General features: G+C 38.4%; 3 protein-coding genes across 4 annotated transcripts; all 3 read right to left on the bottom strand.

The window, feature by feature from the left end:
* Positions 1-41,039: 41,039 nt before the first annotated feature.
* Positions 41,040-46,574, bottom strand: LOC122020835 (calcium/calmodulin-dependent serine/threonine-protein kinase 1-like). 2 transcript variants are annotated; one of them, XR_006122342.1, is made up of 11 exons: positions 45,628-46,574; positions 44,023-44,153; positions 43,462-43,503; positions 43,234-43,342; positions 43,003-43,081; positions 42,607-42,903; positions 42,414-42,526; positions 42,111-42,218; positions 41,969-42,031; positions 41,710-41,825; positions 41,040-41,613 (listed from the first exon to the last, which is right to left on the bottom strand). XR_006122342.1 is itself a non-coding variant. In XM_042578863.1 (11 exons), exons 1-11 carry the CDS (start codon positions 46,108-46,110, stop codon positions 41,476-41,478), a joined length of 1,731 nt encoding a protein of 576 aa, XP_042434797.1. In that variant the 5' UTR covers positions 46,111-46,574; the 3' UTR covers positions 41,040-41,475. The 2 variants fall into 2 exon arrangements, 1 of the variants encoding a protein (XP_042434797.1); XM_042578863.1 differs by having other exon boundaries at positions 41,710-41,877.
* A 2,447-nt stretch (positions 46,575-49,021) lies between these two features.
* LOC122020836 (tubulin beta-6 chain-like) lies at positions 49,022-52,372 on the bottom strand. Its single transcript, XM_042578864.1, has 4 exons — positions 52,340-52,372; positions 51,597-51,996; positions 50,843-51,112; positions 49,022-49,860 (listed from the first exon to the last, which is right to left on the bottom strand). The coding sequence occupies exons 2-4, from the start codon at positions 51,988-51,990 to the stop codon at positions 49,184-49,186; spliced, it is 1,341 nt and encodes a 446-aa protein (XP_042434798.1). The 5' UTR covers positions 51,991-51,996; positions 52,340-52,372; the 3' UTR covers positions 49,022-49,183.
* Positions 52,373-53,636: 1,264 nt separating this feature from the next.
* Positions 53,637-58,909, bottom strand: LOC122020837 (uncharacterized GPI-anchored protein At5g19250-like). The gene is made up of 2 exons (XM_042578865.1): positions 58,638-58,909; positions 53,637-54,335 (listed from the first exon to the last, which is right to left on the bottom strand). Exons 1-2 carry the CDS (start codon positions 58,708-58,710, stop codon positions 53,821-53,823), a joined length of 588 nt encoding a protein of 195 aa, XP_042434799.1. The 5' UTR covers positions 58,711-58,909; the 3' UTR covers positions 53,637-53,820.
* Positions 58,910-72,089: the final 13,180 nt, after the last annotated feature.

Below are 72,089 nucleotides of genomic sequence, written 5' to 3'. Positions count from 1 at the left end.
TATGATAAATATTTTCATATTTGTCTTATGTATGGTCCAACCAAACATTTATATCTTGATCTAAGAATCCTATTCTTTAACTTGTTTTATGTCTTTTAGAGACTCATAGTGCATGTGACCCAATAGGTTCCCAGTTTATCTTGGCCATCCATAATGAACTACTTAATTATAAAACAGTCATGAGTGACACCTAGTAGTATATCATGATCCCCAATTAGTCGAAAAATCATAGTTGATCTTTGAATTAATTCTAAACCCTTCAGTAGCTACAGTGAGTTATGCATTGTTCCTTTCACTCGTCTTATACCCATTTGGTTCGGGATATGATCTATGTGGTTGTCCCCACTAGACTGACTACATCACACCTAGCCCAAGTAATATTTCTTCATTCTACGGATTCAAATTACTCGTACATGTGTATAAGAGTCTCGCACTCTTAACAAGTGATGCTTTGGCCAAAGACTTTGGCTAATAATCCTAACGAGTGTCCATAGGGTATACGTCTCTTCGCAAGAAGCGGTGAATCCTCTGTGGGCTATCCAAATATCTTCAGATATTTTGACTTATACCCAATCATCCCGGATCCACACCTTAATGAGGTGCTTGCTTAAGATGTCAAAATATAAGTCTCTATGACCAAGATGACTTATATACCTCAAGTAGAAAGAAACTTGCACTCGAGTTACAGTAAGAAATTCACAAACATATCCATATATATAGATAATTATATGAAGTCTTACAGTGAGTCACTCCAATGAACTAGTTACCATAACTAGCATCCATGTTTAACTCTTGACATCCCAATGTCTAGCTAGTGATAAAACAGTTGCTTGGCAAACCAAGGAGTATAACACGCGCTAGTCTTACAGAATTGATGATGTCTGAATGTATCAATTCGACGACTAGGGAAATTCCAATACATTCATAATTGCACATATAAAAATAATTAATAGTTGTGATCCAATCACAATTTCTCTCATGCTATGAATTGTATTATGACATTCAGTAAATGAGTTTAAGACAATCAAACATATAATATGTACTCAAATAGTGAATCTATATTTAGTAAAAATTGTAAGGTGATTTCCTTAGGACATCCCTTAAAATCTAACATGCCTGTGGCGCTGGCCATGATCGCCCGTGGCGCTGGCCAGGCCGCCCGTGGTGCTGGCCAGGCTGCTCGTGGCTCTGCCCACGATCGCCCGTGGCGCTGGCCAGGCCGCCCGTGGTGCTGGCCAGGCTGCTCGTGGCTCTGCCCACGGCCGTCCGTGGTGCTGACCATGACCTCCCGTGGCATGACGATAGAGCTTGCAATGGACTGTGGCACAGGCAACGACTGCCCGTGGTAAGGCAGGGCTCCTTTCCTTGGTGTTTTGCTCCCCATTTCACTCCAATTTTCACTCATGTCATCCAAAATAACCAGAGCAGTATCTAGGAATAATAAAATATGAAAATGAAGCATAGAAGCAAGTTATATCAAATTATGCAAGCAAAAGTGGATTGAATGTAGTGCAAAAATATGATGAAAAGCCTATATACTTCGCACTTATCAAATTCTCCCAGACCGAATCTTGCTTGTCCTCAAGCAAACATCAATATCAAGAATGCATGTGAGTTCATATCTCCTAAATTTTAATAAGTTTATCTAATCCTATCAAGTAGTATCATCTTTAAGCAAAGGTATTGAATTAGTTTCACCAAGCCTAACGAGCTATCTTAGGTGCACAGTGTATAATTTGTTCCTAATATTTGAAGTTCCTCCCTAAGTCAAGTCATCATTCCATTGTGTTCCCATAGTTTCTAGCGTTAGTCACTTATCTGCCCTATGCGAGGCTTGTCTCCTCTTCCCAACATAAAGTCTCAAAGGTATGCTTGAAATTAAGAGAAATGGATAGATGCTTTCCCAGTAATCTAATTCGATCTCAAAGGGTCATCTTATCATTTCCACCTATGACGACTATTTTTTATCCATTTATTTCCACTATTCATTTTCTTTCATTTTTATTTTTTTTTTCTTTTGTCACTCAAGTGTTTTATTGTATCTCAAACATTCCCTTGTTTTTTTCCCTTGGGATTTCAATTTTTCCTAATGGGTTTTCACAAATCGAGCATGCTCCAATAACTAAAATATTAGAAAAGCATCACCTATGGTCACTATGGTACTGGTCCAACAAAATGATGACTATATTGTACTAAATTAACCTTTCCAAAATAAATCAAAAGTGAGGTGTAATGGTCAAACTATCAAGTAAGCATATGGTAAAATCAAAATCAACTCAACATCGCTTCTATAAAATGTTACTACTAGATAGGAAAATATGAATTGCCAAAAATGAGAGAATGCATCCACATGATAGCACTAATACTAAACACTTCAAAATATTGCCTAATGGACAAAGCATGCATAGGTGTTTCTATTTGAATCTGAAACATCCACAAGAGATAAACATGATATGATACAAGCTAAAAGGAGATTTTATCATGCAATGAGAGACATAACAAAACTAACTAAAAACCTAAAGTATGTACAAATCCCCCATACCTAAACTTTTCAATATCTTCAATAATTACAAAATATATTATGGAGGAAAGTTTAGAAAGGTTACCAAGTGATGCGTGTCAAACGCCTAAGTAATTAACCCCTCCTTCTAGTGGTTGCATCTCCCCACCCAATTTTGAATCCTTTGTAATAGACAAGAAAAACTAAGTAGAGGGTTTGAGTTATGCAAAAGAGAAATGAGAACAAGAACTTGGGGTGCCTCCCAAGAATTACTTGTTTTAGGTCATTAGCTTGACCACTTATTTGGCTCATCTAAATCTCACCCTTGGAGGGGTGAGATATTTTAGAACCCTCTTGCTAAGGGTTCAGCAAGAGGGTTCTTGGCCTTGCATTTGACTTAAACCTTGCTCGTGGAGGAGCAATGTACTTGCTTGCGCCAGGTCTTAGGCCATCATTGAATATACCCATCTTCAATGGTTCCCATGAATTCATCCATGCGGTTGCTATAAAAAATATGTCCTACCACAAACATTCTCGAGAAAATATTGATTAGTAGCTTCAGATATATCAAATGAAAATTTACCTACATCAAGCATCAAAGTTAGTAAATTATCAAACATGGTTTCATGTGTGGTTAGGCTATGTTCTAGCTCTGGCGGGTGAGTGACTAAAAGAGGTGATTTTTGGGACTTGTCTCCATTATGCAAGTTCCTACACTTTGATCATCAAAAATTTCTAATCCTACAACATCCATAGTGTTTAGTGGTCGTGCAACCAAAAGAAGTGATTCTTGGGGTATTGCTTCCACAGTACAAGTTTCTATACTTCCATTCACAACATCATCATAGGCAGGATAAAATATATCAAGATTAACATCAACAATAGGAGTAATAATAATTTCGATAGATGCAACTCTTTTTCTTCAAGTGTTATCTTCATGGCTTCATTTGCTTTGTTTTGATTTGCAATACAATTTTCAAATTTGATTTGCAAGTTGTGAGACCTACTGCAATTATCAGTTGTATGTCTTGTTATTTCACACACCTTACAATATAATTATTGTTGCAACCAATCATTATAGTCGGGGATAACATCACATTTTTCTCCATCTACTCTATATATAGGGTCAAGTACTAGTAGTGGACAATCATCAATCACATGTCATGTTACACAATAAATCTCATAACAATAAGGAGAAAAATTCACAGTATTAAATTGATTAAAACATTAATTATGAGCATCTATTTTGCTTTATCAGAGAAGGACAAGAAATGCAACAAAATAGAATAAAGAAAAGAAATCTATATTAACCACAATGTTATCCAACTAATATTGATTGTCATAGTCTTTGGTAATAGGGCTAAAAACTTCATGTGGTGGCAAATCAGTAAGTGCACGGAGATGTCATCAAGTAATGAAAAGATCGAATCCATAGGGATTGTGAATCAAGTAATAGGGTAGAGAGAGAGGGAAAGACTGTGAGCGCAAGTAAACGAAGGGAGATTATGAAGTTGGATTTGGGGATAACCTAGGATTTTAGTTTTATTATGATGTTAGTTAATGTTTCTATACATTGTTCATCTACCTAACTCTATACTTACATTCTTATAGGGTATCTAAAAAAAGTCTAGCACAATCCCATAAAGATCACACTAGAGAGTTTACCCAATTTTTAACGTCATTAAGTAAAGAAGTAACTCTAGAAAGTCTGATTAAAAGGTTGTTCTAGGGCTCCTCGGTCATACAATCGCTAGAGTTATTTAACGTACTTCCTAACGATATATTAATAATATTAAGTAGAAAAGGTAACCTAGAAAGCCCGATTAAAGGATTACCCTTTGTAACTAAGAGACTCCGGCCATACAATCACTAGATTATGTAAATCACTTCCTAACATTAATTTGGGAAAACCCCATAAACTCTAATTAGCTTCCCTTATAGGGAATTATCCTTCATTTCAAGGGGATGCCATAGAGAGTAAGGATACCCTCTATTATAGGGTTCCCCCTTCATACAATTCTAAGTACCTCCTCTACACGACAAAAAAACAAACTCTATATCTACATGAGTAATCCTCACACACATTTCGTTAAATACATACAAGACACAACATACATAGAACATGTCAATAAACATATCATAGCACAAGAAAATATTCAAATACATAATTCATACATCATATCATATCATAACTACTTCCTACTCTTAGATCTATAGATCTACTCCATTGAGAAGGATTTACAAACCAAAGACACAAAATAGAGCATTCACACAAATCAAAATAGAGAATAGAGATAAGAAATGCTAAGGGAGAAGATTCCCGCTATCTTTGGTGTGGTTCCCTTGCACCAGAGGTGGACGGATCACCGGAGTAGATGAAGATGATGCCTTTAGGGTTTACCCAAGAGAGGAAGCATTCTCCCAAGGAGGGGGACGAAGTCCTCAAGCACAAGCCCCTTGGTTTGATGGAATGAATCGCCTTTTATAGCCACTGGGGTCGGTTGCTCGTCATTGGCCATGCCGATGGGTACAATTGCCCATGGCGAGGCGTTGCTGTTGGATCGAAAGCACTAGAGGGCATGGGGGGGGGGGGGGGGGGGGAATAGCGCTCGTGGCTTTCACTTTCATTTCGGAAAACTCAAAGTAAAAAGTAGCGGAAATAATAAACAAACAAACACACGAACTCCAAGATTTACTTGGTTTGAAGCATGGGGTGACTCCTACTCCAAGGCCCACACTCGTTGAGCATTTACTTTGGGAAATCACTATAAGCACGGGAATATTACAGTTTGAAATACAATTTAAGCAGTAATAACGTATATATCGACGACAGAAAAAATAAGTTTGAAGCTCCTAGTCGTCGGCGTCTTGCTATAACTTTTCTGGATCGTCTTTTGAGCAGCACGAAGAGGACAGATTATGATTTCGTTGTTGTTTTTTTACTGCTGCTCAAAGATGCCTTATAAAGCCCGTTTAGGATGCCTCCAACACCATGGAGAGTGCCCTCATCCGCACCAAATCCGCAGCGTGGATGAGCTCTGATCACTTCGTAGCTTATCCGCCTGAGGGCGCCTCCAACTACATGGAGGGCACCCTCCACCTGTGTCCAGGGCCCCCTCAAGCTCCATGAGGACGCCCTCTGTTTAGCGTTCAGGGTACCCTCAAGCTCCATGAGGGCGCCCTCTGCCCTGCTGCACGGAGGTCATCGACCAGTGACCTGAGGCGCCTCCAAGTTCCATATAGGGCACCTCAGGACTATTCATCTGAGGCTTTTGCTACTTTTTCACCCCCTGCAAGATGGGTTAGTCCAAAATACAAAACACATCCTGCAAGATAGAGTTTAGCACAATAAAATAAGTTAAACATAATATTTTGACAGTCACCGGACTATCCAATTCTGACTTCGAATTTCCAACCGAAAACTCTAGGTCGAACCGACGCCTACTATTCTCTCACTGGGGAACGCGCCCTCACCTTCTCAACTCAAGAGAATTTACCTATTGCCAGTTGATCCTCCAGACCAACTGTACTTTTGCTCAGCGCCCGAACCTCCAGGACTTTCCGCTTGACATCCGCTCCACGACCCTCTCAGTCTTTCACCTGGTTCGCGACACCAGCACTTTCCACCTAGAGTCCTCGACTCTAGGACTTTTGCCTGAAGCCCTCGACCAACCAAGACTTTCTGCTTAGGGTTACCACCTCCTAGGACCTAGGGTTACCACCCCCTAGGGGTTTCTACCTGCCTAACTGCAGCTAGGACTTTTGCCTAATTACAATTAAGACTTTCCTACAATCTCATTTAACTTATTATATAACAAAACAACTTAACTTTGGACCCTTTGACATAATCAAAACACAGGTTCGACTGTCGGATGCTTCCCGCACCAACAATTACATGCTCAGATCCCGTGGCCATAATTTATGATGCTAGCCACGGGCACTTGTGGGGTGGCAGCAGAGCAACGACCGCCCGTGGCGCCGACCACGACCCCCGGTGGTGCCGACCACGACCGCCCGTGGCCTGGTGGCAAAGCCTGCCACAGGTAGTGGCACTGACCATGATTGCCTATGGTAGGGCAGGGCTTCTTTCCTTAGTCTTTTTTGTTCCCCATTTCACGCTAATCTTCGGTTTTGTCATTCAAAAATAAATGATAGCAATATCTAGGAATAATAAAATATGAAAATGAAGCATGAAACCAAGTTATATCAAATTATGCACGTAAAAGTTGGTCGAATGTATTGCAAAAATATGATGAAAACCCTATATACTTTTCACTTATCATCTGTCACCGAGTACCAACTTTACTATGCCTGTGGCTCGAGCTTGACTTGAGTTTGGTTCGTTAGATGTCTTCGAGCTCTTAATTCAAGTTTGTTTGATTGTTTGAACTTTTACATTTTAAGCTTATATGATTGATTATTGAGCCTGATAATATCAACTTGTTTGTTCATTTCAAAACTTTTATTTATTTATTTAGTATGTTAACATTATTCACAAATATTATTTATGAACGATGTTCCTGAACACTGCTCACGAATATTAACGAGTTGAACACATATGTATTCAAATTTATTTGTTTAGTTTAATAGGTTATTCAAGCTTTTTCATTTAATTGATCTTGTATGTATTAAATGAATATAAGCAAGCTCTTACCAATTCGAATACCAAGCTTATTCATGCACATTCAATTCATTTACAACTGGTTTTGTTACTGCTATAATTGAGTTTCCACATAGTTGTAGCAGTTACGATTTTGTAACTAGTACAACGTGTGTATTGAGTAAATTTTGACTCAGATTGAATCACGGGACATACAATATATCAAATTGAAGCTCTTTCAAAGTAATAACTTGTAGTTATAGCAGCCATAGTTTCATAGCTGCTACAACATGTATACTAGGTAAACTTTAAGGTACCATAACTTTTGATTTAGATTAAACTACATAACATACAATATATCAAATAGAAATTCATTCAAATCTTTAATTTGATATATTATGCATCATGTGGTTCAATCTAAATCAAAATTCATAACATCTTAAAGTTGAATTTGTAGTTGTAACAACTATGGTTTCATAGCTGTTGCAATGCCCATGATGGATAAATTTTAAAAGGTCATGACTTTTAACTTGAGTTGAACTATGAGACGCACAATATATCTGATTGAAGATCATTTGATATATTGTATATTTTATAGTTCAATCCCAATCAAAAGTTATAACTTCATAACGTTGAACTTGTAATTGTAGTAGGTATGGTTTCGTAGCTTCTACAACTGAGATGTTGCATAGTTATAGCAGCTATGAAACCATACCTACTATAACTGTGTACCCGACAATTATTACGACAAGAGTGCACGTGTCAAAAACAGGTAATATGTCAGAGGTATTTGTGTCATTTTATAGGAATGAGACGTCGCTTTGATAAAAAATTTAAGTGGGGTGACCCTTTCATAATTCAATAAAAAAGGAGTGCTCTCTTGAATTTTGCCCATTTTATTTATTTCTTATATATTAACCACTCATTCTATATATAAAAAAACATTAAGTTCACACATTGAAAAGATCATTAGAATTTGCTCATACTTCCCAAATACCTTGAACAGTCATTGATGTGCGTAGATCTTATGATCATTTATGCATGTTTGGACGCACATATACTTGTATTTCATTAGCATATTCTATGTTTATTGCACCCTATTTCTTTGTAATGTCATACTTCCAGTATATTTTGTTCGTAGATCTGCTCTTTTCTTGTTTTGATTGATAGGACACTATTTGGAGTGAAAATGGAGCTAAAACGCACACAGGAGCTTGGGACGTGTAGGCCACACGGTCGTGTGGCCATTATTGTGCTTTGGTCGTGCCAATTGGCATGGCCGTGCCAATGATCCCGAGAGAAGGAAGGGCATGGTCGTGCCGAATGGCACGGCTGTGCTAATCATTCTGTGGCCAAGAAACACACGGCCGTGCCAAATGGCATAGCCGTGCCAAATGGCACGGCTGTGCCAAATGGCACGGCTGTGCCAAATGGCACGGCTGTGCCAACATTCCAGAGGCAGAGAAGGTCACGACCGTGTGACCTCGGCAGAGACGAAGAAGGCCACAGTCGTGTGACCCCACACGGACGTGTGACTCAATATGAGAGGAAGCTGTGTGAGGCCGTGTGGAATTCCACACGGCCGTGCGATGAAGAACACGGGTTGTGCCACGCCAAAACAGAGCTGTGCTGAATTCTGGGCAGATTGCAGACCGATCGTAATTCGGCCATAACTTTGTGCTCCGTTGGAGTTTCGGGCTGTTCTTTATACGGAAACATAGATGACTTCAAGATCTATAACTTTTCTTCAGATCCAACAGAGAGAAAGAATTTTTTACCTATTCTAAATGGCACGGCCGTGCCTCCCAACTGTGGGTTCAATTGGACCTCCGCCCAGACTATAGACCAAATTTCGAACCGCCATAACTTTCGGATCGTTTTGAGCCAGGGCTCAATCCAAGTATCAGATTGAAGATAATTTCAAGACCTACAACTTTGGTTCAGGGTGAATCATGAGAAAACCTAGTTTAATGGGTGAAAAACCTAGTTTACCGGACGCCTGTACTCCTGGTTTTCCTGGGCAGCGTGGAGGAGGTATAAAAGGGTCAAGAACCCTATTCTTTGATTATCTTTGGTTCGGGATTCTGCCCCTCTCCTGGAGAAAGGGTTCTCCCCTTCGGGGGAAACCCTAGAGCTTCATCCACTGCCATCTCTTGATGTTCCATCCATCTCCAGAGCAAGGAGACATCATCAAGACATCGGAAACCTCGGCAAGCATCTCTTCTTCCCCTTCTTCTCACATCAAGGGTTGTAAGTGTGTTTTACTTTATGTTTTGGAGTTGTTCCCATCTCGTAATGGAGTAGATCTTCTCTTCTAGGATTAGGGAGTATTTGTAATGTGATGGAGATGCCGAACTATATAGATTCGCCACATTTCTATTCAATTATATGTTATTGCCTTGTTCGTGCATTATGTGCGTGACGTATTTATATTTCTTTGCATGCTTTGTTGATTGATGTGGAGGATTGTTAATCACGCAAAGGGGATGCCCTATAGTGTATTGACCAGGGTACCCTAGTGACAGGGGTAACCCTTTCCGGACGTCTAGGACGTTCCCTTAAAAGGAGAAACAATCCCTTAGGATTTGCCGCTCTCGTAGAGAGAGTGCTCTAGATCGTACACCCGAGGGGCCCTAGTGATAAGGGTAACCCGTTCACGGACGTCTAGGACATTCTCTTGAAAGGAGAGGTAATTCCTCCATAAGAAAGTAAGAGATCAAACCAAACCCCTATCTCTATCCCTAATGTTACCGATTAGATTTGTATCCCTGTGATCTACCGAGGCGCCCTCGTGATAGGGGTTAACCGTTACATGATTTCACATGAATAATCTCTATTCAATACTTAGGGGTATTGACCAATTCAACTTCCTGCAAGAGCATGGACATAGAGGGTAGAAACTAAGCAATCTATGTAATATCTCCTAGCATTATAATGAAACCGAAATCCTAGAATTCATCTCCCAAAGCTCATTCCCTCCAAGATCTATTCTCTCTCTTCCCTCTTCTCTTTCTTTTACTTTTACGTTCATCTAGATAATTCTCCGTGCGAAGTTAACTAGTGTTTGATCAACAGTCCCTGTGGGTTTGACAATATTTTATATTACTGACGACGAATCCGTGCACTTGCGAAATCGTAACAAGTTTTTGGCGCCGTTGCCGGGGACTATTCACATTAACATTAGTTGATTAGCATATGAGTTACTCTAGACATTTTTCTTTTTCCTTTTGCTTTTTCTCCCTTGTTTTCTTTATGCACTTTTTTCTTGCAATTTAAATTCTGCATTGCCTTTCTTGTTTTTCATATAGCATTTTATTTCTTTTCTTTAATTCTTCAATTTTGTTTTTTTTTCTCATAATTTTTTTTAGATTTCCATGAGCACTAACATGTCAAGCAGGGCTTCAAGAGAATTTTTCACACCCATAAGTGCAAGAGCAAGATCTTCCATTGATAAATATTATGACTCAAAAGATGAGAAATTTGAGTTCCTTTGTCGAGTGTGTGGTAGCACATCTCATCCAGCTGCTATTTGTCACTTCTTCCAAAAATCTACTAATACTCCAAAACTTCAGTATTTGGTTCAACCTCAACATCAAGATGTGTATGAGCAGGTTCCTGATACTTATGGCTATGACTGGGGAGATTATCAAATTCAGAACTTTCAACCTCAGTTAATTCTAGAGCAGAGTGAGCAGCCATTTTCCCAGCAGTAGAACTCTGACCCACCTCAGCAGTACAATCAGGATTGGAGGGATTATCAAAATTTTGATTATAGAAGTGTGCAAGGTGTTGATCATTCTTTTCAAGCATCTCAGAGTTTCTCAGAGTTTCAGGAGGATTTTTCACTGGATAGACCACATCATTCACAACCAGATGAGTTGATTGACTTGGAGGACTCCCAACACACAAATATCCTTGCTCCAAGTCAGATGGAGACCACAACACAAGTTTCTGAAGAGCTAATGGTGCAACGGGAGATCTCAGCTTTACGAATATTATTTCAAATATCTGATAATGTTGTTGATCCCTCCATTGATGCTATTGATGTTAGTGGACTCCTCAATACTTTTGATGGTGATGTGGTGGATAAAAGTGTAGGGATGTGTACTATGGAGGGAACGTCCCAAGAATCACCTACTTTGATCACACAACCAATTGACACTATGGAAGTTGAAAGAATGGAATTGGTTGATGATAAATGTGTAGGGACTTGTGCAATAGAAGCAAAGCTCCAAGAATCACCATTTTCAAAAGCACCACCACTTAAGTCAGAGCTAGAACCAGCACTTAATTATGAAGAAGTCACATCCACATATTTAGAACTTTCAGGTATATCTCAACAATGCAAGGTTAGTATTTCTAGCGATCTTTTGGGAAACTTTATAAAGGTACTCATAATTGATTTTATTGGATGTGATTCAATTTTTGATACATACTCAGTTCATCTTAATAAGGTTCTAGTTCTATCTAATATAGCATGCTTGGGAGAGGTATGTTTTTCTTTTGGGTATGCAGATTTTCATGGAGCCTATAATTGGAAGCTCGATTTGAACCGTCTTCGACCTCCTGAAAGAATTTCCAAGAAGACGAAGATGGAGAGAGTTAGTCTTCACTTTTTGATGAAAGCTCCCTCCATAATAAGAGCCCTTAGTAAGAGAGTTCTAAAATATCTTACCCCTCCAAGATCGTAATTTCGTTAAATCTAATAAGGTGGTCGAGCTAATGACCTTAAACAAGTGCTTCTTGGGAAGCAACCCAAGCTCATTTTCTTTGTCTTCATTCATATCTTAAATTATTTCCATTTTCATTTCTTTATAATAAACATGTATCTTCTACTTAATTTTCGTTGTCTACCTTCTTTTATAGGACTTAAAGATTAGGAGGAGTGCAATTACGTGATGAAGAAGTTGATGACATGGGCATTTGCCACACATTATTTGGTAACTTCTCTTACTTTTAATCTCCTCCACATTGTTATTAGTTTTCATTGGGACAATGAAAAGTTTAAGTCTGGGGGGATGCATTAGATGCATTTAGTTTAGTTCAGTTTTTGCTTATTTCTTTTTGCTTAATAAATTTTTTACTAGTTGCATCTTATATCACATCATGATTATTTGTTCTTTATTGCAAAATATTAGCATATTTATTCTAGATTCCATGTGATTTATTGTCTACTTATGGTGCTAGTATGTTTAGTGATCTATCTTTTTCTATCTTTGATAGCATGAAGTGAGCAATGTTTTACTATAAGAGTTTAAGTATTGACCTTGTTTTAGGATCTCTATACACTATGCTTATTTTTTATGGTTGATAACTCTAAAATAGTCATGATTCATAGAATTGGACTAGTACTCTTACTTCTATGGTGACATCTCAACTACATTTTGGTTACTGGATAAACTCAGATCATGTAAGCTCTTTTGGAAAAATCAATCCCCCCCAAAAAAAAATTGAAGGTTTGTTCAAGTTTGATACTTTGCAAACATTCAAAAAAAAATGAAAAAATAATAAGGGATAAAAACTAGTTGTCATGAGTAGAAACTAGCAATTCACCCCTTTGAGACCGAGTTAGGTTACTGGGGAAATGAATGCTATGTTTCTCTTGATACTGAGTATTCCTTTGAGACCTTGTGTAGACGATGCATAATATTTTTGAGGGGAATGAACCTTGCGTGTGGCAGGTAAGTGCCTATCGCCGGAGGCATAAAAAACACAATTTTATGACGACTTGACTAGACTTAGGGATTGAAACTTGATAAATTTAGGCCACTTTCACACTGAGCACGGAGGACTACTTAGGTCATACTCAGACTACTTTTGTATATTGCTCACCAATGAAATCATTTAATAGAATTAGATTGACTCGCTAGAGATTATGATGTAATATTTAACCACATGAATCTAGATTGCGGGTTTTGCTTGAGGACAACCAAAGGTTTAAGTCTAGGGGTATGATGTGCGTAGATCTTATGATCATTTATGCATATTTGGACGCGCATCTACTTGTATTTCATTAGCATATTCTATGTTTATTGCACCCTATTTCTTTGTAATGTCATACTTCCAGTATATTTTGTTCGGAGATATGCTCTTTGCTTGTTTTGATTGACATGACACTATTTGGAGCGAAAATGGAGCTAAAACGCACACAGGAGCTTGGGTCGTGTAGGCCACACGACCGTGTGGCCATTATTGTGCTTTGGCCGTGCCAATTGGCATGACCGTGTCAATGATCCCGAGAGAAGGAAGGCCATGGTTGTGCCGAATGGCACGACCATGCTAATCATTCCATGGCCAAGCAACACACGGTCGTGTCAAATGGTACGGTCGTGCCAACATTCCAGAGGCAGAGAAGGTCATGGCCGTGTTGTTGGTGCAACCTTAGGTCAAGGTTGACCTGGTTGACTAGACTCGAGTTGACTGGACTCGAGTTGTGTTTTGATGTTTGACGAGTTATGTTTGACAATGGTTATATCTTGATGTTTGACAAGGATACAAGCTTGGGAGATTGTGGGTGCAACCTGTGGTCAAGGTTGACCTGGTTGACCCGAGGTGAGTTGACCTGACTCGGAAAAGTCCAAGCAGGGAGCTTGGCACGGGAAAAGTCCAAGTATGGAAGCTTGGCACATGGGAAGTCGGAGAGGGCTCGGTAGCTCGTTCTCCGGACTGTGGTCAGAGAGGGCTTGGGAGCTCGTTCTCTGGACCGGATGGAAGTCGGAGAGGGCTCGGTAGCTCGTTCTCCGAACTGTGGTCAGAGAGGGCTCGGTAGCTCGTTCTCTGGACCGGATGGAAGTCGGTAGCTCGTTCTCCGAACTGTGGTCAGAGAGGGCTCGGTAGCTCGTTCTCTGGACCGGATGTGGAAAAGTCCTGGTGAGTGAAGCCAGGCAGACGGGAAAGTCCTGGTAAGTGAAGCCAGGCAGTTGGGAAATCCTGATGAGTGAAGCCAGATGAAAATCCTAGTGAGTGAAGCTAGGTGGAAGTCCTGGTGAGTGAAGCCAGGCAGTCGGAGAGTCCTAGTGAGTGAAGCTAGGCAGTTGGGAAGTCCTAGTGAGTGAAGCCAGGCAGTTGGAAAGTCCTGGTGAGTGAAGCCGGGCAGATTGGAAGTCCTGGTGAGTGAAGCCGGGCAGATTGGAAATCCTGGTGAGTGAAGCCAGGTGAAAAACCCTAGTGAGTGAAGCTAGGTGAAAGTCCTGGTGAGTGAAGCCGAGCAAGGGAAAATCCAGATGGATCAAGGGTGATCGGACATCTGGTGTTGAGAAGGTCAAGTAGGTCAAGGGAGTGACCGGATACTTGACACGAAGAGAAAAGTCCAAGTGGGTCAAAGGGATTGACCGGACACTTGGTGGGGAGTCTTAGCAGGTCAAGGGAGTGACCGGAGGCTAAGCATGATGTACCAACAGGTCAAGGTTGACCGGATGTTGGTTTGGAAGGCTTGAGACTTGGTTTGGGCGAAAACCAAGCTCTGGATCGATCAGTGGATCGATCCAGTGATACACTGGGTATCCGGATCGGTCTGGTGACCGATCAGTAACCACACAGTGAGCTTCTGTATGTTATCTGATCGGACTGAAGATCGATCAGTGATCGATCAGTAGCATACAGTGAAGTTCCTGATCGGTCTGCAGACCGATCAGGAGACGATCAGAAGGAGACGATCAGAAGGAGGGAAAGGCCCTGATCGGTCATGGGACCGATCAGGGAAGGACCTGATCGGTCACCATGACCGATCAGGGAAGGTCCTGATCGGTCCTGTGACCGATCAGGACCCTTGTGGACCGATCAGGATGAAGCCTGATCGGTCCACATCCTAGCCGTTGCGTAGCAACGGCTAGTTTCTGTTGTGTCTTCTTCGCAGGTTATAAAAGAGGTTGAGGAGCTACTGTTTACTTCTTCTTCTTTCTTCTTGAGCTGCTGTTTCTCTTCACTGTTGTGATCTGAGCTTTGCTGAGCTCGCTTCTGTTTGAAGTTTCGTGTGAGCTTCATCGGCTGGGTTCCTGCTGTTGTAGGCGTCGTTTGAAGTTGCTGCTTCATCCAGTCGACAAGAAGGCAAGCTAGGGTTATTACATTTTTGTATTGTACTTAGTTTCTTGCTGTATTCTCGTACTCCTGTTTATCTTGCTGTTGCAAGACATTGTGGCGAGGTTTCTCCACCCAGAAGGAGTGATTATTAGCCTGGTTTCCGGGGACTCATCCACCGACGGATTGATAGGCTTCGTCCACCTTACGGACACGCCGAGGAGTAGGAGTTTCATCTCCGAACCTCGTTACATCCATCGAGTTTGAGGTTTGTCTTTTTCCTTTACGTTTCTATTGTTTATTTCCGCTGCGCTAACCTAATTCGTAGGAAGAAACGCGAAGATTTGGGGTCGGCTATTCACACCCCCCTCTCTAGCCGCGATCATCGATCCTAACACGTGTGACCTCGGCAGAGACGAAGAAGGCCACGGCCGTGTGACCCCACACGGCCGTGTGACTCAATCCGAGAGGAAGCCGTGTGAGGCCGTGTGGATTCCACACGGCCGTGCGATGAAGAACACGGGTTGTGCCACGCCAAAACAGAGCTGTGCTGAATTCTGGACAAATTACAGAACGATCGTAATTCGGCCATAACTTTGTGATCCGTTAGAGTTTCGGGCTGTTCTTTATACAAAAACGTAGCTGACTTCAAGATCTACAACTTTGCTTCAGATCCAACAGAGAGAAAGAATTGTTTTCCCATGCTAAATGACATGGCCGTGCCTCCCAACCGCGGGTTCAACTGGACCTCCGCCCAGACTGTAGACTAAACTTCGAACCGCCATAACTTTCGGGTCGATTTGAGTCAGGGCTCGATCCAAGTATCAGATTGAAGATAATTTCAAGAATTACAACTTTGGTTTAGGGTGAATCACGAGAAAACCTGGTTGAATGGGTGAAAAACCTGGTTTACCGGACACCTATAATCCTGGTTTTCCTGGGCAGCATGGAGGAGGTATAAAAGGGTCAAGAACCCTATTCTTTGATTATCTTTGGTTCGGGATTCCACCCCTCTCCTGGAGAAAGGGTTCTCCCCTTTGGGGGAAACCCTAGAGCTTCATCCACCGCCATCTCTTGACGTTTCATCCATCTCCAGAGCAAGGAGACATCACCAAGACATTGGAAACCTCAGCAAGCATCTCTTCTTCCCCTTCTTCTCACATCAAGGGTTGTAAGTGTGCTTTACTTTATGTTTTGGGGTTGTTCCTCTCTCGCAATGGTGTAGATCTTCTCTTCTAGGATTAGGGAGTATTGTAATGTGATGGAGATGCCGAACTATGTAGATTCGACACATTTCTATTCAATGACATGTTATTGCCTTGTTCGTGCATTGTGTGCGTGACATATTTATATTTCTTTGCATGCTTTGTTGATTGATGTGGAGGATTGTTAATCACGCAATGGTGATGCCCTAGAGCATATTGACCAAGGTACCCTACTGACAGGGGTAACCCTTTCCGGACGTCTAGGACGTTCCCTTAAAAGGAGAAACAATCCCTTAGGATTTGCCGCTCTCGTAGAGAGAGTGCTCTAGATCGTACACCCGAGGGGCCCTAGTGACAAGGGTAACCCATTCACGGACGTCTAGGACATTCTCTTGAAAGGAGAGGCAATTCCTCCACAAGAAAGTAAGAGATCAAACCAAACCCCTATCTCTATCCCTAATGTTACCGATTAGATTTGTATCCCTGTGATATACCTAGGCGCCCTCGTGACAGGGGTTAACCGTTACAGGATTTCACAGGAACCATCTCTATTCAATACTTAGGGGTATTGACCAATTCAACTTCCTGCAAAAGCATGGACATAGAGGGTAGAAACTAAGTAATCTATGTAATATCTCCTAGCATTATAATGAAACCGAAATCCTAGAATTCATCTCCCAAAGCTTATTTCCTCCAAGATCTATTCTCTCTCTTCCCTCTTCTCTTTCTTTTACTTTTACGTTCATCTAGATAATTCTCCGTGCGAAGTTAACTAGTGCTTGATCAACAGTCCCTGTGGGTTCGACAATCTTTTATATTACTGACGATGAATTCGTGCACTTGCGGAATCGTAACAGTCATCCAAGTGCATTCATGTTTCCAAAGACTAAACTTCTATATAGACATTGATACGGCGAGTAAGGTAAGACCACACTACAAGAAAATTCTCATTCGACAACACTCAAACGACAACGATTTTATACTAAATCATTGTTTTTTTGCCTTTTAACAGCGATTTTAACAAAAACCGTTGTCTTTTAGAAATTTTTTTGGCTTACGACAACATCTTTTAAAAATCGTTGTCTATTTATGTTTTTTTTGGGCTACGAACGTTTTTTAAAGGCTACGACAATAGTTTTTGAAAACTGTTGTCTATGTGCGCTTTTTTTTGGATTACGACAACGGTTTTTAAAAATCGTTGTCTATTAACTATTGTTGACTACCGTTGTTTTCGTTTCATTCGCCATTTTTCCCCTTCGCCATTTTTTGCTGCCGCATTTTTTCTTTCCCTCTCCGCAAAATTTTTTGTCACCTCATTCTCCCCTTTACCTTCTCAATCCCTAAGCATTTTCGTCCAACCTATGGTCTCTTCACCTACTCCATGTTTTTCTTTCTCCTTTCCTCTCTAAGCCCTAAACCCGCCGCCCCTTCTCCTTTCCTCTCCAAGCCCTAAACCCGTCGCCCCTTCTCTGTTCCTTTCCAAGTCGCGCCACCGTCGTCCTGGACAACCAGAAATAGGTCAAGAGGTTGAAACAAGTTCACGAAGTTGAGTTAGCACTCGGGGAGCAGCACAAGTAGCAGAGATAAACAACACAAGTTCACGAAGTTGGCGCTGGCCACGGCCGCCCGTGGCCTAGCAGCAGAGCCTGCCATGGACAGTGGCACTGACCATGATTGCCCGTGGTAGAGCAGGACTCCTTTCCTTACCCTTTTTTGCTCCCCATTTCATGCTAATCTTCGCTCCTATCATCCAAAATAAATGAGAACAGTATTTAGGAATAATAAAATATAAAAATGAAGACTAGAACCAAGTTATATCAAATTATGCATGTAAAACTTGGTCGAACGTAGTGCAAAAATACGATGAAAACCCTATATACTTTACACTTATCATCTGTCACCGAGTATCAACCTTACTATGCCTGTGGCTCAAGCTTGACTTGAGTTTGGTTCGTTAGATGTCTTCGAGCTCTTAATTCAAGTTTGTTTGATTGTTTGAACTTTTACATTTTAAGTTTGTTTGATTGAGTATTGAGCCTGATAATATCAACTTGTTTGTTCATTTTGAAACTTTTATTTATTTATTTAGTATGTTGGTAAAAGTTAGATTGATGAACATTATTCACAAATATTATTTATAAATGATGTTCATGAATACTGCTCACGAATATTAATGAGCTGAACACATATGTATTCAAGCTTGTTTGTTTAGTTTAATAAGTTGTTCAAGTTTTTTCATTTAATTGATCTTGTATGTATTAAATGAATATAAACAAGATCTTACCAAGTCAAATACCAAAATTATTTATGAACATTCAATTCATTTACAACTGGTTTTGTTAATTACTGCTATAATTGAGTTGACACATAGTTGTAGTAGTTATGATTTCGTAACTAGTACAACGTGTATATTGGGTAAATTTTGAGTAGTCATAAATTTTGACTCATATTGAATCACGGGACATATAATATATCAAATTGAAGCTCTTTCAAAGTTAGAACTTGTAGTTATAGTAGCTACAGTTTTGTAGCTGCTACAACATGTATACTGGGTAAACTTTAAGATACTATAACTTTTGATTTAGATTAAACCACATGACACATAATATATCAAATAGAAACTCATTCAAATCTTTAATTTGATATATTGTGCATCATGTGGTTCAATCCGAATCAAAAGTCATAACATCTTAAAGTTGAATTTGTAATTGTAGCAACTATGATTTCATAGCTGTTGCAACATGCATGATGGATAAATTTTAAAAGATCATAACTTTTGGCTCGGGTTGAACTATGGGGCGCACAATATATCAAATTGAAGATCATTTGATATATTGTATATTTTATGGTTCAATCCCAATCAAAAGTTATAACTTCATAACGTTGAACATGTAATTGTAGTAGATATGGTTTCATATCTTCTACAACTGAGATGTTGCACAGTTATAACAGCTATGAAACCATACCTACTATAACTATGTACCTGGCAATTATTGTGGCGGGAGTGCACGTGTCAAAAACATGTAATATGCTAGAGGAATTTGTGTCATTTTATAGGAATGGGATGTCGTTTTGATAAAAAAATAAAATGGGGTGTCCCTTTGATAATTCAATAAAAAAAGGAGTGCTCTCTTGAATTTTGCCCATTTTATTTATTTCTTATATATTAACCACTGATTCTATATATATAAAAAATATTAAGTTCACACATTGAAAAGATCATTAGAATTTGCTCATACTTCCCAATTACCCTGAATAGTCATCCAAGTGCATTCATATTTTCAAAAACTAAGGTGGCGTTTGGTTTAGATGGTTGAGAATGAGAAAATGGATTCATTCCCAAACCTTATGTTTGGTTGATGGAAATGGAATCAAGATTTTGGAATAAAATCCAAAAATTTGGATATGGATGAAACTCACCCCCTGCCTTGGGTTTTGATGGAATGAGAATAAGAATTAAGTTTTGGACGAAAATACCCTTAGTATATTTGTTCAATTTTTCTTTCATTTCACTCAATCTCCTTGTTCTCTCTCATCATACTTTCTCTCTCCTCATTCTATCATCATATTTTCTCTCTCAACATACTTTCTCTCTTCTCATTCTCTCTCATCACATATTCTCTATCATTTTCTCTCTGTATTATCTCTTATCACACATTCTCTCTCATTATTTTCTCTCTCTTCATTCTCTCATTTTTCCTTCATACTGTCTCTCTCCTCAATCTCTCTTACCATACTCTCTCTCTCCATATTTTATCTCATCATACTTTCTCTCTCTTCATTTTTTTCATCACACTCTCTCTCCTCATTCTCTCTCATCACACATTCTCTATCATTTTCTCTATGTATTCTCTCTCATCACACACACTCTCTCATTATTTTCTCTCTCTTCATTATTTCATCTTTTTCATCATGCTTTCTCTCTCATCATACTTTCTCTCTCCTCAATCTCTCTTAGCATACTCTCTCTCCATATTTCTCTCATCGTACTTTCTCTCTCTTCATTTTTTCCCATCATAATTTCTCTCTCATCACATTTTCTCATCATACTTTATCTCCTCAACTTCTCATTTTCTCTCATCACACTTTCTCTCTCTTCATTTTTTCCCATCACTCTTTCTCTCTCAACACACTTTCTCTCTCATCTTACTTTTTATTTTCTCAATCTCTCCTATCACACTCTATCTCCTCATTTTCTCTCATCATACTTTCTCTCTCTTCATTTTTTCCCAACACACTTTTTCTCTCATCACACTTTCTCTCTCATCATATGTTTCTCTCACATTCAACTTTCTCTTCCATCTATTTTTTTCTCTTATTTTCCTCTAAGAGTAAAAAAGAAAATTTAGGTTTATTCCAATTGAAAATATTCAACTAACCAAATATTATTTTTAAGAATGATACACATGCTCATTCTCATTCTCATTCCAAAATACTATGATACTCATTCCTATTCTGATTCCTAGGAGAGAACCAAATGCCACCTAAATTTCTATATATACATTGATACAGTGAGTAAGGTAAGACCCCCCGAGTTGGGTGATGTGATGGTCAAAATCAATAAGGGGTCAACCCTCTTTGCTCCTTGACACTGATGACCCCATCACTAGCCAATTCCCGCAGCCGCCGTCGGAAGGTAAGATAATCAAAATTGATTAAGGAACAGTAAATTATTTGATTTATTTCATAGGTTAATCAGAATGTTAAATAGAGTTATTTGATTAATTAAACGATATATGATTAATTAATATTATGATTGATTAATGTAATTAATCTGGAATAATGGTTTAGAACCGTTTAATAGATTAATCAATTAATTAATAAGGATTGATTTATGAGATTAATCTAGTTAAGTGAGGATTAATTAATTGTTCTGCTAAGTTTTTAATGAGTTTGAGAAATTAATTAAGCTGTTGGCCTATAAATTGATTTGGATAAATTAATTAATAGATAGGTGATGTAGATTTGGATTATTTAATCGAGTAATTTGATATTTATCACAATCTATGTCAGTTATTTCGTGAGAATAAATTGTTAAAAAGATTAATACTTGAGAATTAACTATGACGATGGATTAATTAATAGATTAATTAATCAATGGAGTTTGTATATGGATTAATAAATCATTAGATTCTTCATTGTAGAATATATGTTCTAAATGTATGATAGACGAATTAATTAAATGCGATAAAAACTTACAGCGATCTCCCGCAGATCCGCAATCGGCAATGACGAAGCTCGCTATCGGAAGAGCGATCACAGGATCGGAAAGCCCTCCGCAATTTCACAAACCAAATCTCGCCGCTTTGGATGTTCTCCTTTTACTCTCTACGCACGATCGCAATTTCGCACACCGAGCCTTGGACGGACCCCCTTTATATAGGGAAATACCCTAGGGGCATAATGGGCATTTCCATTATGTGTAGTGGGGAACATGGGCCACGTTCCCCACTATCCCCATTTCTAACATCTCCCACTCGTCCAAGGTAAGTCACTAAGACTAGTTCATTCAGGTAAGTCACAAAGACTTAATAAGTCACATAGACTATTAGAGAGTTTGGTCACATAGACCATATGAGAATATCCAATCCATACTTAGAGAAAATGGTTCGTGCGACAGCAAGCACACTGAGCGATAGTTGCTAAGAAGATTGTTACACCTTGACTTAGCCGCTCGTTGAGCAATCAATGCTAATAAAGTTGTTACACTTTGCTTAGCTGCTCAAATAATTTAGAGACACACTCTTCATGGCACATAGCCTCTTTCCTGGTGGCACATAGCCTTTATCCAGGATCCATCCAATCTTCAAGTGACACACAGCCATTATCTTGAAGATATCCATGTCTTGCTATTTACCCAGATTAAATAATTTTCATTTACATTGATATGAACATCTCTAATCCCTTATAATGACCACTATGTCATGAGTATGTTCCATATCCAATATTCACATTCATTTCCGTATACAACAGAAATGGGTCGACCAGTGAATAACAACAAAAGATGTAAATATATTTAATCTTCCTTTTTAGCTAGAATAAATTCATTTTAATCAGTCGCTTTCCTAGTTATGCTCCATAGACCGAATCATCCATAGTCATAGGATACACGCTAAAGTAGCAGACACTGATTAAAACTTCAAGTAGACAGCTAAATAGTCACTAAGGCAAAAATTGAGATTAACATATAATCTCAAAGGTCTCACATAGTAGAGAAACAGGGATTCATTCTCCTACTACCTTTATTGTCGCAATAGCACATGTGGTATGAATCACATGCTACGATGTTATTCTCTTTACTAAAAAGAGTGCATGTTGTCTTCAAATTTAACATCGTACAGATTTCGATCTAGACATACCTAACGTCTAATCCTGAATTCAACATATGAATTCTAATCTGGCTTTCAACAGGTTCTGTAAATGGTGGGTTCATTTACTTCGATCATTATTTACACATAAATGATCTCATCTTGACACAATTATCAAGGCGACCTCAACTTATGAATCTGTCTCTAATTTCATAATTTCAGCTACGTAAGCTGTTTCATAAGTAACGGTCTTACCCCTATTTGTACTTAACAAACAGAGATGATTGTCCATGTGAGTGGACCAATCTCCACCTGCCAACATGCTCACCGAGATCTTACATGAATGTAACAAATACAACATATACACTGAATAAATTATGGCAAATGACACAATCATAACACAAAGTCTGATTGTTATTTCAATATTGTTACATTCTACGAAGTCCCAAAGACTTTACATGTTCTTTAAATGAGTCTTTAGTCATTGGCTTAGTAAAAGGATCTGCAAGCATAACACGTGTAGGGACATACTCAAGAATGACTTTTCTTTTAGCCACAATATCCCTTACAAAATTATATTTAATTTCTATATGCTTGCCTTTGCTATGATATTTGGGATCCTTGGAAAAAGCTATTGCAGCTTGACTGTCACAGTAGACAGTTACTGGACTCCTACTATCCTCAGCAATTTTCAGATGCTTCAGAAACCTTCTCAACCAGACTGCTTCTTGCACAGCTGCTGAACATGCCACATATTCAGCTTTCATAGTCGACAAAGCTACACAAGCTTGTTTCTTGCTGTTCCAGGAGATGGCGCCACCATTCAACAAGAATGCATAGCCTGATGTGGATTTTCTATCATCGAGGTCTCCAGCCCAATCTGCATCTGAATAACCTTTCAGACTCATATATGATCCTTGAAAACAGAGACAATAATCTGTTGTCGCCTTCAAATATCTGAATATCCTTTTTACTGCCTTCCAGTGTCTCGGTCCTGGGTTTGACTGGAAGCGACTGACCAAGCCCACAACATAGTTGATATCGGGACGTGTACACAACATAGTGTACATCAAACTACCAATAGCACTGGCATATGGTTTTTTATTCATCTCAGCTATTTCCTCTGGAGTTTTAGGACACATACTCTTGCTCAACACAGTACCTTTCACAATAGGTGTATGTTCTATGTTGCAATTAGACATGCTGAAATGATGTAACATCTTATTTATATAAGACTCTTGTGACAGACCCAAAAGTCTTTTAGGACGATCTCTCATGATCTTCACCCCTAAGATGTATTCAGCTTCTCCCATATCTGTTGTATCAAATTGTGATGACAGCCACTTCTTGACTTCATTCACATATCCTATGTCATTTCCAGCTATCAGCATATCATCAACATATAATGATAAAATGACATATTTTCCTTTTTCCCTTTTCAGGAAAACACAATGATCCTCATTGATCATCTCGAAACCATAAGATAAAACGACTTCGTTAAATCTTATGTTCCATTGTCTTGACGCTTGCTTTAGCCCATATATAGACTTTCCAAGTCTACATACTTTTTACTCTTGGCCTTCAGCAATGAAACCTTCTGGTTGAACCATATAGATTTCTTCATCAAGATCACCGTTAAGGAAAGCAGTTTTTACATCCATTTGATGTAATTCTAAGTCATAATGTGCCACAAAGGCCAAAATAACTCTTATTGATACAAATTTCACTACGGGAGAAAATGTCTCTTCAAAATCAATACCCTCCATTTGGGTATATCCTTTTGCAACTAAACGAGCTTTGTATCTGTTAATCGATCCATCTGCTTTCCTCTTTATTTTGAGAACCCATTTATTCCCAATAGCCCTTCGGCCCGGAGGAAGATCGACTAAGTCCCAAACATGATTTTGAATCATGGACTCCATCTCTTCAACCATTGCAGCTTTCCATTTTTCTCTAACTCTACATCCCAATGCTTCCTCAATGGATTGAGGCTCGTCGTCGTCAATTGGAAGTGTAACCAATGCCTCATTCTCAATATCAAACCTCTTCTTAGGTTTGATCTTACGAACACTTCTCCGTAAGTTGGGCTGTTGAGAAGTCAACTCATGACTCGGCATATCACTCCCACTCGGCTGACTAGACTCAGGTATCCCTTTTGACACCTCTCTTGTTGATAATATCTCATCCTCCTCAAATAGAGGAACATTTTTATCAACATCACCTCTGATTGGGAACTCTGTTTCGAGAAAAGTCGCATCTCTCGAGTCTATTTCGGAGATGGTTCCATCTAGTTGCTCACCTATGAAAACATAACCTTTGGAGGTCTCATGATATCTTATAAAGATACATTTCTTACCTCTAGGCCCCAGTTTTCCATACTTGTGAGAACTATCATGAACATAAGCAGCTGACCCCCAGGGTCTCAGATTACTCAAATCTGGTTTTCTGCCTGTCCAACGTTCATATGGGGTAGATGGAACTGACTTTGAAGGCACTTTGTTAAGTATATAGGCTGCAGTTAATAATGCATCTCCCCAATAGGAGATTGGCAAATTAGCTTGCGCCATCATAGACCTAACCATTTCAAGAAGAGTCCTGTTTCTTCTTTCAGCTACCCCATTTTGCTGTGGAGTTCCAGGGATTGTCAGTTGTCTAATAATCCCTCTATCATTACATATTGTCTTGAACATATCAGACAAATACTCCCCACCACGGTCAGTGCGTAAAGTCTTAACTTTACGTTCCGTTTGATTTTCAACTTCGTTCATATAACGAATGAAGCAATCTAATGCTTCGGATTTGTGAGAAATCAAATACACATGACCGAACCTAGAGAAATCATCAATAAATGTAATGAAATAGGAAGCTCCATGTCTAGCCTTCACATTCATTGGACCACAAATATCCGAATGAATTAACTGCAATGTTGATTCAGATCTAATAGCCTTACCAAATGGTTTCCTAGTTGCTTTTCCAGCAAGACAATGCTCACATATAGACAATTGAATCTTAGCTCGAGTGCCCAATAAACCCTCTTTAGCTAATCGATTCATACGTTCTTGTCCTATGTGTCCTAATCTAGCATGCCAAACCTCATCAGTTATATCTGCATCACTAGTTAAAGCAATGTTTGAAAAACAACCATCAATAGCATAATTGACATCTGGTTCTACATCAAGAACCATAAAACCATTTGTTAAATAACCATATCCGATTGACACTGAGTCAATCTTAAGTTCAACAGACCGACTGTAAAAATTAATACAATACCCTAAATCAAGAAGACACGTAACGGAAACAAGATTCCTTCACAGTCCAGGAGCATACAGGACATCATGTAGAAATAAAACTCTACCACCACGTAGGTTGAGTTTGCAAGTGCCGACTCCTTTGACTTCAACTCTTGCATTATTTCCCACATAGATCCACTTGTTGCCAGCTGGTACCCGACGGTACTCAACAAATGTAACTCGTTCCCGAGCTACATGGTTGGTTGCTCCCGAATCTATAATCCACAAAGGATAAGAATCAGCTAACAACACTGAACTAGCAACAAAATGCTCTTGAAAAGAAGACACACTTGGATTTACCTTTTTCGGCTCAGTGCACTCCCGAGCAAAGTGGCCCTTTTTGCCACAGTCAACTTGTTTTTAGGTTTCTTTCGAGTCTTCTTGACCATCTTCTTGATTGGGCCTGTTCCCACACCAGCAGCTTCCTTCTTCTTTCCCTTCCCTTTCTTGAACCATTTCTTCTTGGATCCATATGATCCTGCAGAACCTACAGCCACATAGGCTTGTCCAGAAATCCTTGCGGATTCAACTCTCTCCGCCTCCAATTCTACATGGCGTGAGACATCAGTGAAAGTCTTGATACTCTCACTGTGAGTTAAGGTCTGCTTCATGGTTTCCCAAGAATCTGGAAGTGAACGTATAACTGCTTGAACCTGTTGTTCATCAGTCAACTCATGACCAGCAGTTTTAAGCTCCCGAATCATGTTCGACATCTCCCTGAGGTGTTGAACCATTGACACATTCGGATGCTTTTTGTAGCTGTCAAATTTAATTGTCAGCTGTCGAAGCTTGCTCAGACTTACTCCACTGTATTTTTCTTTAAGGGCAACCCAGACTTAATGAGCCGTAAGATATGACTCATATTCAAAAGCTAGGTCGTCTACCATTGAACTAATCAATATACCCTTTGCAGTGGAGTCCTTTTTCTTCCATGCCTTATAGGCATCAAGATCTCGTCTGTGTTGTGTAGTGGGACCATCTACAGGTACTTCCATAACCTGATTTACAGCCTCTAGAACTTCTTGTTCCTCAAGTACATATTATATCTTGAGGTGCCATATCTTGTAGTTATCCCCATTAAGTTTTTCACCTTTGTTGAGTTCAGCTATTATGTTTTTGGTTGCCATAATCTATCATAAATAAACAAATTATTTAGTATTCAGTGTATATCATATGTATGCAATTTATGATTGACTTAATATTACTTTGAGTTGGTTTACAAAATCAAGTGATAACAGTGTTTTCACTCATCATCCGTATGACCAATCAAATTAATATTAATCAATTCTATTACATACATCCCAACAAATGAACTAATCATTTATAATATCATGAATTCATTAATTAAATGAACTAATCATTTAACATATCATGTATTTTTTTTTAATTAAATGAACTAATCATTTAATATATCATGAACTAATCATGCATCATGTCAAGCAAACAACATAAATAAATGAACATATCATTAATATAAAATTATGCTGCAAATTGTTAACATATAACCAACTGACATGAATGAAATAGACTAACTATTGTTCATACAAAACGACAATAAAAATAACAGAACTCTAACAAACTAGATAGACATCTACCACTCCCACTAGGACAGACACTAGTGCAGTGGCTAATATAATCCCTCTCAGCCTGGACTCATTTGGGGTCATCCCAGGCATGACAGCTTCAAGGCTCTCTATTGGATCCACAATTGGATCCTTTTCTGGTTCCTCCTCGATCATTTCCGGGTCCTCTTCGAACTCTTCCGGATCCTCTTCAGTCATCTGATAAAGCAGTTCCTCACATAATACAGAATATGTGACGCGTCCTTGATGACGCCCCCAAATATAGTCTGCTATCATCCTAGGATTTTCTGGCAAAGATTGCATCAAAGCCCAAATCCTATAACTGTCCAGGACTGGAAACTCTTCTCGCTCAAGTTTCCAAAACAGATCATCAAGCCGTCCAATGTGCCCGTCGATTCCATAAGTAGAGTTATACTCTATCTCCTGAATCTGCTCCCTGAGCCTATGTTGCCGTAAATCACGACTAGCCATCTGAAAAATTGAAAATAAATAAGTCAGTACAAAACCGACTAACCAGTACAAAACCGGCTTATTTCAATTTATCAGGCATAGTACCAACATAAAAAAAAAATCAAGAAAAACAAATCTTCTCGATTTTTAGGAGTTCAAGTCGACATTTAGAACTAATCTAATTGGTCAAATCCATTGGATCGGTTGATTAGGGATCCAGATCCTAAGCTTGGTCCATTGTCCTTAATTAGAACTAATCTAATTGGACAGAGATTTTTGTACCTATGTTCTGTTAATTTTTCTCTAAGTCCATTTCAACCAATTTCAGACTTATTGATCAAACTCAGATCCGTTTGATCAAACCAATGCCATTGGTTTAAGTCTGACCAATTAGAACAAATCTAATTGTTTTGATCAAATCTAACCCATTAGAACAAATCTGGTCATTTGATTATATTTGGTCCAAGTCCAATTAATCAACCCAAATTAATTTCGGGTTTGGACCAAATTGATTCAGTTAAACCAACTAATGATTTATACTTAAACCGGGTCTAAATGGACCAAAATTTATTTTGATCACTTATCATTAATGATGAAATTAATTGAACTTATTTTCAATTAATTACTGTATGCACCCAAATTGAAATTAATGTTACGGTAGGCATGCATCCAAATAAAAAAAAATGCTACAGTAGACATACATTAGCATGAAACAATAAGCATGCATTAGCATATTTCAACGATGCATCATTTGGCAAACAAAAAATTATACTTTAATTAAAAAACATAAGCATATTATGTTTCTTAATTTCATATGCATGCAGTATTTTCGTTCACGGTTTTTTTTTTATTATTATTTGATTTTTCAAAATCAAACTTTATCTCACACGAAGCACTGTGCTTCGTTATTCTGTCGATTTCTTCACAACTGCCCACGTTGCACAGGCCGCTCAAGCCACGCACGCCGCTCACAGCGACGAACGCTGGTCACGGCACATCACCTTGGCCAACACACAGAGACAAACTCCATGAGTGTTCATTCGAGACCTTTCAACAGACGTTGATTACGGCTGTTTTTGATGCCGACGACTGTAGCAGATTGCAACATGAACGCAATATGCTTGGCTACGGCAAAACTAGACGGAAGACGGACTCCGTTCACGGCAGCAATTTTAAACAGGAGATCGCACATACATTTAGAACAAATAACCTGGCTCTGATACCAATGTAGAATATATGTTCTAAATGTATGATAGACGAATTAATTAAATGCGATAAAAACTTACAGCGATCTCCCGCAGATCCGCAATCGGCAATGACGAAGCTCGCTATCGGAAGAGCGATCACAGGATCGGAAAACCCTCCGCAATTTCACAAACCAAATCTCGCCGCTTTGGATGTTCTCCTTTTACTCTCTATGCACGATCGCGATTTCACACACCGAGCCTTGGACGGACCCCCTTTATATAGGGAAATACCCTAGGGGCATAATGGACATTTCCATTATGTGTAGTGGGGAACATGGGCCACGTTCCCCACTATCCCCATTTCTAACATTCATATCCTATAGGATTCAAGCTCGATGTGACCTTCAAGACTTGACGGATAGGATAATCTACATTTGAGGTGGATAGTTTTTGCTTCCCTTCTATAAATTTTGACCTTAGTGTTGGTGCGGGAAACATCCGACGATCGAACTCGTATTTTGATAATGACATATGATTCAAAGTTAAGGTGTTTTATAATCTAACAAGTTTGCTTGAGGATTTCAGGAAAGTCCTAACTGTGGTTGGGCAAAGGTGAAAACCCTAGGGGGTGGTAACCTAGGTCATAGGGGGTGGTAACCCTATGTAGAAAGTCTTGGCAGGTCGATGACTTCAGGCAAAAGTCCTAGGGGGTGGTAACCCTAGGTGGAAAGTCCTGCCGTCGCGAACCAGGTGAAAGACTGGACTAGCCGGGAAGCGGATGTCCAGCAGAAAGTCCGGAAGCGTCGAGTGCTGAGCAAAAGGATCGACTGGCAACAGGTAAATCTCCTGAGTGGAGTAGGTGAGGACTCGTTCCCCGTAGAGGGAACAGTAGGCGTCGGGTCGACCTAGGATTTCCGGTCGAAAATCCGAAGTCAGACCCGGACAGTCCGAAGACTGTCATAACAATTCTTATCATATTCATTTTGTTATTCATGCTAACTTTGTGTTGCAGGATATTGTTTGGGACTAACACATCTTGCAGGTACAAAGAAATGGGGGTTTTTCCTCGGATGAACAGTATCCGAGGCGCCTCCATGGAGCTTGGAGACGCCTCGGGTGCAAAGGCTGACCTGGCTGCGAAAGTTCATTGAAGGCGCCTTCATGGGAGTATAAGGCGCCTTGGAACGCCTTGAGCAGGCTATAAGGCGCCTTAAAGGGATGAAGTTCAACCAGATCAGATTTGATCCACGCGGAAGACTCGGCAGCATGGAGGCGCCTTGAACAGCCTTCAAGGCGCCTTGAACACCCTTTATAAGGGGGTTTCGACCAGCACTTCAGTACATCAAGTTTCAAGTGATTCCAGTGCTACGTGCTGCTCCAAACAACGTTTCGAAGTGCTGCTACTTGTGCCCGACGACCAGGAGCTCTGGATCTTCATTTCTTTGTCGTCAGTATAATTAACTATTGTCGTTTATTGTACTTCAACTTGTAATTCTTATCGAGCTTATAGTTGTTGCCCACCGGAAGCGATCAAGGATCGCGGGCCTTCGAGTAGGAGTCGCCTTAGGCTCCGAACAAAGTAAATCCTCCGTGTTCTTCTGTCTGTGTTTGTCTTTTCTATTTCCGCTGCATTTATTCGTACATTTTAAATCGAACGATTCCGATAATTCAAACAATTTAGCCGTGAGCACTATTCACCCCCCCCCCTAGCGCGGTCTCGATCCAAAACTTAGTGCATAATTTTGTTATTTATATTGATTGTGCGATAGTTATTTTATCTTGATATCTACTCTGTATTTCTTGAGCTCGACCTTTATTTGCTTAATCTTGTATTTTGATATCTATGTAGTCTAACTTGTTATTCCTGCTTGGGTTGATTATACATATAGGATATTACTAGACCATAGTATAGTTGTGACTATTTGCTCATGCATTTATATTGTATTATATGGTTATATACTTAGGCCCGGACCTATACGTGTTAAATATTATATTGTAGCAAGTGGTAGAGTATTCTACTAGGTTATCCGTGTCGGAATGTCATCTGGGATTACTTGATTGTGACCTTGTTGTTTTAGGATATTTAAAATAATACCATAAAATTAGTTGAGATATTATAACTAGATGACTAGAAATCTCTTGATTTAAATTATTACTATTGTACTTGATGTTGTACGTACATGTTTGTTGCTAGACTTGCTACTTATTACATTTCTATGCATTGGAACTGTCCTTTAGACTAGATAGTGGTATTGAGTTATCACACGTAGATCGTAGTTAGATAGCTGAGTATCCTATTAGACCTTCGTTTGTTATTTAGACTCATGCCTCTATCTTAGTAAGACCATACCATAGTGTAGCTAGTAGAGCTTACTCTTGGATGTGGTTGTCATTGCTTATTTATCATTTTTGATTTGTACACTTATCTTGTCTACCCATGAGATCATCCATGGTAGAGTGTTCTCCTACAGACAATGACTGTTTACATACCCTGATTACTCATGAGATCATTCGTTGTAGAGCATTCTCACACAGTTAGTGGCAGAGGAGTTAGATAGCTACCTCATCCTATCTGCCCACAGGACCATCCGTGATAGAGCGTTCTCCCATGAACAGTGACTATTTATATACTCTAACGTTGAACGAGACTCATTCATGATATCATTGACTGTTTACAAACGTTAATTGCCCACGGGACTATTCGTGATAGAGCGTTCTTCAGTAATCAGTGGCAGGGGAGCTAAATAGCTACCTCATCCTATTCTCCCACGGGACCATCTGTGGTCGAGTATTCTCCCACGAACAGTGACTATTTATATACCCTGACGGTGCATGAGACGCATTCATGGTAGCATATTGTTGCGCTAGTCAAGATTTGTAAATGCTTGCTATATGTTGGTTACGTATTTATTTATGTAGGATTTGCATGTACTCCCGATTTATTGGTTATACTTGGTCGAGTAAGTTAGTGGAGAGTTATATAGTTGTTTATGCTTTCATTAATAGTTGCTTATAAGGACTCGCTTACTTTTGTAGTAAGTATTATTATCTGAGACTGCATCCTTTGATCTCCTTACATTATGCAAATCATGCACTATCTTTCTATCTATAATCATTGTACTTACTATCCCTTTTTCTTTGTCTTTTAGGTTAGCAGATAAAGAATGTGTTGTGTCGCTCAGAGGTCCTGGTTGCTGATCCCACTCGAGTTGGATTTCTATTGAGTTGCTTGGTTCTATTTTCCGAACTACTTATGCTTATAGTTTTCTTTCTATAACATATTTTGAGTATGTTTACATGTACATGCATACATATAAGTATTATCATTATTAGCTTGTTGAGTTGGCTTTAAATGGTTTGATATTAATTATTTTCTATACTGTTACTAGGGATACCTTCCAATTTGAAGGATAAGTATACCCTCGGGGTGTGATGTAATAGAATCCCCAGTATAAAGTCGTTTGGCTCAAAGGTCGATCAGACCTTAGGGGCTCAACTCCCAACTTCTCCAAAATATAAGGCTCTCAACTTGCATCTGCCCTACCCCAGTGCCGGTCGGACTTACGGGGGCTTAGCTCCCAACTTCATAACTCCTAGTCTATAGCCAGTCAGCCTAGAGCCAGTCGAACTCTCTTTAGAAGACAACATTATCAGAGAATCATAACAACCTATCAAGGAATATGTCATTACTTTGACATATACATGTAATGAAGTCTTTCTCCGCCTATAGAAAGGCTATCGTACAAAATCTACCACCCGACATACTCTGACACCAGATATTTTTTATCATCTCATTAATGCAGAGGTTATGAGAGATGTATAAAAGGGGGTCCTGTCTGTTGGCCAGGTACGTGCATGAATGCATACGCATCCACATACTCGCACATTTACATTATTGTTCTATTGTTCATCGTCTTCTCTATTTCTCTTGGCTATTGTTTTGACTTGAACATCGAAATGTCTGCATCACGGAGCCATTTCCTGGTTCTCACTCTAACATTCCCTTTGGTTCTATCTGTGGTGTGCGCTAGTCCGTAGCACTTAGCTCCAGGATCGGTTAGAGTCATCTTCTTCCAGTTTAGAGTTTTCTCCCAGTCAATATACAAGCCTCCTCGACGCCCCCTAGCTAGCACATCATCTCCCCCGCTTTTAGACATTATCAAATTTGACATTGTTTGTGGGAACTTTGCCTAAATCTGAAACACGAAGATAGAAGAGGCTGGAAGACTCACCACCATCACTTTATCACAAGAAGACGTAGAGTTGCTAACAACTGTCTGAGCGCAAAAATAAGTGCAACAACAACAGACAGTAGCTGGATGTCCTTTATAAAACAACCCTGGTATTTTGGCCCTCGCATCGAACGAGGGACCCGAGTGGAAGGCCCGATGGGGTTCCAATCAATTCCTCCTCCTTCGGCATGCTTCGTGCAAGTGTCGGCGCAACAGAGCAACTTGCCGCCTGTACCGCCCTCCCCACTTGCATATCATAAGACACTATTCTATATCCCATTCGACGATATGGGACAAGCAGAAATACCCCAAATACCATCTTCTAGAGACGTGCTTGCTCGGGACCTTTGAAAGAAGAAAGCATTGATGGCCAGCATTTTTCCTGAGAGGATAAGTGTACCATTCTCTCAAGAAATTTTGGAAGACAGATCGCCGAGTCACTTTGACCCTTTGACAATTAGAGAATATAGAGGAGTGATCGACCCATAAGATCATCTACTTAAATTTGAAAACACAACTATCCTCCATCAATATAAGGATGATGTCAAGTGTCGAGTGTTCCTTACCATTCTTTCTGGCTTGGCACAAAAATGATTCAGCCTGCTCCCAGCTAAGTTTATTTATTGCTTTAAAGATTTTCACAAAGCCTTCCTACACCATTTTCCAGCAGCAGGAGATATCAAAAGACCAACCTGAGTCTATTCACACTCAAGCAAAGGGCCAAAGAATCCCTATAAGTATACATTAAACGATTCAATCAAGTGGCGCTAGATCTTCCGTCCGCGACTTCTGAGATATTAATAAGCGTTTTCTCCTAAGGCCTTTCAGAAGGAAAATTTTTTTGAGCCCTCGTCAGAAAGCCCCCAAGGGACTTCAATGACCTGATGGGGGGAAAACAATCAAATGCATTAATGTAAAGGGACCTTAGGTCGTCCATAAGGAGGTAACTGTTTTAGCTCCGATCGATCAAGACGATCGGAAATCACTACCACCTCCGGAACACCCCAGAAACTCCCGCTGAATCTTCCGCCGATCTGGGAAGAAATGGTTGTGTGGGAAGTGGATCAGTCATTGCCTAAAAGGCATAGACATTTTTGTGAATGCCATCAATCTCCTTATCATGCTACCAGTGAGTGTCATCAGTATGTCAAGAGGCTTCGTCAAACGACCAAATCATGAGAAGAAAATAAAGGATCAACCTGACCCTCCCCTTGAGGACATCCTTTAAGAGCATAGTAGGAAGAGATGGGTAGACGCTTAGACCAAACATTCGATCGATAACTTCAATGATCAAACTTTCAAAGCCAATACGCCGCTCTTCCTTTCCGATATGCCACTCTTCAAATTTGATGTCATAACCCATCCAACCCTACTTGGAAATTTGACATTATCGGCTCAAGTCATCTCAAGATAAGTATGAACTTGAATTTTAGAGTTTAAATATACTTATCTAGTAGGCGATTAATATCTCCAAATGGTCGCTCAGTTGATATCTCTAAATGGCCACTTGGTTGGTATCTTCAAATGACCACTCGGCTGGTATCTCCAAATGGCCGCTCAGTTGGTATCTTCAAATGGTCGCTCAGTCGGTATCTCCAAATGGTCACTCGATCGGTATCTATAAATGGTCGCACGATCGACTTTTCCAAATTCACTTGGGCATGTCTCCCAGCCCGATAAATAAGTCTGAAATTTAAATTTTATATTTTAAAATTCAAAATATATCTCTATCCTTAACACAACAAAAAGACCAAGACATTCAAGTCATATACCATGTCTCCTCAATTTTTAAGACATTCGAATCATACATCATCCCCCCTCAGCTCTCCAAGGTATTCGAGTCATACACCGTACCTCCCAAACTCCTGTGCCGCTTGACCAAATTATAATCGAGCCTGTGCTTGCACCTGTCCCAGACTCTTGTGTTAACTAGCCAAGTTATAAGTGAGCATACCCTCGTGGCCATGTTCCAAGGCATTCGAGTCATATACCATGCCTACCAACCGAGTTATAAGCGAGTCTGATCTCGCACCTGACCCATACTCTCGTGCCGACTGATAGAGTTATAAGCAAGCCTGCTCTCATGCTTGTCCCAGATTCTCATGCCAACCGGTCAAGTTATAAATGAGCATGCCCATGTACCCATGCTTGAAGGTATTCGGGTTATACACCGCGCCTCCAAACTCTTGTGTATAACGATCAAGTTATAAAAAAGTCTGCTCTCGCACCTGTCCCAGACTCTCGTGTCGACCGGTTGACTTATAAGCGAGCATGCCCTCGTGCCAATGTTTCAAGGCATTTAGGTCATACACTGTGTCTCCACTCTCTAAGGTATTCAGGTCATACACCGGTGCTTCCAGACTCTCGTGCCGACTGGCCAACTTTTAAGCGGGCCTACTCTCGTACCTATCTCAGACTCTTGTACCAACTGACCGAGTTATAAGCGTGCATGCCCTCACTCCCATGTTCCAAGGCATTCTGGTCATACATCATGCCTCTAAACTCTCATGTCGACTGACCGAGTTATAAGCAAGCTTGCTCTCATGTCTGTCCTAGACTCTATTGTCGATTGGCTGAATTATAAGTGAGCCTGCTCTCGCGCTTATCCCAGACTCTCATGCCTACCGACCGAGTTATAAGTGAGCATGCCCTTGTGCCCATGATCCAAGGCATTCAGGTCACACACTATGCCTCCATTCTCCAAGGCATTCAGGTCATAAACTCCGCCTCCACTCTCCAAGGTATGCATGTCATACACTGTTTCTCTAGTTCTCCAAGGCATTCGGGTCATACACTAGGCCTCTAAACTCTCATGCCGACCAACCAAGTTATAAGCAAGCTTGCTCTAGCATCTGCCCTAGACACTCATGTCGACCGACCGAGTTATAAACGAGTCTACTCTCGCACATGTGCCAAATTCTCGTGTCGACCGGCCAAGTTATAAGCAAGCTTGTTCTTACGCTTGTACCCGACTCTTGTGCAGACTGACCGAGTTATAAGGTAACCTGCTCTCATGTCGACTGGCCTAGTTATAAGTGAGCCTACTCTCGTACCTGTCCCAGACTCTCCTGCTGACCGACCGAGTTATAAGCGAGTTTACCATCACACCCATTTTTCAAAACATTCAGGTTATACATTGTACGCCCACTCTCCAAGGAATTCAGGTCGTACACTATGCCTCCAAACTCTCATGCTAACCGACAGAATTATATACGAGCCTGCTCTCACACCTATCCCAGACTCTTATACCGATTGGGATAGTTATAAGCGAGTATGCGCTCATGCTCATGCTCTAAGGCATTCAGATTATACACTATGCCTCTAGACTTTCGTGCTGACCGGTTGAGTTATAAACGAACTTGCTCTCGCACCTGTCCCAGACTCTCGTGCCGACTAGACGGGTTATAAGAGAGACCACCCTCACATATTTTCCAGACTCTCGTGTCGACCGACCGAGTTATAAGCGAGCCAGCTCTCACGCCTATTTCATACTCTTGTGCTATTTGGCCGAGTTATAAGCAAACCTCCACTCGTACTGCTCAGCCAAGTTATAAGCGGACTTACTCTCGCACCTGTTCTCAACTCTTACCATAGCTACGAACTATTTGAATTGGCAAGACTCTCAGCATAAAGCTCGAATGGCAAAAATAGGACCGAGCATCCAAGTCAATGACACTAAAGAACATAAGTGTCTAGTTAGTTAAGCTTCCAACCTCCTTTGAAGCAAACCTCCTCTCGTACTGCTCAGCCGAGTTATAAGCGGGCTTACTCTCACACCTGTTCTCAACTCTTACCATAGCTACGAACTATTTGAATTGGCAAGACTCTCAGCATAAAACTCGAATGGCAGAAATAGGACCGAGCATCCAAGCCAATGACACTAAAGAACATAAGTGTCTAGTTAGTCAAGCTTGCAACCTCCTTTGACTAGACTTAAAGAGGGAGGCTAGTGATACAACAAGTAAGGCAAGACCGAAGTTGGGTTCTACATTAAGAAAGTCAGCTGATGTAGCGGTCAAAGTCAAGAAGGGGTCAACTTTCGGGTTGTATCAGTGTCATGCCCAAATAAGTCCAGTGTCACTGTCGAGTGCTCTGACCGACCGAACCAAAGGGTCGATTGGACATGCTAGGCACATCGCTCGGTTGGACTAGACTCTATACTCAACTATAGCGGTCGAGTGCAAGATGAACCCGTGACATAAAGTCTGACCGGATATATTATCTGTGCGGATGTCGAATCCCAGCATTAAACTGGTCAACTCAAAGGCATGTCAGACCTTAGGGGCTCAACTCTCCACTTTTCCAAAATGCAAGGCTCTCAACTTATATCCACCTGACCCTAGCGCCAGTCGGACTTACGGGACTTAGCTCCCCACTTCATAACTCCTAATTTAAAGTCGGTCGGCCCATAGCCTGTCAGACTCTCTCTAGAAGATAACTTTGTCAGAGAATCATAACAATCTGTCAGGAATATGTCATTACTCTGACATATTCATGTAATGGAGCCTTCCTCCGCTATAGGAAGACTGTCGTACATATTCCACCACCCAACATATTCTGACACTAGATATTATATGTTGTCTCATTAATGCGGAGATTATGAGAGACGATATAAAAAAAGGAGTCCTGTCCATTGACCAGGTATGCACATGAATGCATACGCATTTGCATACTCACATATTTACATTATTGTTCTACACGCATCCGCATACTCGCACATTTATATTGTTGTTATACTGTTTATCGTCTTCTCCATTTCGTTCAGCTACTGTTTTGCCTTGAACATCAGAGTGATTACGTCAGAGATCCCTTCCCTAATTCTAGATCTAATGTTCCTGTTGTCTCTATATGTGGTGTGCACAGATTCGCAGCTCTTAGCTCCAAGATCATTTTGAGTCATCTTCCAATTCAGAATTTTCTCCTGATCAACATACAAGTAACATCGATGCATGCCTCCCCTTGCCAATGCGCCATCTCCCCGCTTTCCAACCTGATCAGACATAAATTAATATATTGCTAAATACACTATATAAATATAATTTCATGGCCGCAAATTGGCATCTTAATTTAGCTTCCCATCTTGTTTATTTTGGAAACGGACACTAAAACAAAAGTAAGGTATAACAGTTCTACACTAGTGGTGAAGCTAATTGAGCACTGTTAATCTGAAATTGACGAAGCTTCAGAAGGCCGTTACTTACTTGAAACAAATCTAAATTTACAGAGAGATTTTAAATTAATTAAGAAAGTGCATGCCTTTCTAGTCTTCCACCACATCTGCTTTCAGAAAGCAAAACTTAGTGGAGGGTGCCTGAAATGAAATCAAATGCTGTCTCTTCTTGCTGCAGCTTTGACGCTTTTATTCCACCGCCTGTCCCTAAAGCCCTAAAGCAAAGGAGCTCATTCCTTCCAAAAGCTGCTACCTTTATCAATGCTAGCTTATACTTAGACCATGGAGGAAGCATTGAAATAATAGAACTGTGCTGTCTTATTCAGTAGAATGTTAATGCGAGTACGAGGAGCATTGTCCAATTTGTCCTCCTGGTGATGAAGTAAATTAAGTATTTCTCATCGTGAGTTCATCGAACTGATGTATCGAAAAAGTGGTATTCAAACGCCGATAAGATAGTGATTATCCTACGGATAAATAAGATAAATAAAAAAAAAAAAGGGGAAGATAAAAAAAAATCATCAAAAAAAAAAAACTTTTATTAAGAATCGAGCATCCTCCTTTATACTGAGGTCTTATGCAGAAAAAAAAAAATTAAGATCTTAATATTTTTTAAAAATAAATAATATTTTAGAAAAATAAATCTTTATATAATATTTTTAGAGACATTTAATTTTATATGTAAAATTTAAAAGAATAACTTATACATTGTAAATCATTGGCCAATTACCTCATATATTAATAATGTTATTTACTTATTTTTGCCAAAATTCACTTCTTTAATTTATTAGTAAAATTTTAAAAACAATAAAACTTTTACCTTAAACTTTCAAGTATAATTTATTAAAAAACAATATATTTATCTAATAAATATTTTTAATTAAATAAATTAAATTAAATTTCACTAAATATTAAAAATACTAACTAATTGGCAATGAGTAATAATTATAATAATACTATTAATATACATTTTATTTATTATTTTAAAATTTTTATACATAAAGATAATAGTTTTGAATAGTATATATAGTCACTGTATACAATAAATCATAGATTCTACATTAGCGGGACTTTTATACATTGAGCTGTCTTTTTTTTATCAATTGTAACTTTGATTAATTATTAATCAAATTTATTTAGCTAAAAAATTTAATTGATAAATAAATTATATACATAAAAAAAAGAATGTCACACTAACTTATGGAGGAGTAAGAGTAAAATAATAATTATAAAAGTGATAATGAAGGAGAAGAAGAAAATATAAAAACAATCCATTTATAACCATAAATATTTTTAATTTATTAATTAAACTTAATTTTTATGAGTAAATTAATTTTTTATTAATAAAATATTAAAAATTCCAGATCAAATTTTAGTAAAAAAATAAATATAAATTAACAACCAAATATAACTTTAAAGTAAAAAATTTAAATTATCAATTAAATCTAAATAGTAAAAAATTAAAAACAATCAAATTTAACTTTAATATATAAAAAATTAATCAAATCTAAAAAATTAAAATTTATTAACTAAATTTAATTTGACCGATAAAAAATTAAAATTATTACTGAAAATAAAGCTAGATTAAAATTTATTTTAACTATAATTTTAAATATTTATTATCAAACTCATATATTTCTAAAATAATATATATTAGGTATTATATATACACTAGACTCTAAGACTTGAGAAGAATCCTAAATTTTAGATCTCAATTATAATCTTGTAAAGAAAGGAAAAATAAATTATCAAATTTATTTTAATAATAGACAGAAATTAATAAAACTAGAAGCTGATATAAATAATCCTTAACCCCTAAATAGTAGAAATACCAAAAAATATTCTAAAAATCATAAAAATAAAAAATACTAAAAATAATAAAAGAGTTCCTAAAAGGATGAAATTTGAGTCCAAAAATTGATAATTACGATTCTAATAACAAATCTAAAATTTTAAATTCTACATGCATAACCGCTGATAAAAACTAATTCTAAATCCCCAATCAAAAATTATACCCTTTAAAAAAATTAAGTCCTCCTATTTTCATCTAGCATCACATTCCAAGTCCTTGGTGCTTGTCACCTCTTCTGGCATGTTGCGGCAGAACTTTCATGGACATCTTGAAGGGTTTTTATAGAAAGAGCTACTGGTCCTTAAGACTGGGGTATATGTGGCTAAAGTGGAGTGTCAATGTTGGATATGTCTAGTACAAAACTTACGCAAGCTTACTTCAAGGTCCTGCACGCCTGTACCACAAACTATACTTTGATCACTCCTGTCTTGTACAAAAGATTATATTCAATACGATACATGAGATGCCTTCATCTAGAAGATGTCTCACTGAGGTAAGCTTTCTTGATTCCTTTTTCTTTCATTCTTTTTCATAAGTTCATCCTGTCGACATGACTGCTATAAATTGTAAAACATAAAAAGAAAAAAAAAGACAAATAGTAGCTACAAATTGCTTCGACCAAGACATGACTGAAAGGCATGCAATGTAGCTCCTTCATTAATTTTATGTAATCCATGTTGCTTGAACCCACCCTGTCCGGAACATAAGGCAGCTTAATTGTTCACAATATATCCCATCACAGATAAGAGAGTAAATATCTTATTGAGTGCTAACAGAGAAGTGCAGATTTGCAAACTCCGTTTGCCGGCCTCAACTCAATCGACGTCCTGCGTTTTCTATCTCATTTGTACATCTACCTATGCATCAGTAATACACTAACCACCAACATGGCTAAGTGAAAACATTGTTTTAAAAGGAAGATTTCAGTTGCGGTCCTGCCTGCTGAGATCTTTGGTTGGGTTGCCCACTCAATGATCAAGGTTAAGGAATTGCATAGATTGTTTGGTTCGTGATTCTTCTCTTGATTTAAGGCGATCAGCTGTTGAGACCATTTGCAACAATGCTTGACGAAGACAGTGTATCTAGGCTTTTCGAATTGGGCGTGAAGAAACACCGTGAAGAAGTTTAACAAATCCTAAGAGACTCAGTTTTCCATCAGAATGTCTTATCCAATCCTGGAGAACAACATGAACTGGAACTGATGGGCCAAGGCCAAGCTCCTGTAGAAGTGCATAACCATTAGGTATCACATATTTGCAAAATGATAGAAAGGTGGTCAGCATATGGAATTCATTCTTTTGGTATTCACGACATACTGATGCAAGTTCATCGATCATGATGGGCCTGTTACCATCCTTCTCGAAGAACTCATAAGCTTGACGAGCGTGGTGCTCCCATGCATCCAGTGCTTCCATCTGATGCACGCTTATTGCTGCAGCAGCAAATTCTTCAAAGTGAAACTTTGTGTTTTGAAGGGAGCTTATCTAGTTCCAAAGAGCCAAACATGCTTATGTATCCAACTTCATCAGTCAAAACTTTTTGTAAAGCTAATCAGAGTTTTCAAAAAAGGATTACCATGTTAACGAAATCAAGGACCTTTGCATCTTTCATTGCTTCCGTCGAATTTTTTAGCAAGGCCTGAAAGAAGACAAATTCTGAAGTTATGCAATCAGAAAGAAAAGCAAAAAATCATGATGCAGGGAAACCATCAACTAACCGTCTTTAAGTTTTGGAGGGAGATATAACCATTCTTGTTTGGATTTAACAAAGCAAACTGCTCTCGAAGGTAATAGAGCTGATTTACCTTCAAGGTCTTGGCGAGAGACTGTCACATAAAGAACAGGTTTGTAATCATAATTGCCCCAACAAATAGTTCGATAATTAATTCCATGTTACAACTTCAAAGATGGCTTAGTGAGTAACCATTTTTTGTAGGGAGACTTAGAGAGATGTACATACTCATCACACAATAGAAGTGCAAGATAAAAGTTTCTATTTTCTCAAGGAGTAGAGAGCATACCATCAATGCTGATTTCCTTAGAGAAGACGAACATATGTAAGCTTTTATAAGCTTAAAGACTATAATATCCAGAGGGATCTTAATTTTTTCAGGATTCTGCAGCCAAGGATGACCTGAGATCAGTTGATTTTAGTTATTAACTAGCTCGTACACTTTTTTTTTTCTCCAAAAGTAAATGTGATGAGAAACATACAAAGAGCTTGTGCAGCAGTCATTCTCTTTCGATAATCCTTATTCAGCAATTTCTTGACAAAGTCTTTGGCTTGAGAAGACAGAGATGGCCATGGAGCTTCATCAAAGCTTGGCTCAGCTTTCAGAACAGCTCGAAATATACCAGATTCTGTGCGTGCCCAAAAAGGACGGCTACCACAGAGCAAAATATATGCAATGACACCGATACTCCACATGTCTGCCTCAGTTCCATAAGATCGGTGAAGAACTTCAGGTGCGACATAATATGCACTTCCAACAATATCATTCAATCTCTCGTCTGTAGGCCCAGTGCAGATGGCATGTTTGTTTATCTTACAATCTCAAAACAAAATGCATTTTGTTAATTTTAAGTTAAAAACAATGTTATGTAACCAACCTGGTTTTACAAAGTCTGACAAACCAAAATCTATGGCCTTTAAGTTGGAGGTCTCGTCTCCTGATGTAAAAAGAAAATTCTGTTGCAATAAAACAGAAGCCCGAGTTACACGATACTTCAAACTTAAACATTAAAATTTAAGTGATCACAAATTGACTATATAATTCCTTCCAAAACATCAGGATGCATTACACAAAGAATTTCAAATTTTCAGTCAGGAGAAACAACTACCTCTGGCTTGAGATCTCTGTGAACAACACCTTGAAGGTGACAAAATGATACAGCACTCAAAATCTGAACTATGACAGTTTTTGCATCTTCTTCTGAATACTTCCCACCCCTAAAACAAACGAAAGTTGAGTACTCCTCGATAGTTTGGTTCAAGCCAAGAGAAGAGGTTTTAAAATAAGAATCCATAGAAAGCTATTTGGAAAAGTACAATTTTGAATATGCAAATACCTTGACAGAATCCTTTCCAATAATTCACCACCTTTGCATAACCTATCAAAGAGAAGTTTAGGAGCTTTATCAATAGAAACACTCAATTATTAGTTAATGATCTGTGCATTGTAGATGAATATATGCCTCTAGGCATGATTGTGGGGCATATGATAATTTTATAATTACGAAAAGAAAATCAGGAAATTTCAAAAATGATTTCATTTAACTCCAAGATTCTCATTTAACGATCCAGTTTGGAGATGGGAATGCTGATCTATTATTTTCAAAATAGGTCCACTTTCTTACTATGGTCAATAAATGCATGATATTTTTTTTTCTCTTCATGTTAATGCAGAACTTTCTTCGTATTTTATATTTTGTAATTCGAATGTCTGACAATTTAATTTTTTTAAAGAATTTTACAACACATAGCATTAAGTAATTGGAAGAAGAGAATTCCAGAATTTAGAACATACAGAACTACATGAATTTCTTCATGTAATAATATCATCTTTGTTTGCATAAGGACCATGGCCAGAAGTTAAGCATCTAGAGTGCCTTAAAGTGGTGTAAACTTACTCCATTACGAGATACACATTATCTTCATCCTCATAAGCATCGTAGAAATGTACTAGATTCTTATGCCCTGCTAGAGAACTTAATATCCTCACTTCTCTACGTACATCTTCAATAGCTATAGAAGTTGTCATCTGCAAAGTATTTTGTATAACACTAGCTCAGAGAATACTTTATTTTGTACTAATGCATATCAATTAGAAAGTTATGTGAAATTATTTGTTTTTGAAAACTGAGTAAATGAGAAAAAAAATAATATTATACAGGAAAACATAGTAAGTCCAGTAGTGGAATACTATATGATGAAAAAAGAAGCCATAACTTAATCAAAGATAGCAATAAGAAGCATTGGAGTACTTCCTGTGCTGACCGGAACTTTACCAGAACAATTTTTTTTGAGAAAGAACTTTTACCAGAACTCTAAAATATAGCTTGCCAGATTAAACTGATAGATTAAGTGAGAGTGATGTATATGCCACTTGCTTAGTTCTTATATGTACCATGTAAGAACAGACTAGATGTAACAATAGGAGAATGCGTGTAAGATTGATGACTCAGATGGTAGGACAATAATGGCTTCCTTCATAAGAGCCTTTGAATCCGGGTCCATTTAATCCTCCAAAGCATGTATATCGGTTGTCACGGGAAGATAAGAATGGTTCATAATTTGTTCTTCAGATGTGTATCATATATAACTTCCCTAGAGAAGAAAACAAATTTCCCTAGAGCACAGTTCACAGAAACAAAACAAAATGTCAATATCACATTTGTAGAGAGAGAAAAAAACAAAATCTACTTAGTATTAGAATGTTAGTGGAACAAGCAGAAGGTTTATTATATATCAAACAAGAACTGTAGAATGGGAAGAAAATAAATAGTACATCACAATCATGATTCTATCAGACACAATAGTGTTAGTGAAGAATAACATTATGCTTCACATTGTTTCTGCCAGTCTTAATCAAATTTTATGCCACTTTCCAAAATTTAATACTCCAGGAGTTTCTTTGAAATATGGGCAATTCAATTTTATATATCAGTTATGGTCAACACTGTTATATGGAGCTACACTAGGCAAAATTTGAAAACAAATGCATAGAACAACTTTAGAAATTCCATGGAATGCAATAGAGTAATTATCTTTGAAATTAAACAAGTTTAGCTCCATGTAGTCCTTTTGACTAAAGCTGTTATATAAAATCAAACTATTTAAAATTGGAAATCAGACATTTGACAAGGTTTGAGCAACAGATCGAGCCAGAAGAGGGTCGATAACATCGATTAGATTCTTTTGGACAAGTGGATGAGGTTTTAACAGTTTAGATGGGTTTAGAAGGCGAGTGAATGGTAAATTTGAAAACACACTATATCAAAAGCGGCCTTTTGATGATTTTCTTTTTAAAAGAAAGGAGTTATTTTGATGTTTGGCCTAAGATAAATATCATAAATAATATAAATCCGAAGAATAAATCCTAGTTCTTGACTTGAATTCTTTCAAACACTATTGACTGTCACATCTATAAAGGGAAGTCGTGAAAGTAACAAAAATGATGGAAGAAAAACAAATGACCTACAAACAAAGAACTGTAGGAAGGAAAAGAGATGAACCTTTGCTTTGGGAATGACCTTGACCGCCACCTCTTCTCCTTTCATGTCTCCCTTCTTCACCTTGGCAGCACATGTGTAACCAAAATGCCCACGCCCAACCTCGTCCGCAAGTTCAAATTTTGAGAAGAACTGCTTGGAGAATCCAAAGCTCTTGTCCAATCCGACTTCCACCTCGCTGCCTTCGGGGATCGACGCCTCGTTCGGCTTCACCGAGCCGTGACGGCGCGCGAGGAGAGCCCTGATGTGCTTCGCAGGTGACGGAGGAGGGAAGGGCCGCTTGAGAAACATCAACGGCGTTCTCACACTGGAGTTGGCCGGTGAGTTCTTGTAAGAGCCGGGAAGAGGGCTTGGGCTGCAGAAGGGAAACTTGCCTTGCTGCGGGGTTCTCGGCACCGGCGTAGGTTGCCCAATGTCAAGGGCCGGAAGGCCATCTTCCTCCTGGAATTCGGGGTTTTGTATTTGCTTTCCATGGCAGATTCCCATGGAAACCTGAATATACAAACTCAATGAAAAAAAAGAGCGTTGAATTTGAGAACGGAGTAGCAAATTCAAGGAGGATGCCAAGAAGGAGAACTACAATGGATAGGAAGAAACAAGCTAAAGAGATTAACAAAGAAGTGGGAAAAAAAATCAAATTTGAGAGCGGTGGAGGAAAAGGAGAGAAAACTACAGCAAAGCTCAACTTTTTAGAATAGAGAGAGGAAAAGGAGCAAACTTTAAGACGGGAGTGAAGCACAAGAAGGGAACAGAGTGAGAGAAGCAGTGGCCAAAGCAATGAATCCTTGCGTAATGAAGAGGAGAGCTGAGTAAGATTATGCTGAAGAGGAAGCAAAGAGAGAGGGGGAGAGAATGAGAGAATCCCTCCTTGCCTTTTGCTTTTTGCAGCTCTTGGCTGATGGTGGATGGAATGGAACCCTGTCGTTGGTCATTAGGGAAATAACGCCATTATCTGATACTTGAGTTTGGTTTTGTGTCTCACTCACAGCCTATCCTTTCCAGCCACCTAAACAACTATTTTAATTTTCTTTTTTCATTTCTGAATCTTCCTGTGCATCTCAGTGACTGAGCTTTCATGGAAATTCGACTCGATATGAAGGCCTGCTTCATTGAGTATAAAATGTTTCATCCACTAAGATCACATTCCTGAAGAACACATTCTGAAACTCTTACTTTCATGCTAAAACAAAACAATTTTGATTAATAGCATTAAATCCTATCTGAGATCTAAACAATGTGGTCCCATGAAAAGAAGAAGCCAATTAACACTCCTTGTGAACTGTGTTTCTGCACAAGGATTGTTGAGACTCGGCTACTCATTTATGAGAAAGTACCTTCCCCTGGTATGGTCAGGAGAGTTCAATGCGCATGGAAACATGTAAATAATGATCATTTTTAAGATGCCAGCTTCTCTTTGAAGGTATCCCAATTCTCTTGTAGGCCAGCTCAGATTACAAGAAGATGCCATTTTGAAAGACAAGCTCAGGTTCATCACCCATGTGGCATTGCAAGACTGCACATCAACTTGATTGATTCATATACTTAAAGTAATCAGATGATCCTGGAATCCATGTGAGTGTGCAACCCGAGCTTCAAATGATCAAATCAATGTTAATATATTAGTTTCTTGTATCAGCTTTAACAGAGAAAAAAAAAAGCAATAGTTTGTTCAATCAATCATTTGCCATTGATAAGAGAATGAGGCAAAAAAATTGGAATTAAGAACAATCCTAACCCACCCTTGTCAGAAATCTAAAGAATTTTCTTGGGGAAAAAGAAGAGATTAGAAGATGGTGTTATTTATTTATTTTTTAAGTTGGCCTTGGCAAAGCAAGTAAGTACGCTGGTGATTTTAGGGATTCATGGGGAAGTGGAATTTGTCAGAGCTTTGTTTGCCCAGTTCAAATCTTTGAAAATTTTTCAGAGTCTGCACAGGAATGCCCCATGTAAGGGTAGGGGAAAAAAACAAGCAAAAAGAGGGGGCAGCGAATGGTAATATGTTCTTCTCTATTCTCATATACACACTTTTAAAAAGAAAGGTGCACAAAGCAACAATTATTAAATTAAAGTAGCTAGTGAGGTTAATAGAAGATGGAGCAAAGGTATTTAGAATTCCAAGCAACTGCAAAGAGTTTCTAAAAGGCTTGTATTATGCATCAAGGGACTGCACCATTACTCTCCAAATTTCAAGAATTGGCAAGGTTTTTAAAATTTCTTCCTTGGACTCAAAGTTGAATTGATGGACTAGAATAATTGACCTGCATATCAATTAACTATCTTTGTTTAGTTCAAATAAATGTCTTAATTTAATTTGCAAACATGCCAAGTAGATGTTTATAATTTTCGCACAAGGTATTTTAATAAAACCGCTTTAAGATTTATGCACAGTAGATATGCAGCAGATTTAAGAGGGCGTTTACCATGGATCAGTCTGATGTCACTGTCACAGCTCGATTTTAGGTGATCTATCGACAGACGCTCATGACTGCCTTGTATAAGTAAAACCACGCTGTAAAACTCTTTGTTAATCTTTGGGCGTTTCCTTAATTATCTTTATCCTTTTGCAATATTGCCCATAATTAGCCACCCAACCATCTTAAATAGCTCCCTGTAAGTCACATGTATCATTAAACTCAGAAGTTGGTCCTCACTAACTCTGATCGAGGATGAATAGTTTATATTGGTGCTGTACTGTAGTTGCACCAACAACTCGTTACTTATGCGATAAGCGTCAACTCCTGTTTCAGTACATCAACCAGCGGCTGCAAGCATTTGTTAGTGCTCCTGTCCCTGTTACACTTGTGTCGACCAATGGTTTCCTCTTCGGATCTCTAGCTACTCGCCCTACAATAATTGCACTGCTCGTTAAAGGATGCCTAGATGCAGGACTGCACACCTTTAAGTCGAAGAGATTTGCCATGGCCTCTTTTACTTTTTTCGCCTTCACTTTTGCTTCGCCTTTGACCATATGTTTCGTTTGGCACTTCTCTTCCATTGTACGTATCTCGCTGACAGAGATGATAGTTAAAGATGAAATCTCGGGGTGGCAAATCTTGTCACAGCCTGTGAAACCTTAAGTGACCTAACGCCACCGTCAATATTAGTTGATGCTTAGCCATGATTGAGACGCTAATTTATATCTATTGATTTGAGAGTGTTTAATGTTGATACTGATATTGTGCAGAGAGGCATTGGGATCCAAACTTGATCCAATTCAACACAATCTCGCCCATAAAAGGAGTTTCTGCAAGAAGGTTGCTCTTGAAGTCGGCCCAAGTTGAAAGACTGATATTGGAAACTTTTCTGAAAGTAGATACACAGTAAAATCACTAAAGTGAGTTAACATGGAATGAGCAACAAGTAATGCTAACATCAAAATATAGATGCAACAAACACATGAAAAAAGGAAAAATAAAAATCATTTGATCTCTTGACAAGCATTACCGTATTTACCCAAAATATGCAATCACAGCAACATATTCAATAGGTAGATTTGATACCACAAACCACAACACAAATGCATACAATGCAAGGGAGTAATCCATTTCGATTTTAAGTCTCACATCTCCTGGGCATCATCTTCCTCGTTCTCGTACTCACCGTCATCATCAGCTGTCGCATCTTGGTATTGCTGGTATTCGGAGACAAGGTCGTTCATGTTGCTCTCAGCCTCTGTGAACTCCATCTCATCCATGCCCTCGCAAGTGTACCAGTGCAAAAAAGCCTTCCTCCTAAACATGGCAGTGAATTGCTCACTCACTCTCCTGAACATCTCTTGGATGGATGTGGAGTTGCCAATGAAAGTAGATGACATGGCGAGGCCCCTTGGTGGTATGTCACAAACGCTAGATTTGACATTGTTAGGAATCCATTCCACAAAGTATGATGAGTTTTTGTTTTGGACGTTGATCATCTGCTCATCAACTTCTTTTGTGCTCATCTTGCCTCTGAACATGGCAGAAGCTGTTAGGTAGCGACCGTGCCGAGGATCAGCAGCGCACATCATGTTTTTAGCATCCCACATCTGTTGAGTTAGCTCAGGAACGGTCAGGGCACGGTACTGCTGAGATCCACGTGAGGTAAGAGGCGCAAATCCAACCATAAAGAAGTGGAGGCGAGGAAAGGGAATCAAATTCACAGCTAGCTTTCGGAGGTCAGAGTTCAATTGCCCAGGGAACCGAAGGCAACAAGTCACACCACTCATGGTTGCAGAGATCAAATGATTTAAGTCTCCAACTGACGAGAGCAACGGAGAGTTAATTTTTTCAATCCCCAGTAAATGATGTTAGCGAAGTTGTTTACAAGCAATGTATGGAAAATACAACAAATTTCTTGGTGTTATACATAATTGCCTTAAAAAAATACAACTGTTAACTGAGTGAAAAATGTGGTTGAAACAAGGACTAAAACTAGTATACACTTAAAAATTACCTACAAACCAACCGAGGGGTTAATTGAAAGGGATCCAGTAAAATCAAAGCAAAACTAATGTCGGAATTCATGCTACAGATATCTTACTGATACAATCATATGACTAAATAACTACAGGGAAAGAATCAAAAAGCAAATCACTATATGCCACTTCAAGTATGTCATCAACCATTTATCAGTGGTTCATTATATACACACGAGAGTGGACAAATAAGAAGATAATATTTGAACAGTTTCAGTTCGTTTATATCTACTCAAAAGGTGCAGACTGCAGAGAATTTGAGGATTACCAATTAACCAATCTAAGAGACTTTAGACCACCACCCACCATACAATTCAGAAATGATATTTAGGTAAAGGGAAAGCAAAGGTAATGAATTCTAATTTCTTTTTGCATTTTATTTCATGCTTATTTACATGGATTGAACCGACCTACTATTTCTGCTCAATCTGGGCGGTAATAAAACAAAGGAATTGGATGTAATTGAATTCCTTCGTACTCTCTATTTCTTTCCAAGTAAAGAAGAGATATTAGTGGTTTTATTTCTTTTCCCTCATACTTCCATCCAGTTAAACACAGCATTCGTTCATATAAATATCATATTCAGGCACCAAGTATCTTGTTCCATAATAGAATTTTCAATCAGACAGTAAAATTCATGTCAAAAGGAAAAACAGATAACACAATTACTTGAATCAATTTTTTAGTTTAGAAAAAAAGCTTTTAGGCCCATGCTCATGAGTTAGCAATAAATCCAACAAATAAACATTAGAAGGACCAACTTACAACTGGGAGTGGTTAACTTAAGAGTCCGGAAGCAAATGTCATAAAGAGCCTCGTTGTCCAGCACCATACATTCATCTGCATTCTCGACTAACTGGTGGATAGAAAGGGTCGCATTGTAGGGTTCAACAACAGTGTCAGAAACCTTTGGCGAAGGGAAAACAGAGAAAGTGAGCATCATCCGATCTGGATACTCCTCTCTGATCTTTGATATGAGAAGCGTTCCCATTCCTGAACCAGTTCCTCCACCAAGAGAGTGGCATACTTGAAAACCTGGTGAGAAAATTTGTATCGTAAGCAATTACAGAGAAAATAAAGTCTAATTCCACCCCATAAAGGATAACCAAGCACTTGAAACATCGATCAACAGCTAAATAAAATATCAAGTGTATGGAAAAACACTAAACGGTCCATGCTACTGTTTGTCCATAGTTCCATAGTGACTATTTAAACCAAAATTCAGCCTCCACCACCTACCTCTGGTAAAGAAGCGCTCATCTTAAAAATGATAAGGCAGCCAAGTTGAGCATGCTTCGTCTATATTAAATTACATAATCAGTAGATATATCCTTTTTATTAACACAAATCTTCTCAAATTTCTTTTTATATACAATATACATCTATGATTATTTCGTTTTTTTTAGCAAGACGCTAAAAAGAAAGCAGAATTGAAACTGAGATAAAATCTTGTTTATGGAAATAGATGGCCGATGAATCCCTGAGAAAACATCTTATAAAAGAAGATAAGTGACTATACCTTGTAGGCAATCACAGTTCTCGGCCTCCTTCCTCACCACGTCGAGGACTGAATCAATGAGCTCAGCGCCTTCAGTGTAGTGGCCTTTAGCCCAGTTGTTTCCGGCACCGGACTGACCAAATACAAAGTTATCAGGACGGAAGATCTGTCCATATGGACCAGTTCGGACACTATCCATGGTGCCGGGCTCCAGATCCATCAGCACCGCCCTAGGAACGAACCTGCCACAGGAAGCCTCGTTGTAGTACACATTGACACGCTCCAGCTGGAGATCTGATGTGCCAGTGTACTTCCCGGTGGGATCGATCCCATGCTCATCACAAACCACTTCCCAGAACTTTGATCCGATCTGATTGCCGCACTGACCTCCCTGGACATGGAGGATTTCTCTCATTTTTGCCTAAATTGGAGAAAACGAAACAAGGTTAACACTGGGACGACAGACCAAGAAACTTCTCCAATAGCATACGAATTATTAGGCAAGAACTTCCCCATCCAAAAAAAAAAAAATCAAGCAAAACAAAAGAGAAGACACAAACCAGAAAACCGAACTCTACTCGAATTAAAACTCGATGAACGGTGTGATAAAAGTTCGTGCGAGACCACTAGATCACAAGAAGTAAACTCAAATCTAGCAGCCTTTCTGGATCGGGACGAAGCATCCACCATAATAAAGCTTAAATCGCTCTTCGTGAAAAGGGAAGACGGAATCGAAGAACCGAACGCGGAAAAGAAAGGCTTACCGGTGAGAAGAGTGAGGCCGAGCGGTTACACGAGACACGAACTGGGAACCAAAGGGGATGGTTATTTATAGAGTGGACGGCAAGGCATCGGACAACCACCGTGGTCCATTCTCTTTTGTTTCTCTAACGAGCCGTCAGATGCCGTCCAGCGGTGTGATCGGGTGGCGGATAGCCGTCCATTTCCCGCTTAGAAACTAATCGACGATGCTTCCCGTTAAAGTTTTAGAATGACGATACTACCCTCTTTGTTTCGTGTTTTCTTGTCATGGGCACGTGTTTGCGAGCCCATATCCTTAGTTCGCTCGATTAGGTTGTCTGATTATTTATCTATTATTTTTGATTATCTATCTCGATTTAAATTATAATTTAAGAGAACGTTGAATTAAAAGATATTACAATTAATTATAATTAAATTGAAATCATAATCCAACCATAATTTAAATGATTCGCTTCATGTTTTTTTACCAAGCATCTGCCCTCTCGTATTCATTTTGTAAGAGAAGAATAAAATGACGATAATACCCTCATGCCTGCAATTTCTTTATTTAATTTCTCAATACAAGCGAGACTTTCGCAGTCTCGCTATCGTCCATACGATGGATCGGTTTAAGAACTTTTGTATGATATCCTTGGTCCCTTACCGCTACTGAAAAGTAAAACCTGCGAAGCAAGCAACCAAACAAGCAGTGCGTCACGTCAGACGATCGAGATGAACCAACAAAAATATTCACATGCTTTTGAAGGTGACTTCCAATCCACACACATCATTTTTCTCACCGAACTTGGCATCATCATTACAGATCATATGTTTAAGTCATTGAGGGGAATAATAATAAGCTTTGCAGTTAAAATCTATTGTAGAAAAGCATCTTGACTCCTCTTCTTTTGATAATCAATTGCAATACTTGAAGCTTAGAATTGCTTGTTTGCAATTGATGAGGTTGGCATGGTGACAATAGGAAACATGGTGCCATCACCATAACTTTAGTAGTTGGACCTCAACAATTCAGGTGAGATAGAAACCCACATAGCCCAACCAAACTTAAGCCTAGCCTCAATTGAACTCATGCTAGCTTAGGTTCATCTAGACTCATCTCCAACCATGGTCAGAGCTAGTGCTACATTGTTGGATCTAGCAAACTTCAGTAAATGATTATGACGTTACCAAAATCTTGTTCATGCAATGTGTCGATCTGTTACAGTACTGTAAAATTTGATAAATGTCATTATCCATGTTATGCTAGCGAGGAGTCACAGTAAGTGATGGCACTATGTAAACTACACCATAAGAGAACGATGGGTCAGCAAAGGTGACTAGTAGCAAATCTCAGCAATTTTGTTTCAATATAATACAACATAATAGGGTAAAACAATGACAAAGCTATGAACTCATGAGAAAATAACCCGCATGCTATTCAATTTGCTGTAACTTCTAACGAAAAAAATTCTGAAGTTGATAGTAGAAAACATAAAACACAGACTTAATTGATCAAAAACAATGCAAAACCTAGAAGCAACAGCGGCACATTCAGATGATTAACAACTAAACTAGCTGAACCAGAGGTTGTATCGGCAGCCGGAGCATAGTTTCCCGTAGGTGTATCGGTTGTCAAAATGGCAACAACCCAGTCATCCTCGTCAGCAATCCCAATTCCAACAAAGCTGCTATCGTTCAAATACTGGTTGTACTGGGTGTCAGTGTAGTTTGACAGCACGAGGTCATGAGCTAAGCCTTGAACGCAAACGGGCATTATGGAGCCATCTTGGGTGACTGTTGCATTCAGATGGCAGGTGCTTAAATAATTAGGAAAGTTGGGGAACTGTTGCTCTTGGCCAGGAACGGTATATGATCCAGTGGAGTTGCTGCAGTCTTGGCCTTTGAATGCCAATGCAACTTGTTCAGCTAAGCAAGCTGCATTGCTGTTATCAGCTAGTGATGACAGATTGAGGGACCCTCTGTATTTGTTGAGGCCAACCAAAAGCTGAGTAGATGTATCTGCAAAGCAAGTGATTATTAGGAAGTTTCTTAGACATGTAAATATAATGAATTATCAATATCTCCTGATTAAGTTGAGTCTACCACCCTGAATACTACATGAAAGTTAATATTAGTTCATTTGCCTAAACTTATAAACCTCCTTCAATTAGCTCATTATTCTCGTATGTAACTAAGTTATAGTGTTACAATCTAAATCCAATTAACCTATAAAACCCGGTAATTAGATCATGATTCTCCAAATGTGATTAAATCAGCATGTCAAAGAGGCAGCATCAATCCAGATCTATGATACCGTCCTTGACCCAATGCATAACTCATCCCAAATTGTCTTATTAATCCAAACTGCCTCTTACAACCTAGGCCCTGTCATGGAATTGAGCTCATCCACAAATGCAAACCTTATGTACATGGATAAAGCACTAATCTAAAATGGATAGTTAATTACTTAGGAAGATGTTTTTATAAGCACGTCAACATGTTGAGAATTTGATTGTAGGTGGATTAAAATAATGACTTGTCACATGTAGCAATTGTATGATGATTAGAGAGATAGTAGATCATCTAATAGGTTAGGTTTGATGACTCTAGTTCCAAGCAATGGTAAAAAAGGATTGCCTTCCCCTCACAGAGTTAAATTAAAGGTGGCCTACCTCCTCAGCACACTCTCAATAGGGAGAACCTTTAGGGAAGGATCAAGGACAATAAAATTGGGAGAATAATTATCTTATGCTCCATAGTCACATCCTCAATTGATGTCTGATAATATGTTTGGCATGTACCAGAGCTATATAATGACAAAGGAACTTAGAGATACATTGAATGAAAATTTCATATTGGAGGATAGCAAGCAAAATCTTTCAAGAAAATGAATAAATAATTTTTGCATAATTGTGTAATAAAATAATTGTATGTAAGGAATCTTTAATGATTAAAGTAGAACAAAATAGATTTGGATGAATACTTTGCAATGACTTTTATCCTTGAAGCAACTCCACCTTCTTGGAAATTTTAAAACATTTTTGAAACAGAATAAGGAAGACATTTCTTTCAATGAGTCGGGTAATATCCTAAAATTAAAGAGGAATACCAGAAGTAGGAGGATTCTAATGACCAAAAGGAGAATAAAATGAAGCTGAATGAATCCTTTGTGGTGACTTTTATCATTGACAGTTTCCACTTTTTAGAAGAATTCTAAAAGATTTTTAACAAAAATTAAGGAATATATATCTCTCAAGGAGTTGGTTAATGTCCTAAATGAAAGTTTTACGATACATCAAAACGAAACGATACATTATAGGATCTAATTATCATCATCAATGCGGCAAATTGAAACCGAAACAATGGCAAACAAAAGGGCTGACCTAAATCCAAAGTCAATGTCATTGATTCCCTGACTTGTTGTTAAATGGAGTTCCTACAATCTCAGCAGAGAGTCTTTTGTAGGAGCTCGAGCAATAACCGTAGTCTCGTCTCAATGGGAAGAAAAGAGGAAGAAGAGGAGTCAACAATTTAGCATCATGCCCCAAATGGATTTTGACTTTTTCTTCTTATAGAAGCTCATCCTACAAGGACCATTCATCATAAAACTCATAATCCGTTAACATTCCATCAATGTTAACGAACTGGGTTATTGGATCTACGCATTCAATCTACATCCAATAATTTAAACCTACCTTAACACAACATGTATTAGATCACTTAATTAATCTTAATGGCAATTATATGCATGTTATTAATTCACAATAGCCCACCAAATATAGACTTAATCCTTCACTAAAAAGAAAAAATAAAAGGATTAAAAGAAACTTTCTCTTCAAGACAAGTCTAAGATATTTGTGATGGAGGAAGGCAATGAGTCTGGGGCTCCTAAAGGGAACGAGAAAAGAACAGATCTACTCACTAAGGACGGCTTTAGCAAAAAGAAACAGGGCTCGTTTTTTTTTAGCAAAGGATAATCCAAAGGTATGATCTTCAGAAGAAGAATAAAGGGAAAAATTCAAACTATTGAAAGAGAATTGATCTTTAATGCTAACTCAAGATTCTTAATCATGGAGGGAGGGCTTTGTGAAGACAAAATATGTGTAATAACAGAGAAGGTTAAAAGACTAATTTCTTGGAGATAAATTGTGGCATACCATTGTTGGACAATCTGCCGGAGATTTTAGAGAAAAATTACTGAATTAAAATTACAAAATCAATTCTAACTTATTTGTTGCAATGACCTGAGCGGATAATCTCAGGCTACCAGTGGGGCTGGTTTTGCCAAGCTTTAAGTGGTCTGAGTCGCAGAGTCGATACAGTGCGCAGTCGAATCGGGAAAGGAATTCGTCGAGGAAGATGTCGAGGCCTGCGCTCAATGCAGTTTCCTTGAAACAGATTTGCCCCACCTCTAGTTGTGCTTCGAGGTTCTCTCGGGTCATTTGTTTCCCATAATACAATGACAGAACCATGCACACAAGCAAACACTGGTTGTTTGTGGCGAATTGAGAATGCACCTGAGTGCTATCACGAGTAGTTTAGTCGAGCGAATGCATGACTGAGAGAATTTTTGTAGGAGAACACGGGTGAACAAAGGTTCACTTCTTGCTCTTCCTCTCGCTACCTTTTCTGCTCAAGATCTGAGCTCCTTATATAGGGGCTTAACCTTTGGCCATAATAAATGATCAATTAATGGTCATTTATTGTCATTAATTGACTGCAGTTTCAATTGGATCAATTAGTGACCATTGATTGTCATTAATTATTGACAGTTTCAATTGAATGAATTAATAACCATTATTGTCATTAATTATCGACAATTTCAATTGAATTAATAACCATTATTGTCATTAATTAGCGACAGTTTCAATTGAAATTAATTCATCTGTTTCACCAGATCAGCAAAAAAAACGTAACAAAACATTGGTTTATTCGCTTGGGCAAATCCTGTCTCGACTGGTTCGGCATTCAACGTGCGCAGGTCGTATTCACACACGAGTCAACCTTGGTTCAGTACAATCCGAGTCCTAGATTTGCACCCACCCCTGTGCACCCACACATGAGAGAGTCTCTTCCCATGCATATGTTTACAATATCAATGCATATGTCATAATTTAAACCAACAATAAAACCAAGAGACTTTTAATATGGAACTAAAAACTCATGCACAATAGAATCTCTCGTCTCCATCTCTTTATTCCATTCGCATTTCCAACAACCATTTCCTCTCATTAGAACTTAATGATTCAATACAAGTTAATAAAGTGGTTAATCAAAGGATGATGAATTTGATGAGACAAATCAAAGGTACTTTCATATTATGTTCAAAACTTAGGAGGCATTGATGTCAATTATCAATCACCATTATGTTACTATTCTAAGAGGAAACCCCCTTCATGACATATATGCAAGACAACAATTTAAATGATATATTTTCTTTTTGAAGTGGAATAAATCAAAATAATTTTATAAGGACATACATGTATTTACCCCCAAAAAGATTTTTTGCATTTTCCCTTTTTTCCTTCACTAATTTTGCCCCAAAAAATGACCTTTGAGATAAAATATGTATGTGGACCTTTGACTCGGTATATTTTTAACTGGAATTGGTGGACTCTGGTATAAGTTTGGAAACACTGGGCATATGGTGCTCATTGGACGAGTGTCTAGAAGATGGAACCCGCTTCTCACCCAAGTAAGGTAGATCCACATCAAGCCCAATCTAAATCAAGGATATGCCCTCTAAACAAAAAATCGCATCACTCTTCCCTTCCATAGAACAGGGAAGAAGGTATTGTTATCCTATAGTTGTATTGTCTACGGTAAAATTATACTAATGATCCCAGCCAATGAAACAGTTCACGAAAACAAGGTGACCATTGTTGATTTTTAACCAACTAACAATTAACATAAAGGACTTGTCTAAATAGATGAACTTGTTTTGCAAAGGTCAAAAGAAAGAAGGAAAAAAGCACGAATTGATGTTAAGAAAGCGGAGAAATTTCAATATACTAGAGTATAGACATTATCCCCCGAATAAGCTTCAAACCCACTAGAGACGGCTATTCTTCCCCCTGCTCGAGTGTATTGAAAAGTAACCTATCGAATTGAAGCACAGCAACCTGATTTCTCAACCTACATTTACATGTGCCGGAAAGAGAGATTCTGACAGAATAGAACGGATCAATCTTGTTCTAATAAGCGTGTCTGGATTCAGAACATCATAAATCATACTCTTCCAACTAATGAAGCAACAGATCTCGAGTGATCGGCACATACACGTAAGGAAATAGGGCGAGGAAGGAAATGTAGAGCAATTACCATCAGATCTAGCAGGATGAAGCAGGAACGGTAGGAGGAGGAGGAAGGAGAAGAGGGAGATGTTGAAGCCCATTCCTTAGCACCACCTTTCGTTTCTCCCCTTCTGCTTTCCTCCTCTCTATCTTGAGAAGTTCAAAATGAGGAAGCGAACCAGGCGATGAATATAGCGCTGTGATTTGGAGGCTCGAGTAGAGCTTTCACAACCACCGGCCACTGCCATTTTCTTTACTTTATTGTGTATTATTTTTTTTTTTTGGTTCGCCCTCGAAATCGAGAAGTGATTGTAGCAGGTCATCTATCGCTCCAGACTATAACTTAATTCTTAATGCTTAGAAAATTAGAAATCAGGGCCGTCAAAGTAGGCCCTAGGCCAAAAAAAAAAAAAAAATAATAATAAATAAATAAATAAATAAAATCTTTAATAATGTTTTTTAAAAAAATTAAATTTTTCTTTATTTTTTTTATTCAGACTTGGAACCGGCGGATTTATTTTTAAAAATAAACTAGATTTAAAAATTCATGTCGTGTAATTTTAATTTGATGATATTTCAAAGTTTGACTATTATCAACACAAATGTATAAAAAAAATCTGATATAATTATTAATAATTTAGATTTGGGTTCATAGTTCATTCCTTCCATAATTTAAAAAAAAAAAGAGTAAAAAGAATATTACCGAGTAAAATAGGATAAGGATGTCTTCTTAGAGAACAAGAAAGATGAAAAAATATATAGAACATTAATGAGAGAATGAACAGATATTCAACTAATTATAAAATGAGACGAAAGAAAAGAAATTAGATGTAAGGTCTTATATAGTTATATTATAACTTTAGGATTAAAGAATATAATAATTATAATTAATATGTAATCAAATATAGTTGTCATTGGAATTAATTGAAGAGTACAGTGGAAATTGAAATAAAATAAAATCAAGTAAAATTGTTACATTGGAATCAATGCAATATCTGAAGCAAAATCTAGAGAGCACTAAAATGGAAATCGAAGCAAGTCAAATTAAAGCAAAATATATCATTAGAACGGAAATCGAAGCAAGTCAAATTAAAGCAAAATATGTATGCATGCGTGCATAATGCAGTTTGAGACTGCACAATATATATTTTAAATGCAAATATTAAATATTAAATATATTTATTTATTTTTAACTAATAATGGATCTTAATTTTTTGGGACCCTAGACATAGGTCATAATGGCCTATGATTTGAGCCGGGCCTGTTAGAAATCATTACACTTTACTTTGAAAACTTGAGCTGTCTGACGGTCGATCTGTGACAGATGAGTTAGCTCACAAAACAATTCATGATTCGATGACGGATTGGTCTGCCATCCTAACGGACTAAAAAATCTCAACGGGTTGTGGGTTAAACGGGTTAATTAAAAAAACATTATAATTCATTAAATTTTATAATTTATGCATATTAATCGATGGCACAATTTTTTTTTCATAATTTTCACTTAAAAACAAACATCATAAATTCAAAATTTTATTTTTATTTTTTTCTCAACACACGCGCCAATTCGGTCGACCTTGACTCGCAATCCGCACATGTCAACACATTTAGGTTCGCTTTTATATAGATCGATAATTATTGAACCGGCCAACCCACGTACTCAATTTAAATTGACAGCGTTATTTTTAAATTTTGTGCGTTCAGATGAGTTACTTGGCATCCACAAAACTAATTTTTAAAAGAAAATTCAAATATCATTTTAAACATATTTATCTTATAGATTTAGCCTACAGAAACATCAAATTATTATTAGCATAACAATAACTAAAAAGACAAAAATAAAAGAAATTAAATTTTGCTTGTCAAGGCAAATGATTTGTTAATTGCCCCACGCCGTAGAGTGAATCTAGACAAATCTGACATTTACTTTCCTAGTGGATCTAGACCAGAGTTGTGGTTGATATTTAGTCAATTGAGTATTAAAAAGGTCTGATACGGCCAGTCAGGTGGGACTTTAAAATTGGGTTTGATATTAAAAAAGTTAGCTGATGTTGTCAGAATTAACAAGCGATCTAGAGTCGTATTAATATTATATTGAAATAAATTTAATGTCATCGTAAAATACTCCGATCGATTAAACTAAACGATCAATCAGACACATTGGGTATATCCATCGATTAAATTGTACTCTATATTAAGTATAGCGGCCGAGAGTATAAGATGAATCTCTCGACATAAAATCTGATTAAATATATTGTCTGAATAAATATTGAATCTCCAACATAAATTCAATCGGTTCAAAGATTGGTCAAATCTTAAGAGGCCAGCTCCCCACTTCTCTAATACAAGACTCAATTTACATCAGCCCGGCCCCAATGCCAATCAGACTTACAAGATTCAACCCTCCACTTCTCATGAGCATAATTCTTAATCTACAACTGGTTGACCTAGAGCCGGTCGGACTTTCTCTAAAAGACAACATTCTCAAAAAATCATAACAACCAGTTAGGGAATATGTCATTATTCTGACATATACATATAACGGAACTTTCTTCCAACTATGAGGAAGTAATCATATATCTTTATATTGGTACAATTTGCACTAATGATTTAACTCAGATTTTGATGAATGATAAGTGAATTAAAATTAAAATGTTTGTGATCTAATTATTTTACCAAGTGTGTAGGAGTTGATGTGTCTGAAGGACCTGACACCAGGCTGAAATCAGGCTAGGTCCGCGGGACCCGATAGCTAGTGTGAAGTTCAGATAGGTCTGCAAGACCCAATATCTGGCGGAAAGTCCAATTGGGTCCGCGAGACCTAACAACTGGCAAAAGTCTAGTTGGGTTTGTAAACTTGACAACTAGCGGGAAGACTCGGTGGGTCAAAAGCAAGTCAAGCGACTGCAGTTGGTAAGTAAGAGGAAAACAACTAGAGGAGAGATCCAATGAGGACGTATTCCCGGTTCAGGAAACAGTAGGCGTCGATTCAACTTAGATCCATTTAGGAAACCTAAGCTGAGACCTTAACTAGATCCTGATCTCAAAGAGACAAGATCTAATTACTACTATTACCTTATTGTTTGAGCTAACTTTGTTTTGTAGGATAAACATATTTTTGTTACCTGGACTAACTCTTTATTGCAAGAAAGGAGAGGCTGAAAAAAGGTAGTCTAGGCACCCGGTCGAGCAACCTACACAGCGGGTGCCTAGGTAGGCACCCAGGTGGTCTGGGCGTCCAAGGTTGGTCCAAGCGCCCGGATTAGAAAAATCATCTAGAAGCTGAGTTGGAACACGATGATTGGCTGAACCTAAGTCAACGGTCCAGGCGCCCCGAGAGGTTCTAGGCGCCCCGAGGTGGATAAACTTGACAGATCAAGTTTCGAAGAGAGATCGTCACGTCAGCAACAGTCCAAGTGCCTGGAGGGGTTTCAGGTGCCCGAAATTTGCCTATATAAAGGTCTTCGACCAGCAGCTTCAAAGTAACATCTGCTACAACTTTCATTCCTGTGCGCTACTCTGAAAAAGCTCCTACGACACTGTAACGCTTCACCGACAATCAGATATCAAGCTCTACTTAGTTTTCTCTGTTGTCGGTAACTTTTCATTAGAGTTCTTGTACTTCATAATTGTAACTTTTCAAACTATTAGTGAATTGTCCAATAAAAGTACTCAATGAGTGCGAGCCTTGGAGTAGGAGTCGTCAAAGGCTCTGAACCAAGTAAAAAATTTACTTGCGTTAGCGCGTGCTTGTCTTCTTTGTCGTTATCTTTTTATTCGTTGCTTACTCTCAATTTTCTGATAAATTGACAATAGCTATTCAGCCCCTCTCTCTAGCGTCTTTACGATCCAATAAGTGATATCAGAGCCAAGCTGACTCTGAATTGATGCAATCACCAATTAGGCAATGGGTGACTTTTAAACTTTCTCTTAATTTTTCGTTTCGGTTTTGAGCTTTTCAATATAATCCAAATTGGTACAATTACCTCTTTGGACAATTTTTTTCGTTGCAAAATATTCTAAATTGGCACAACACCAATCGAGTTTTAATACTTTTTACTATCTCCCACACTACTAATCTAAGACCTAGCTAGTCTTGAGAGTTCTTTCTTCTTTTTCTTTGTGTGCAAGATTCTATCCTTAAATGGCCAAACCAAAGGATACATCACCATTCGTCCCCTACTCTTCAACAGGAGCAACTTTCCGTATTGGAAGAAGCGGATGAAGGTGTACCTGAAGATAGACTTCGACCAATGGTTCAATATCCTAAAAGGATATAAGCCTCCGATCGACAATAACACTGGAATTCCGATGGACCCAGAAAACTGGAATCCGGAGATGAAAAAGAAGGCGCAAACCGACTTTAAGGTGTTGAACACGATTCAGTGCGGACTCATGAAGGAGGAACTGAACTGCGTCAGCATGCATGAAAATGCAAAGGAACTTTGGGATAAACTCATCAAGTTATATGAAGAAACAATCGAGGCAAAGGCAACTGAAAAGGATTCATTTCTAAATAAATTACCTAACATCAAAATGCAGGAAGAATAAAAGGTAACTTGGGATAAGGTGTCCTCTGAAGAATCAAACGTCGAAAGATCAGGAGAATCACAACTACCTCACACTCATAGCATCTGGACCGGAATTAAAAAGTGAGACGGAATAAGACGACGAGTCCGAAGATGAATCAAGTCACAAGTCCGCACTCATTTCCAAAGGTTTGAAAGAGGTATCGTCTATTTTAACTACTAAATGTTTTTAAAATAATTACATGTCTTAATAAAAAAATTAATTAGATTTGAAAAATAAAATGATACACTCCTTAAGGAAAATTAATACCTTAAGAAATAATTTAACTCCCAAACAAAAACCTCTAACCCAACTCAAGTCGACTTGAGGAAAAAAACGCTAAATTGAAAACTGAAATAACCAATCTAAGAGAATTGTTAGAAAAATTCACAACTAGATCTAAGTACCTAAACATAATACTTGGATCTCAACGAGCTGTATATAATAAATCCAAGCTCAGATACAAGTCCATCTCAACAAACAAAACATTTATATCACTCATAAGCCAAAACAAAAAACTAACCAAAGCATGAGTTCCAAAAGCGTGTATAATCACGCAAGTATGACTCAATCAATTTTATATACTTAAAAATGAAATTCATTACCTAAAACTAAATCCAACTAAACCTATTAATTCAAACCCAAACCTAAAATATAAAATGAAATCAAACAAATCAAACTCAAATCGAAAAACTAAATTTAAATCAAACAACTACAAAGTTAATTTAAATTCAAATTACAATCATGTTTACTATAACTATAAAACAAATCGACACAAACCTAAACCTAAACCCAAAATTTAATAATTCAGGTGGAAGCTCCAAATTAGTTGGCACCTCCAAAATAATAATTTACCCTGCAAGGTAATTAAGACTAGGATAAATAGGAACAAAAGTGTAAGATCGATGTGTGCTAGGGGGGGGGGGGGGGGGGAATAGCATTTGTGGTTGTTTCACGTTTTCTCAAAACATAGAATAAAATGCAGTGGAAATAAGTAAACAAATAAAGCAAGCGCTAACACTTTTGGTTACTTGGTTCGGAGCTTATGGCGGCTCCTACTCCAAGGCTCACGATCGTTGATCGCTTTTGTTGGGTAATCACTATAAGTTCGAGGAATCTTTACAAAATATGGCAAGTACAAGTATTGGAATTAATAACAAAGTTTACCGACAATAAAGGATTAGCAATTTTCGTCAATTGTCAGAGCAGCGCACAAGAGAGCAGAAGTCGTTGAGTATCAGTTGTCTCTATGTCTGAGTTCGTTCTTCTAAAGTGTTGGGTCAAGGTCTCCTTTTATAGCCAACCAAGACATGATCTAGATTCACTAATCTTGGGATTAGGTTTAACTCAACTTTGATCTGTCGACCAATCCCCTTGATCGATCGATCGAACCTTCTGAACCTTCCCATCTTCTCATCAAGATGTTGTTGCTTTGGATAGGATCTTCGTTCAGTAGATTGATCTCGTCGTTAGGTCGATTGAACCCTTGACACTCCTCCACTTATCTGGTTGATCAACCCGGTCTGAAGTTTATCCCCTGTTCGGTCGACTGAACCTCCCTGTTTGGTCGACCGAACCCTCGGTCTACACTTCATTGTGAGCTAAAATATGCTCTTCTGGATTAGGGGTTCGGCCGATCGATCCAGACGTTCAGTCGATCGAACATGGCATAATTCGACCCTGCACAAATGTTAGTCCTCTTACAAAATAAAGTTAGAATAAAAGACAAAACAGTATATAATGATTAACTTTGATAACATTCAGACTGTCCGGTCCTGACTTTGAGTTTCGCTGAAACTCTAGGTCGGACCGATGCCTACTGTTCCCTCTTCGAAGAACACATCTTCACCTACTCCTCGCAGGAGAGTTTACCATTTGTCGGACCGGTCTTCCAGACCATCTGGACTTTTGCTTAGCGTCCGAGACTTCAAGACTTTATGCTGAGCGCCCGCTCCACGACCCGTCCAGACTTTCACCTGGTCCGCGACCTCTAGGATTTTCACTTAGAGTTCTCAACTCTAGGATTTTGCCCAAAGTCCTCGATCTGCCAAGACTTCGCCCAGTCCCCCAGACCAGGACTTCGTTGCCTAACCGCAGCTAGGACTTTCCATAACATAACGTAGGGTTACTACCCCCTAGGACCTACAGTTACCTCCCCCTAGGTTTTTCTACATGCCTAGAATCCACTAGGATTTTTGCCTAAGAACTCTTAGGACTTTCCTGCAAACTCATTCATACTTGTTAGACAACAAGTAACCTTAACTTTGAACCCTTTGCCATTATCAAAACATAGGTTCGATCGTTTGGTGCTTTCTGCACCAACAAAAATTTTAATTTGATAAATGGTACTAGAGAAGTTTTAGAAGATGGTAGGTTAGAGAAACTCTGTCTATGTATATTTACAAAGATATGACTTCGACCTGGCGCATTTGGCTTAGTGGAACTAACTGAAGCTATCCCTTATTAATCCTAGCTGGTTAGACTAAAATTTTATACTAAGTTCAGTGGATAGGACTATTAAAAATTTTTTGAATGCGTGGTTACTCTAATGATGTTTAGGTGACCCACCACAACTTAGAAGTTTATTCAAAGAATGCCTATTTCTTGAGCCCAAAGTTAAACTTGAATCTAACACAAGTTAAACCAAATCCTATAATTCAACTTAACTCATCTCATAAAATCATAGGATCCCTTTATCAGAAAACTTAGACCGGTGAGATGAATAAGGTTAAATTAATTCAAATTAAATTAAATTAAATTAATTAAATTAAAATTAAATTAACTTAAAACTTAAACTCAAATTATGATTTAAACTTAAAAATAAGCAAAGTTAAGTTAACTTTTTACTCCTACTTTCTTATAGGAATATAAATGGATAGTAGACCGTGGTTGCTCCTGACACATAACCGGGGATCAAACAATATTCAAAAATCTTATATTCAAAAGACTAGAAACAGTTGTCTTTGGAAACAATGATAAACTTAAGGTAATTGAAATATGTAATATTGAATTAGAATCTAATTTTTTTATTTATAAAGTACTATTTATTGAAAATTTTAAATTCAACTTGCTCAGTGTTAGTCAATTATGTGATTCAAAGTATAAAGTTAGGTTTGCAACTACTGAATGTTTAATTAAACATATGAAAGACTCCATAATAAAATTAAAAAGATTTAGGAATAATAATATGTACACAATTAACCTTGCCAGTTCCTCACTTAAATGTCACTTGACACAAAAAGAGGAAACTTGGCTATAGAATAGGAGAATGTTCTACACTAACTTTAAAAACCTCACTAAACTAAATGGTATATAGTTAGAGAACTACCAAAACTACCTAACCTAGACTCAACAATTTGTAATGCTTGTCAATAAGGAAAATAGACCAAATCAACCCACAAACCAACTAATCAAACTAATTCAATACTTAAATTACTGCACGTAGATTTATTTGACTCACATGGAATTAAATCTATTAATATAAGTTTTTACTGTCTAGTAATAATTGACGATTACTCAAGATTCATTTAGCTAAAATTTTTAAAAAATAAAGATGAAACATTTGAGATATTTACTAATTTTTGTAAATAAATTGAAAATTTAAAAGACTAAAAAATTAAAAGAATTAGGAGTGATAATGGTGGAGAATTTAAAATCATAGATTTACTAAATTCTTCTTAGAAAATTGGTACCATCAAGAATTCTCGTGTCCTAATACACCTCAATAAAATGGAATAATGGAAAAAATAGAACTCTCGAAGAAGCCACTAAAACAATACTTAATGAATACCAATTACCAAAATATTTCTGTGCCAAAGCTATTAGTACAACCTGCTATAAACAAAATAGAACAACAATAAATAAAAAACATAATAAAACCCCATTTGAATTTCACTATAATAAATTACTTAGTATTAAATACTTTAAGGTATTTAGATGTCCTATTTACATATTAAACACAAGAGAATAATTAGGAAAATTGACCTTAAAAGTAGAAAATGGTGTAGGACCGTTGGGTCGGCTAGAAGGGTTGGTAAATAACCTGTCAATTAAAAACAAACAACCCTTCCTCGAACGATTAAGCTAACACTTGTAAAATGAATTAAGCAGATAAGTAAAAGCATAAAAGAAAAGACGAGGCACCAGATGTTTACTTGGTTACAACCGATGTGGTTGTTAATCCAAGGAAGATTAAGCTCAAAAACTCCTTCAGGCGGAGAAGCCTCTTACAGCATTTAGGCACAGAAAACAGAAGCTTAACTACAACTAAAGCATACAAGTGTTTGGAAATAGAATGATCGTAATTGTTGAAAAGCTTCTGGACCAAGGCTATATTTATAGCCTTGGTCGGGGCGCCTGGAAGGGTTCTGGGTGCCCTGGGGGGATAAAATTTATCCCCCAACGGTTGGATCGAGTCAAAGCTTGATCCTGTGAAAAAGTCACTTCCGGGCGCCCCGAAGCCAAAAGTCAACCCAGTTGACTTTTGGTCTGTGCTCTCTTCTCCGGTTCAGCTCGCCTCTGGTCCGGGTCTTTCTGCTCCGGCTCCGCTTGTTTGGGTGATCTCTGACATCCGGAATAGGGCTCACCCGAACCCATCTTCCGGTCTTCTCGAGTGTGCTTCCCTCCGACTTCTCGTCCCTCGGAATTGCCGCGTGTCCCTTCTCGTCCACCAGCATACTAATCCGCAGACTTCGTCCCTCGGTCGCACCCCGTGCCGACCTTCGCGCTAGCTGCGTCTCTTGCTCCCCGAGCAATCTTCCTCTCCGGCTTTCGTACCTTGGAACCACCGCGCACACTTCCTTCTCGTCCGCCGATGTACTCTTCCGCAGCACCTCGTCCCTCAGACGCACCGTGTGCCGTCCTTCTTGCTAGCTGCGTCTTCCGCTCAAGTACCTGTGCTCCTAAGCTCCTGCACACTTAGACATCAGGTTAGAAACAGACAGGACCTAACTTAACTTGTTGGTCACACCAAAACCAACCTTGGGGTTCCAACAATCTCCCCCTTTTTGGTGTGATCAACCCAAGTTAAGCTAGGAAAAAAAATAGACATAAAACATAAACTAACTTATATTGCAATTAAGTGCAATAAGATAGAACAAAATTAAATTTCAATAGAAAATTTTAATTTTCAATAATTAAGTGCAATAAGATAGAAAAAATTAAATTTCAACAGAAAATTTTAATTTTCAATTTTCTCTACCTCCCCCTAGACTTATACTTCTTCTTCTCCCCCTTTGATCGCAATAAAATGGGGTTTAAAATTCTAAGGGTTTAAAGACTTAGAAAATTTTGAAAAGTTATCTGTTAAAATATTTCTAAGTAAACAATAGCTTTTTGAAAAGTTTCTAAGTTAAAAAAAAACTTTCTAAGCCCAAAAGACTTTTATGCAAGAAAATTTAAACATTTAAAAAATTTCTATGCATTTATTAATTTATTTAGTTCTTAATTCTATTTATCAGAAAGTTTTAAATTTTCATTTTAACTTACATAATTTCTTAAATCAATCTTTTTTAGATTTAACGCCACAAAGAGTATACATGCAGAAATTTGTATTATGTTAATTTCTATTATTTTTTGAATTTCAATTTCACAGAAATATTCAGATGGCATAGATTTTAACTTGATAAAATTTTTCGACAATATAAAAAATTCTTTTGGAAATGCGCAAAATTCGTTTGAAGGAATATTTTGTAATTTGCAAGAATTTTTTAACAATAAGAGTTTGCAGGAATCTATTAATAATAGATTTCTTAATCTGAAAATTTTGTTTGATGAATCAATTTCTAATTCACAAAACTTTTTCAGTAAAGTAATTTGTAATTCGAAATTTTTAGATCCGGAAAAGGTTTTTGAAAAATTACTTTGTGATTCGCAAGAATCTTTCGTCCAAATATTTTGTAATTCGAAAAAAATTTTAGATCCGGAAAAAGTTTTCGATAATATTTCTAAGTTGCATAATTCTTTCGTAAAAATATTTTGTAATTTGCAACAATTATTCGACCGAAGATTTTCTAATCCGAAAAGTTCTTTCGATAATTCAAATTTTGGTTCGCAAAAATCTTCAGGTAATTTGATTAATTGAACCAGTTGTTCAGAGGGTAGAGGTCATACCTTACTTACCTCGTCGGTCGTTGGTTCTCCCGCTGTTGAATTAATTTCTTCTGAAGATTCTCCCCCTTCATCGATCTCGGGATGTACTTCGGTTGTCTTGGTAATTTCTTCCATCTCGGATTCTTCTGATGACGGCTTGATGTCTATTGAGGAGACGACTTCAACCGGTTCTTCGTAGAGCATTAAGAACTTTTCCCAAAGTTCTTTCGCGCTTTTGTACTCTCCGACTCTATCGAAATCTTTAGTTGGTATTGCGCTTAGAATGTGAAACTCTGCCCGAGCATTCGCCATGGACTCTTCACGTCGCTTCATGTTCCAGAGGCGTATGCCGATTTTCTCTCCGTTCGTGTCTTTCGATGCTTCATAACCTGTTTTCATTATTAGAGAAATACCAATATCAGAGTTAAGAAATACCTTCATTTGTTGCTTCCATGAAGAAAGCTCCCCCTCGAATGCTGGTGGGTAGTCGCTAGCTCCGGCCATTGTTGCTTCAGACGACGGTTAGTCCTTCTGAGGTGTTTCGGCTCTGATACCACTTGTAGGACCATTGGGCCGGCTAGAAGGGTTGGTAAATAACCTGTCAATTAAAAACAAACAACCCTTCCTCGAACGATTAAGCTAACACTTGTAAAATGAATTAAGCAGATAAGTAAAAGCATAAAAGAAAAGACGAGGCACCAGATGTTTACTTGGTTACAACCGATGTGGTTGTTAATCCAAGGAAGATTAAGCTCAAAAACTCCTTCAGGCGGAGAAGCCTCTTACAGCGTTTAGGCACAGAAAACAGAAGCTTAACTACAACTAAAGCATACAAGTGTTTAGAAATAGAATGATCGTAATTGTTGAAAAGCTTCTGGACCAAGGCTATATTTATAGCCTTGGTGAAGCGCTGGAAGGGTTCCGGCGCCAGGATAAAATTTATCCCCAGCGGTTGGATCAGTCAAGCTCGATCTGTGAAAAAGGGTTCGGCGCGCCGGACTCCGGCGCCCGGACGATTCCGGCGCCAAAAGTCAACCAGTTGACTTTTGTCATCTCTTCTCCGGTTCAGCTCGCCTCGGTCCGGTTCGCTTCGGCTCCGCTTGTTTGGGTGATCTCGACATCCGGAATAGGGCTCACGAACCCATCTTCGGTCTTCTCGGCGTGCTTCCCTCGGCTTCGTCCCTCGGATTGCAGCGTGTCCCTTCTCGTCCACCAGCGTACTCATCCGCAGACTTCGTCCCTCGGTCGCACCCCGTGCCGACCTTCGCGCTAGCTGCGTCTCTTGCTCCCCGAGCAATCTTCCGCTCCGGCTTTCGTACCTCGGAACCACCGCGCACACTTCCTTCTCGTCCGTCGGTGTACTCTTCCGCAGTACCTCGTCCCTTGGACGCACCGCGTGCCGTCCTTCTCACTAGCTGCGTCTTCCGCTCGAGTACCTGTGCTCCTAAGCTCCTGCACACTTAGACATCAGGTTAGAAACAGACAGGACTTAACTTAACTTGTTGGTCACACCAAAACCAACCTTGGGGTTCCAACAAATGGAATCTTTGTAGAGTTATTCCCTAAACAGTAGAGGATATAGGGTTTACAATAAAACTACTCTAAGAATTGAGGAAACAACCAATGTAAAAATTGATGAAATTACTAAAGAATCTAACTCAACTCAACCTTAATACCAACCAATTAATTTCATTAGAACTAGCGTTGATCTAGGTGGAGAAAATGAAAACCCAATAGACAAACACTAAGATGAACAAAATCAATCACAAGAAATGAACAAACATAAACTGAGTCTAGAACAATAAGAGTTAGCACAGACCACCCAATTGAACAAATTATAGGTGATCCAAACCTAAGAGTTCAAACTAGATCATTCTTCAGAAACCTAAGCATATCTTTAATTTTTAAAATTGAACCCAAAATGGTTGAAGAATCCCTACTTGACCCAGATTGAATAATAGTCATGCAGGAAAAACTGGGCCAATTTGAAAGAATGAAGTATGATATTTAGTACCATTACCTAATAATAAAAAGGTAATATAAACAAAATGGGTGTTTAGAAATAAACTAAGTGAAAATAGAAAAATTATTAGAAACAAAGCTAAACTAGTTACTAAAGGGTTTAGTCAAGTAGAGAGACTTGACTATGATAAAACATACGTTCCAGTAGCTAGACTTAAATCTATTAAAATGCTACTAAGCTATGCAACCCATAAAGGATTTAAGTTTTTATCAAATGGATGTGAAATCTGTTGGATCGAGAATTCACTAGAGGGGGGGTGAATAGAGATTTAAAAAAAAACTAGTAAGCACATAGCGGAATAAGCGAAAAATACAGCAACGCTAACACAGAATTAATTTACTTGGTTCAGAGCCTATGTCGACTCCTACTCCAAGGCACGCACTCGTCGAGTGGTTTCGTTGGGAAATCCACTAGCAATTCGTAAAATATTATAAGTTTAAGTACAAATGCTTTTAAGGAAATAGTACCGACAATGATTTGAAAAATAAAACAGTAGCACTTTGTCGGAGGAGCGTCGCAGGAGCACAGCACGACAGCGCAAGTGTTGGAAGACGTTGTAGTTCGTTGTTGATTTGCTCTAGCCTTCACCCTCCTTATATAGGAGGTTTGGGGTGCCCGGATCCCTTCAGGGCGCCCTGAATGTGACGTAGCCAAGCCAACCAGGGTGCTCCACGTGGCGAGGCTCGTTTGGGGATAATACTTGCCTCCGGGCGCCCGAACCCTTGTTTTCCAGCAATCTCCTTCCTGCAAGAAAACGTTAGTCCGAGACAAATGTAAACTATATATCCTGCAAAATAG

This window comes from Zingiber officinale, chromosome 9A, assembly GCF_018446385.1.
Source record: "Zingiber officinale cultivar Zhangliang chromosome 9A, Zo_v1.1, whole genome shotgun sequence".
NCBI lineage: Eukaryota > Viridiplantae > Streptophyta > Magnoliopsida > Zingiberales > Zingiberaceae > Zingiber > Zingiber officinale.
This window is presented reverse-complemented; position numbering and strand designations above follow the sequence as displayed.

What these genes read in the sequence shown, in the direction of transcription:
- LOC122020835 (XM_042578863.1), bottom strand. Translation starts at nt 46,110, where the DNA reads ATGGGAATCTGCCATGGAAAGCAAATACAAAACCCCGAATTCCAGGAG. An exon ending in ACAGAGATCTCAAGCCAGAG is followed by an intron (nt 43,082 to 43,233) that starts GTAGTTGTTTCT and finishes TTATTGCAACAG; the next exon opens with AATTTTCTTTTTACATCAGG. An exon ending in GTCAGACTTTGTAAAACCAG is followed by an intron (nt 42,904 to 43,002) that starts GTTGGTTACATA and finishes CTGGGCCTACAG; the next exon opens with ACGAGAGATTGAATGATATT.
- LOC122020836 (XM_042578864.1), bottom strand. Translation starts at nt 51,990, where the DNA reads ATGAGAGAAATCCTCCATGTCCAGGGAGGTCAGTGCGGCAATCAGATC. An exon ending in GAACTGTGATTGCCTACAAG is followed by an intron (nt 51,113 to 51,596) that starts GTATAGTCACTT and finishes TTTTCTCACCAG; the next exon opens with GTTTTCAAGTATGCCACTCT. An exon ending in TAAGTTAACCACTCCCAGTT is followed by an intron (nt 49,861 to 50,842) that starts GTAAGTTGGTCC and finishes TGCTCTCGTCAG; the next exon opens with TTGGAGACTTAAATCATTTG.
- LOC122020837 (XM_042578865.1), bottom strand. Translation starts at nt 58,710, where the DNA reads ATGGGCTTCAACATCTCCCTCTTCTCCTTCCTCCTCCTCCTACCGTTC. An exon ending in TCATCCTGCTAGATCTGATG is followed by an intron (nt 54,336 to 58,637) that starts GTAATTGCTCTA and finishes CTTGCTTTGCAG; the next exon opens with ATACATCTACTCAGCTTTTG.